Source organism: Harpia harpyja, chromosome 4, assembly GCF_026419915.1.
Source record: "Harpia harpyja isolate bHarHar1 chromosome 4, bHarHar1 primary haplotype, whole genome shotgun sequence".
NCBI lineage: Eukaryota > Metazoa > Chordata > Aves > Accipitriformes > Accipitridae > Harpia > Harpia harpyja.
Window position 1 is genome coordinate 12,374,691 of NC_068943.1, and position 72,089 is coordinate 12,446,779.

The window sequence follows — 72,089 nt, forward strand, 5'->3', positions numbered from 1 at the left end:
CCTTGTGGGGTTCTGGAGAATGCATATTCCAGGTTATAGTCAGCTTGTGAGCCCTCTCTATCGAGTAACGCGGAAAAAGAACTATTTTGAATGGGGCCCTGAACAACAACAAGCCTTTGAGCATATCAGACAGGAAATAGCTCGTGCGGTAGCTCTTGGGCCTGTCCGGACAGGACCAGATGTACAAAATGTGCTCTACACTGCAGCTGGGGAGCATGGTCTCACCTGGAGCCTCTGGCAGAAAACACCAGGAGAAACCCGAGGTCGACCATTAGGGTTTTGGAGCCGGGGGTACCGAGGATCAGAAGCCCACTACACCCCGACTGAAAAAGAGATACTAGCAGCATATGAGGGGGTTCGAGCCGCTTCAGAAGTTGTTGGTACAGAAGCATATCTTCTCTTGGCACCACGATTGCCCGTGCTACACTGGATGTTCAAAGGAAACATCCCCTCTACACATCATGCAACCAGTGCTACATGGAGTAAGTGGATAGCATTGATCACGCAACGGGCTCGACTGGGGAAATCTAACCGCCCAGGAATTCTGGAAGAGATCATGGACTGGCCAGAAGGCAGAGATTTTGGAGCATCGCCTGAGGAGGTGGCTCGTGCCCAAGAGGCACCACCATATAATGAGTTATCAGAAGATGAAAGGTGTTATGCTTTGTTTACTGATGGATCCTGTCGTGTGGTAGGGAACCATCGGAAGTGGAAAGCTGCTGTGTGGAGTCCCACACGACAAGTCGTTGAGGCCACTGAAGGAGAAGGTGAGTCAAGTCAGTTTGCAGAAGTGAAAGCCGTCCAACTAGCCCTAGACATTGCTGAACGAGAAAAGTGGCCAGTACTCTACCTCTATACTGACTCCTGGATGGTGGCTAATGCCCTGTGGGGGTGGCTACAGCAGTGGAAGAAGACCAATTGGCAACGCAGGGGTAAACCCATCTGGGCAGCAGCATTGTGGCAGGACATTGCTGCCCGTGTAGAACACATGACTTTAAAGGTACGTCATGTAGACGCTCACATGCCCAAAAGCCGTGCCACTGAAGAACATCGAAATAATGAACAGGTAGACAAGGCTGCCAAAATAGAAGTAGCTCAGGTGGACCTGGACTGGGAGCGTAAGGGTGAGCTATTTGTAGCTCGCTGGGCCCATGAGACATCGGGACATCTAGGGAGAGATGCAATGTATAGGTGGGCTCGTGATCGAGGGGTGGACCTGACCATGGAGGCCATCACACAGGTCACTCATGAATGTGAAACATGTGCTGCAATCAAACGAGCCACCAGAGTAAAGTCTCCCTGGAACAGAGGGCGGTGGCTGGGCTTTCGATATGGCGAGGCCTGGCAAATTGACTACATTGGACCACTGCCACGAACACGCCAAGGCAAGCGCTACATACTCACGATGGTGGAAGCAACTACTGGTTGGCTAGAAACATATCCTGTAAACCATGCCACTGCCCGAAACACCATCTTAGGTCTCGAAAGGCAAATTTTATGGCGACATGGTACCCCGGAAAGAATTGAATCAGACAATGGGACTCATTTCCGAAATAACCTCATAAGCTCCTGGGCAAAGAAACACGGCATCGAGTGGGTGTACCACATACCCTATCACCCACAAGCATCTGGAAAAATTGAGAGATATAATGGACTGTTGAAGACTATGTTGAGAGCGCTAGGCAATGGGACATGGAAGCATTGGGATACAAATTTAGCAGAAGCCACTTGGCTAGTTAACACCAGAGGGTCTGCTAACCGTCCTGGTCCTGCCCAAACAAAACCCCTACATACTGTGGGAGGAGATAAGGTCCCCGTAGTGCACATGGGGAAGTGGCTGGGGAAGGCAGTGTGGATTCCTCCTCCCATGGGAAAAGGCAAACCCATTCGTGGGATTGTCTTTGCTCAGGGACCTGGGTGTACTTGGTGGGTAATGCGGAAGGATGGGGAGACCCAGTGTGTGCCTCAAGGACATTTAACCTTGAGGGAAAAATAATCTGTGATGTGAGTTGTATGTTGTAGGAAGTAATGTAGCAGGAATGACCTGAACTGCGGAGGAGTGAACTTCGTAAGGAACCAGACAAGTGCATCGGTGACCCAAACCAAGCCGGTGTTGGTGCCCAACGATCGAACATACTGCTTCTCCTGTCCTGACCACTCATCTTGATGGATGGGGCCCAAGTCATAACCTGTGTGTGAACATCTGGAGGAGTGGAAGAAGCCCATGGAATATCTATCTGTTAAAGGACAGGGGATAGTAATTAATAAGAATGTATAAATCTGTATGTTGGGTATAAAAGTGGTTTAAGTATGTAGTTTCAGTTGTAAGTGTTGGTAAGAAGGGATTTCAGTAATGAGAATTAAATACAATGGCATGGTTAGAAGATATCTGTATTAAATTATGTGGGACCTGAGCATGATGCAAATGGTATGGAATAAGGGGTGGAGATTGTATTGGGTCTGGCTGAGATGGAGTTAATACTCCCCATAGCAGCCCTCATAGCACTGTGCTCTGCATCAGTAGCTAGAAAGGTGTTGATAACACACCAGTGTTTTGGCTACTGCTGAGCAGTGCTGGCACAGCATCAAGGCTGTCTCTCCAACATTTTTGCCCCCCCCTCAACGGCAGGCTGGGGCAGGGCGAGATCTCGGGAGGGGACATAACCAGGACAGCTGACCTAAACTAACCAAACAGATATTCCATACCATATGACGTCAGCTCAGATATAAAAGCTAAGTAAAGGGAGACGGAAGGGGGGCATTTTTTGTCTTCAGGAGCAACCACTACGCGTACTGAAGCCCTGCTTCCCAGGAAGTGGCTAGACATCGCCTGCTGATGGGAAGTAGAGAATAATATCATTTGTTTTTCTTTGCTTTCGCGCGCGACCTTGGCTTTCAGTTTATTAAACTGTCCTTATCTTGACCCACGAGCCTTTGGTTATATTTTCTTCCCCCTGTCCAGTTAAGAAGGGGGAGTGATAGAGCGGCTTTGGTGGGCACCTGGCATCCAGCCAGGGTCAACCCACTACACTGATAAAGTTCTACAGATATGAGAAAGACTTTTAAACTTTTTTTCTTTTCTTTACTATTTCTTTTTGTGGACCTCAGTCCAGTAAGAACAATTAGTTATAATGAGTAAAAATCTAGCACTTTGATGGCTCTAGGCAGAAAAATAATGAGGGAGAAACTGCTAAAGTAAGAAAATCCAAGGAAGGGTAAACTGTTTATAAAAATGTCTTCTGCATAATGCCAACAGAACTGTTTGCACATTGGTGGTTTTATAGTTTTATTTGCTATTTTATTCCTTGTTTTATGCACAGTGATCACAGATGTCAACAAGTCAGTCAAAGAAGATTTTTTGTAATTTTAACTTCTAGACTTACAAAGAGACCAATACAAAATATTGTGGAGGAGATGCCTCTAAAGAGCTTTTATCTTTTCTCTTAAGGCTTATTAAGGTAAGAATGGGACTAGGCTTAAAATATAGGGAAAGGAAAAGAGATTATTTCTGATGAAAAAGACATACGGTTTACTAATTAGTAGCTAAGATTACTAACATGGGCCACTGGTCACAAAAATGAAAAAGGAAGAACTGGTTGAAGACCTGTAAACTTAAGGCAGCCTTGACTGCAATGACTGTAAGCCAGGGCTGACCTTCAAGGACAATCTTCTCGAATTAGAAGGTACATTCTGAGGTGCAGAAAGTCACACATCCATGGTAGGACAGCATGGATGGACAAAGAATTCCAGAATAAGTTTAATCAAAAAATGAGCTTTCCCAGAAGCAGGAATGATCTACCTAAGAGGAGCAGAGAGACACTGATTGAACATAAGCCAAAGCTTAGAAATGTGAAGGGCAACAAAAAAGGTTTCTCTAAGTGCCTTGACAGTAGAAGATTTCCACTGGTAAGGTCTGCCCTCTGGACTCCCAGGCCTCTGAACCTACTAAGAGGCTCTTTGGGAATGTGGAATAAGCAAAGTTAGGGAATATTTAAGATAACTGGACCTACACAAGTCCAGACAGCATGCATCCAACTGTGTTGAGGGAGCCACCTGATGCGTGGTCAGTTACCTGCCAGTCTGAAAGTATGGCTGAATCCTCGTTCTCTTCAATGAATTTTAGACAGATTGCTGTTTCTAAGAAATTAGTTTATTAAAGAATAATGTTAGGTTAATGTGATGGCATCTACTTTTGATAAAATTTACCTTTCTCATTCATGCCCAGCTGATTGATTGCTTCCTCATTCAAAATATGTTCTAAGGCTGTGCTAGATTTGAGGTCAAATTTACGGGATTGTAATTTTTCAAGGTGTGTATATATATATATACACTTATATAATATTTTTTCATGTTCTAGTAAGGCAGCAGAAATTGATAATTTCATTAAAAGTCCTTGCTATTATTTTTTAAATTGGTTGTAATAAGCAATATGAATCTTATTTCCACCTGTCTTTTGTAATAGCAATTATTTCAGTGTCTTCAGACAGGTTTTCTTTATACCTGTGTAATTTAACATCTGGATACGTATTACCTTATATATCTATGAGGTAAAATACTAATTTTGTAGTTCTTGTGTATTTGGCTTAACCTCCATCCAATACTATGTACTGTGACTGGTCTCACCAGTTACATCTTCTCTTCTTATTTATGCGTCTGAAAACCTACGCGTGATTTTCCTTATTTGCTCAACAAAATAATTGGCCATTTTTACATTATTTTCTGCTTTCAAAGCTTCAAGAAATTTGACAACTAAAATATAATCCATTATTTTTTTATTACTTTTCATACACTTTATACCTGTCTAAGGTTTTTATTCAGCCCTGCCTTATTACATGCTTTCCTTGTAATTTGGATATAGGTGCTGGATGTTATTTGTATTTTTGATAATAAATAATACCATCTCTTATTGACATTCAAATTTCTGGCATTCCTCTGTTCAAGATTGTGCCATTCTTGCTTGTGACCTAAGATAATTTCTTTGATCATCTATTAACTGTTTTTTATTTATGAGTGCCAGAATAAAATTGCAATGCTTACCACTATTACAGTATCAGTTCTGAATATTGAGGTATTTCATACAGGGATACATTTGTTTACTAAATGAAACCATTCCATTACAGATTCTTTATTGTTGTCCATTTTGTAAATTCATATATTCATATATTGTCTTCTCTAACATTTGTAAAGAAGATAATTTTAGAGATTCTCAGTGTCTTATGGACTCTTGTAATATGCTTGACTTTGCATATTTGGATAATCAAGATATTGTCCTTGGCAATGCGAATTTAGAGTCACCAGTGACCTTTGGTTTTAATGAAACTGCTCACAGGACCTATTGCTTTGAGTTAACAGCAAAGCTGAATGTAAAAATCACTTAGGGATTTTACCACCTTAAAGCAATTGACTTAGAGATTTTGAAGGATTTTCTAGTATACTGACATTACAGTAGAAATTTTTCCCTTTGCAAATCTAAAATTTCAAGCAATAGAGATGTAATTTTCCAAAATGAAATATAATTAAAATAATAATGGCAGGTTGTGAGCATAAAACTTAATTGATGAGGGCTTTTATTTGTAGACATACAGATGACTGTTGCCCTGATTTCACAGCAGATTAAATGCCAGGGGTAGACAGCATGTGCAACAAGAATGAATGTCACAGCCCGCTTCTAAAGTCCTACTCTTCCAACTTCAGCCATCCAGGTGCATTCCCCAAATTCTAACCTTGACAGGGCTGAGCATGATCATAACCTGTAAATTACTTCTAGCGGTTTGAGTTTTTTCTAACATCATCTTGAAAAGGGAGAAAAATACTTTGTGTTTGCTCTTTAGGTTGAGAATTTTAATTGGAAAAAATTTCTATTTTCTCACTGGTATTGACATCTCTAATGTAATCACACTGTAATATAATCACTCCCTGATGGCGAACACACTTCAGTGAATCATCTACCTTGAAGTTAAGTGATTGACTCAGGCACTTAAATTAAAAAACACAGTTGTCCTTGGAACCTTCTGTTAACGAAGGAAAATAAGTTGCATCTAGAGGGATAGTGAGACCTTAGATGGTCTGAATTGTTGTTTGATAGTATAAAGCTGCTTCCTGTTATTAGTCACCTTAATCTCTTTCTTGAGCCTAACTATTCTAATTTATGCACTCATTAATAGCTTAAAATTAAGTAGACTAATTCAGGCCTCAGAGAGTCAGATGAAAAATAATTGGATAGGATAGTTTTCAATAATCCTAATCAATATTTAAACATTAGGGTGTGAAGTGGGAGGAAAACAGGAAGGAAGGGAGTGACAGTAGGAGAGAAGGCCTTGTCTTTTTTAATCTACCTACATTGTCTACTTTTGGGTAATTTATTTTTGTGGTATTTTAACTGCCAGACAAAGTTTAAAAATAGTGTAAGACCCACATAAGAGTCAGCCAAGATGGCTGTTAATAAATGTGTACCTGGCAAGTGACAGTTTAAGTATACCTCCCTGAAAATTAGCAGAACAGCAGAACTTAATATTCTGTAATATTTAACAAAAGTTTAATCTAGGTTGTTTTCCTCATTTCAGTAGGCAAAAAACAAGCAACTTGTTTCTCTTGCAGTCTTTAATCTATTAGGCTGACACTTTATTTTTTTGTTGTTATCTATTATTAATAAGAGTTTTTCTAAGTCCTGGGGTCTTTGTGAATTTAGCTGTAAAAACAACAAAGCACTAATAAATTATGTACCTGCTTAATAACAACCAAAGTTTGTGTAGGTTCATTTTATTATTTCATTTACTGTATGAATGGAGGAGGAGACTTTTTAAAACCATCAAAATTGTGAGTCTTTTGATAACAACCGCAGTATTTCATACCATGGTAGAAGGTATATTAATTATATTATGAATAGAAACTCAACCCAAAGCTAGCCAAAAAAAGAATCAAACACATCAGTATCGAAAACAGAGTTACTCAAGAAGTATCTTGTGTAAGTGTACTCCTGATATAAATGAGTTGGGGCAGGCACAAAGAGGGGATTATTTAGTTCTAGTGAATGGCCCCTATTTTCTACTGTTCACTATCGAGTTTCAGGAGTAGTTGATACATTGCTAGGTGAAGCAGAGCTGAAGTTTGTATGCTATTGTGCTGTTAAAGTGGCATTGCTTTGCAGATGACTATCCTTTTTCATATTCTGTTGACAACACACTGGAACTCTTTTCTGTCTGTGCTTTGCGCAGTTTCTGGTTCTGAAGTAAATTCTGCTTGTACATTACCTAGCGATCATTTCAGCTGTGCATTTTATTGGAAAAGGATTTTCTCCAGATAGATTCAGTCCGTTACGAATTGGGGAAAAGAGTTAAAGTATCTTATGATTTTTCATACACTGAATTTTTTTATTTATTTATTTCAATATATTCAGCTATTTTATTTTCCCCTACTGCACACTTCTGTATTTCAGACTGCCATTGCCCTGCAGGCACCACAGGCCTGGCTGGCCCTGCCCAGCCCCCTTGGAACTCCTCTCACCCTGAGCACGGCCCAGGACCCCATTTCAATCCTCTGGGGCCATCAGCCCCTGCCCCAGTGACTCCACAGAAGGACGGGTATCCAGGGGTACCCCGCTCCCCACACCCCTGCCCTGCCTGGCCATAAGCCCTGCTGAGCTGGGCCCACCCATGGGCCTACATCCATCCCAGCCTTGGCCTGCTCCTGTCCCCAGGGAGGTGCCTAAGGCTGGGGCTGCCCCTGGTGCCCCCCACTGCCCTCCAGCTGCCCTGCTCTTGGCCGAGGGGTGGGATGGGTCCCTGCTGGCAGGCCCTGCCCTGCCCGAGCCCCTGGGGAGCCCCTGAGGGTCCCAGTCCCCAGCCCAGGGAGCCGCCAGCCTGGGCTGCACCCTGACGCGGTGCTTCATGAGAGTAGCCGCTCCCGTGCCTCTGGTGTTTTCTGCACAGGCTGTCTTCATCACTGGATTGCAAGCCCAGCGAAGTGCGTGACTCAATCAAAAGGCGACTGTTACGCAACCCAGAGAGCTTATTGCTATGAATAAGTGATATATAGCCTCTGAGGCTCTACTGTACTTTAGGTAGCTGCAATTCTAACTAACTAAGAAAAAGGAGAAATGCAAATCTTTGCACTTTGTTTCGCATCAACAAAACTAAATGCTTCCTAAATCCACTCACGTTTTTTGAAACATGGTGAAACAGAAGGGAAATAGTGAGGAATGTGTTTGCTTGTTTGTTTACAGTCATATAGTTTTGCATCCAGTTACATGTATGCTCTGCCTTAGAAAATCACTTTTTTTTTAAAAAAGTCTTAAATGAAAGTCTCAAAGCAGCTGTATTCATGATCCATTTCTTCCCTGGGATAGCTGTCCAGGACATGTCTCTTCTGTGTTGTTGTGGTTTAACCCCAGCCAGCAACTAAGCACCACACAGCCACTCACTCACTCCCCCCCCACCCAGTGGGATGGGGGGGGAGATCGGGAAAGGAAGTAAAACCTGTCGGTTGAGATAAGAACAGTTTAATAGAACAGAAAAGAGGAAACTAATGATGATAATGATAACACTAATAAAATGACAACAGTAATAATAAAAGAATTTGAATATACAAATGATGCAATTGCTTACCACCCGCCAATCGACACCCAGCCAGTCCCCGAGCGGCAATTCCCCCTGCCCCCGCTCCCCCCCCAGTTTATATACTGGGCATAACATCACATGGTATGGAATACCCCGTTGGCCACTTTGGGTCAGGTGCCCTGGCTGTGTCCTGTGCCAACTTCTTGTGCCCCTCCAGCTTTCTCGCTGGCTGGGCTTGAGAAGCTGAAAAATCCTTGACTTTGGTCTAAACACTACTGAGCAACAACTGAAAACATCAGTGTGTTATCAACATTCTTCTCATACTGAACTCAAAACATAGCACTGTACCAGCTACTAGAAAGACGATTAACTTCATCCCAGCTGAAACCAGGACAGTGTATTGGGTGGGTACCTCTGAAAACCACCCTAGAATTTCAGTAGAAGTGTGATACAAAGAATAGAAGAAGGAAAGAGGTGAAAGTAATCTCAATATCAATGGCGAGATTAATGGGTGTTTCCCTTAGAATTTCCCTTACTAGTGCAACAGGCAGCAGAGCTCACCAAAGATATCACTCCTTCATATACAGATCTTCTGATGCCTCCTTATACCACTTCCACCTTCAGCCCAGCCTGAGACAGGCATGGAAGTTCATTACCATATCAACAGATTAAGTTACTACTGAATTTTGGGGGAAAGTATGAATCTGTAGTTGGAATATTAGTTACTTTGTGATATCTCTGAGGCGGAAGTAAAGGCTGTACAGAGTGCTGGAGTGTGATACTGTCTACAGTGCTGTCAATAAGTATATGGAAAGGAATTCAGGAATACTTTTTCCTCACTGCCTCTTTTTGCCACTTTTGGATGTTTATGTAGCTGCAAACTCTCATGAAATGAAATTTAGTTTGCCTTGAAATAAATATACAAAATAGACTACAGGTGTTATTAACCTTCCTACTCAAGGGCATAAATTGGGAGTCAGGAATTTCTTCTTTAGACAGACTATTCTATTAATCTCTGCTTTGGATAAAAGCATTTCTCTGTGAAACATCTTGTCCAGACAATTGGTCTGCCACAGAATAGCAAGCAGTGGCATAAATAAAGTTACATTTGCAATTTGCCTATAGTCTAAGTCTATTCTTAGCACAAGAATTTACTACTTAACCCTGTAATTGCTTCTGGAGATAAGAATTTAAGGAATGTTTCTGTAGGACTTCACTGTTTCTGTTTCTTAAGAAAATTGACACATGTTGGGTCAAAAATATGCATAGAACATCAAAATCTTAGTTATGAGCATTTTTGTGCTTTACAGCTGAAATGCAGTGAAAGAAATTTGGCTTTATATTTCCAGTCACCTGAGTAAGACTCTACAGGCTTAGAATGGACACTGTAACAAAGAGCAGGGACAATGTTATTACAGCGTGTAGCTGTTGTATTAACATGTAACATGTAAAACTAAAGAATTTTGAACCACTGTCTTTTCTGTAATTATCCAGTGATGTCCTACTCGGAATTCATTGTTTTCTCTTTAATTTCATACATACAGACATAGGTAGGGAGTACCTACTTCATTATTATTATTATTATTATTATTATTATTATTATTATTATTATTGCTATTGCTATTGCTATTGCTATTGCTATTGCTATTAGGGGTGTAATACTACCATTATTAATTGCCACCATACTACAATTAATGCAGCTGCTCTACCATAGTGTGAAGTATAATATTTGGATAAGAGGAGACATACTTTAGAAATTCCTTTTTTCGTAGTTAAGGTCTACTTAAGAGTTATTATTAAGCAAAAAACTTGTACTTATGATCATCACTCTGTTAATAAGATAGCAACTTCTCATGTTAAGATTATATTCTTAGCCTTCATATAGCAGTTCTGCATCTATTATACAGTTCTGCAGAAGGAAAATGGGAAAATAATTGATGGTGTGTTATTCTGACAGTAACCATCAAAGGATGGTTGCATCCAGCTTTTCACCTATTTTCCAGTTAATTCTGTTCTCAGAATCTGAGAATTTCTTTTAGAGACCTATGAACCTATGACCCCAAAAGGCATGAATATAACAAGACAGTTATGATTGCAAGAAAATTTAACTACATTCATACGAAGCAAATAATTCAATAATGACAGCTTTCTCGCATATCATAAGAAACTAAATGCCATTCATAAAATAACCATTCAACTGGAAAATATACACAGATAGGCATTTTCTGCAGTGCTGTCATAATGTGTAACATGGCCGTAACTCTTACTGTTCAGCACTTTAATGACTTTATCCTACACAGTTTCCCGTACTCATACATAATAGCCAAGTACCCTATGGTGAAAATCTAAGCTGAATAGCCATGTGCCTGCAGTCTTCTTGCAAACTGAGCAGGTTTTTGATTGGCTCTAGCAGGTTTGGGGAAATGACCATTTCAGACAGGACACAGTCAAGCAGAAAATGGGCAGATGCTGTAAGTTGCATAATCAGTACAAAGAAAACTCATCTGCCATTTATAGTACATGAGATTAACTGATGGGATACCGACTGATTCAGGCTAATTTAATGACAACCTCTAACCATCTGGCTAGAAAGCTTTATTTTACAAAGGCCTAATGCTGACCCACATAAGCTAGTCTAAAAAACATTTGGTGAGTTTAATAATGGATTATACATCAAAGCAAGAACTCATTACTGTTACAAGTCATGAAATATTTATTTTTAATATGACAGTTCTACTACTGCTAAACAATAAGAGATTACACTGTGAAGCAGTATATATAATAAATGACTGACTACTTTTCTGCTGTGCTAGTAAATGCAAAGCTTTTTGAGCCCGATGCTTTCACTTGCTGACAGTGTGAAACTGTGGGAAGTAGGGCCTCCCTTTTCTTCAGTGGCTTCTCCAGCACCAGATCTTCCTTTGCTGTGTGGACTTAACTTACAGTTTTGCAGTAATATTCTCCGTAACTGATGTATTCAACTGACCTGTTAGGTTTTTTTTAATTTAGCTTGATTTCACAAATAGCATCCTGGAACCCAAGTTATACCTGTGATGCTTTTGGCTGAAGTCTTTGTGGAATGTCATTGAAGAAGGAAATTTGGAAAAAAAATAATGGGTAATTCAGAGCATAATTTGGCTGACAATATCCAGTTTACTGGTGATGGTTTGTGACGTGGAAAGGACCCAGCCTGATTTTCAAAGCTCTGAGCTGGCAGTTAGAAAGTGTACATCAGCAAACTTGATTCAAAGGCAGTGAAGTGATAACAATTCAGCTTCCTCCATTTTTATGGAGTCATTGTAAAGAGCCACATATTAAATTGTTGTTGAAATATGGCAATGGCAAGTGTTTCTCAGACAGTCTATATTATTTTCTGAAGACATGTTACCCATTGTACAAATGCATAGTGATATGTTCACATTTAAGTTTTTTCCTTCTTTTTCTTTTTCTTTTTTTGTAATCATGTTTAAATACAATTTACATATAATAGTACATACAAGTTGATGAACATGCTATAACACATTCTGTTCAACGCATCAGAGATCTGGGAATGGTGGAAACTGCTGAGAAATCAGAAGAGTATGCTTCCACATAAACTTTGCACAGCTGTAAGTGGAACTGTCAAATCCTTTGAGGCTTAATGGTGAATTACGCCATTTGCACCAAAATACTATGTGCAGTATACTGCATATGTATTGATCTGTATACTATTCTTTCACTAAATCTATGGACAAACATATAACTTCCCTGTGAAGCAGTTGCAAGTAGCAGTACCTAAGATTTCAGAAAACCTCAGAGTTTTATTCTGTTGGAAGATTCCATTACTAGTCCTATTCAGTCAAGATTATTTGGTGTCTCTGACAGTCAGCAAGCGGAAAAAAATGAGACAGCTTCTCTGATGTTCAGGAATAATCCTTATTAGTTTCACATAGCTTTAAATGTGCAAAAAGTTTCCTTTGAATGTCTTGTGTACACAAACAAACAAACACCCCCCCCAAAAAAAACAAACCTGGAAAAGTTTTCCTAGAACAACAAATTAAGGCAGGCTCTTCTAGGAATGATATTTACTATATTGCCAGAACATTCAACTCATAACTCAAGTCCTCAGTGCTGTCTAACTGTTTTCAGATGTGTTGTCAAAGGTACAGGCTGTTCAGGAAGGATAGGCAGGGCAGCCGAGGTGGAGGTGTCACATTATACCTAAGGGAGACATTTGATTGTACAGCCCTTACAGTTAGCCATGATGTGGTTGAGAGCCTCTGGGTGAGGATTAGGGAGATGGAAAACAAAGGAGATGTTGCAGTGGGTGTCTACTACCAATCGTCCAGCCAGGATGTAAGCACTGATGAGTTATTCTATAGGCAAGTAGGAGAAACTTCTGGATCAGTAGCCCTTGTCCTTGTGGGAGACTTCAACTTCCCAGACATCAACTGGGAATATCATACTGCTGTGATGAGCAGGTCTTGGAAATTCTTGAGGTTTGTAGGAGATAGATAACTTCTTGTCACAGGTACTCAGTGAGCCAGCTAGGAAAGATGACCTCTGAGACTTGCTATTTGTGAATAGAGAAGGACTCGCAGGGGATGTGGTGGTAGGTGGCTGTCTTGGCCACAGTGGTCATGAAATGGTTGGGTTTAAAACTTTCAGTGTAATGAGAAAAAAGGACAGCAGAGTTGCTACCCTGGACTTCAGGAGAGCAAACTTTAAGCTATTTAGGGAGCTATTTAGCAGTGTACCCTGGAAATCTGCTTTTGAGGGCTTAGGAGTCTACGAGTGTTGGTCAGTCTTTAAGAACCACCTTTTAGAAGCACAAGAGCAGGCAATTCCACTGTGCCATGAGTCAAGCAAGCAGGGCAGAAGACCAGCTTGGCTGAACAGGGAACTCCTCATGGAGCTCAAGAGGAAAAAGAAATTGTATGATCTCTGGAAGCGAGGTCAAGCTTCGCAGGAAGATTACAGAGCTGTGGTTCATATATGCAGGAGGAAGACAAGAAAGGCCAAAGTTCAGTTAGAGTTGAAACTGGCCAGTGTTGTGTCAGGTAACAAGAAGGGCTTTTTTGAGTATGTTAGTAGCAAGAGGAAGTCTAAAGGAAACATTGGACAGATACTTGTTGAAGATGGTCATCTAACTCATAGGGATGAAGCAAAAGTGGAGTTATTCAATGCTTTTTTTTGCCTTAGTCTTTAATAATACTGATAGACCTTGGGCTTCCCAGCCCCCTGCGTCAGAGGACCATGAGTGTGGGAACAGTGACTTTCCATTTGTGGACACTGAAATTGTAAGGGACCAGCTGTATCAGCTGAACGTTCACAAGTACATGGGGCCTGATGGGATTCATCCCAGACTACTGAAGGAGCTAGCGGATGTTAGAGCAAAACCCCTCTCGATCATCTACCAAAGGCCTTGGGAGTCTGGGGAAGTCCCTGTTGACTGGAAGCTGCCCAGTGTTATTCCAATTTACAAAAAGGGTGTGAGGGAAGACTCAGGGAACTGCAGACCTGTTAGTCTAACCTCAGTTCCTGGAGAAGTTATGGAGAAGATTATACTGAATACTATTGAAAGGCATTTAAAGAATAATGCAATCATCAGGCAGAGTCAACATGGGTTCACAAAGGGAAAGTCCTGTTTAGCTAATCTGATATTCTTCCACGATAAGGTCACCCACCTAGTGGATGAGGGGAAGGTGGTGGATGTAGTTTTTCTGGATTTTAGTAAGGGGTTTGGTACTGTCCCTCACAGCATCCTTCTGGACAAGTTGTCCAACTGTGGGATGAGCAGGTTCACAGTGTGCTGGGTGAAGAACTGGCTCAAAGGGTTGCAGTGAATGGGGCTACACCTGGCTGGTGATTGGTCACCAGCACTGTCCCTCAAGGCTCAATTCTAGGGCCAGTTCTGTTCGATGTTTTTATCAATGATCTGGATGCAGGAGTCAAATGCACCATTATCAAGTTTGCTGATGATACTAAACTGTGAGGTGGTGTTGACTCCCTTGAGGGACAAGAGGCCTTGCAGAGGGATCTGGATAGATTGGAGCATTGGGCAATGATTAATGGGGTGAAATTTAACAAGTCCAAATGCCGGATTCCACACCTGGGACGGAGTAATGCTGGGCACAAGTATATGCTGGGAGAGGAGTGGCTGGTGAGCAGCCCTGCAGAAAAGGATCTGGGAGTGCTGGTCGACAGCAGCTCAATATGAGCCCAGCAGTGTGCCCTGGCAGCCAAGAAGGCAAACCCCATCCTGGGGTGCATCAAACACAACACAACCAGCCGGTCAAAAGAGGTGATTATCCCACTGTATTTAGTGTTGGTGCAGCCTCGCTTTGAATACTGTGTGCAGTTCTGGGCCCCACAATTTAAGAAGGATGTTAAGGTTCTTGAATGTGTCCAGAGGAAGGCAACAAAGCTGGTGAAAGGGCTGGAAGGAATGTCCTGTGAGGAGTGGCTAAGGAGTTTGGGTTCATCTACTTTGGAGAAAAGGAGGCTGAGGGGCAACCTCATTGCTCTCTACAGCTTTCTGAGGAGGGGCATGGAGAGGGAGGTGCTGATCTCTTCTCCCTGGTACCCAGTGATAGCACGCATGGGAATGGTTCAAAGCTGTGCCAGGGGAGGTTTAGACTGGACTTTAAGAATAATTTCTTTACTAAGAGGGTGGTGAAACACTGGAACAGGCTTCCTAGAGGGGTGGTCAATGTCCCAAGCCTGTCAGTGTTTAAGAGGCATTTGGATAATGCCCTTAATAACATACTTTAACATTTGGTCATCCCTGAATTGGTCAGGCAGTTGGACTAGATGATTGTTGTATGTCCCTTCCAACTGAAATAGTCTATTCTATTCTATTCTATTGACAGTAAAATTTCAAAGAAAGACTACCCCCATGACATTCTATTGATTTGCTCATACTATCTATAGAATATCATAATAACATTTTCCATTAAGTTGCATAAGATAAAAAATTATGTAAGATTTGAGATACAATAGGAGGATGCTAAGATATACATAGCCATTCCAGAGGTAAAAATCATATAATTATTCTGCTCAGCAAATCTGTTTATCTACATGGACTGATTCTTCTGACCTCCGTGATCCCCCTCTGAAAACTATATGCACACAACACAGAGCAACTTTCCTTCGTCTGAAAGGGATTGTTTAAAGAAGTGAAAACGCAGTACACATCATTTGAGAATCTGCACTTTCCTTTTATACAAAAGAATATTCTAAGGAACATCCAAACCACTGGTCTGGTCTCAGATCTATACAGCTCTTGTCTAATGAAAGAAAGCTGACTCACTGGGGAACTCCGTTACTTTCAACTGTTTGAAAGGGGCAACTCTTCTGTCATCTTCAGAGCATGAAGTAGTCCAAACAATAGTCAAGAAACTGCTACTCGACACTTAGTTGTACTACCAGTTTTCTTTCACAGTTCTTCTTTCTTCTTTGCAAATATTGTACATGCTTAAAGTCAAGCTTAAAGCCAAGAGAACATAAATTACATTAGGAATGTAAGGTTTCTCTACATATTAGCTTCCTTTTTTTAAGCAGCAAAAGATAGAATACCTACTGCTCTCTAATCAGGGTATCTCTCTTAAGAAAACTTTTTTCTCTCTCAGGATTTTTTTCCCAAGTATTTCTTTTATGGTTTTGGTACTACTCTTTCACACTATATTTCATTTATTTCACCATTACAATTTCTAGCTCACGTTCTTTTTTTCTCTTTGTCAGGGCAAACTTTATTTTCATGGGTGACTTGAAAGCTACCTCTTGGTCAAATTACATATGGTAAGATACAAATGTGAATGTAAAAGGCATGTGTGAACAGACAGTAAAATCTGTCTGAGAGGGTGTTTGGCCAAAAGTGATCATGCCAAAGAGAGAGCCAGCCATCAGCTGGGCCAAAAGATAAACTTTCTCCTATTGCATATTGACGGGAAAAAAAATATCAGCATGTCTGCCATTCTTCAGCTTCACAGTTTGACTAAAGGAAGAAGGTCAAGATTTCTTTTCTCAGTCAGAAAATCAAGAAGTGAATGAACTCCTGCATAAATTTGTTATCTGATGCTGAAGGCAGACTCACATATAAATGGAAGACATTGACCATATTAGGGTATTGTCTTCTGTATTTCTGTCTGGCTTTTGACAAAGACTATTTAATTTTATTTTATTTTTAGACCCACAATGAAATACCACTGCCAAAGGGTAACTCATTAAAACCAAGTGTAAAACCAAATATCTCCCTCTGTCTTCAAATGCTTATTCAATTAGTTCACATTACATGATTGTCAGAATAAACTAATTCTCAGACATCCCATTCCTTATTTCACCTGGCATAGGGTCTGCTGCCTACTCTTTTGTGATATTACACATAAATCTAATGGAATCTTCTCTCTGTCTAGCATAATAACAGAATATCTAGGTTGTCAGTCTGGAAAATGGACCGAATATTTTTAGACCTGGAATCTGAAAGTTTCTGCTGACAAAATGTCAGATATAATTCCAAGAAATGTCTGCTTCAGTTTGTACCTACATTTTTTGTTTTTCTTTTCCCCTAGATACGCATCTTCAAAATGCAAATCTCTGAAAAGCCTCAACTAAGAATTATTAGGTGGCCAGTTTAAATGAAGAGATTCCAAGTAGTTTTAAGGAATTTGTCTTCTCTTCCATTCTATTCTGTTTTCTTAACAAAGAAAATGGAAGAACTGAGTCAACAAGATTAGACTATATTCTAACTTTCATTTTGATTATAGTGTAGATGATTCTCAGCTAATATTAAGCATGTTTTTCAGATAGTATGCTGTCATTCTACTATTGATTTTGCTCACTTCTCTTAGGATGTTAAGCCTCATGTTCACTCTGTTTGGCTGCAATGCTGCACTCTGTTTTCACATCCTCAAAAAGTTCTTCCTTGTTTATGATTAGCAGTTCCAGCAGAGTGTCTCCCCTAATGGTTTGTTGATCACCTGTGTAAAAATTGTCCTTGACCTTTCTCAGAAATCTCCTCAGTTGCTTGTCACTACTATGTTTTCCTTCGAGCAGATACCAGCGTGATTAAATATGTCCTCAGATATTTATCCATAAGTTCTTGACTGGCTTATCACCAGTTTCAAGGCAAAACTCCATGCGTTGGTAATTCCTTTACATAGATTCCCTGCCTTCCTGTCCTGTCCTTCCTAAAGTACTTATATCCATCCACTCCAGAACTTCAGCCACACGAGCTATCCCACAATGACTCAGTAATCACAAGGAGAATATTGGTCTGTGACTGCTCACAGAATTCTAAGTCCAACTGTTTGTTTTCCATGCTGCAAGCATTTGTTAACAGAAATTTTCACTTGGCCCGCAGTGATGCCTTGTTTGTGGGGAAAATGTAACAGCATCCCCAACTATGCTGTCCTCCAGGGATTTACTCACTGTCTTTTGAGTCTGAACTTTTCTTCAGACATTGTTCACTATCCTCCAGCAAACCTAGTTTAAAGTCCACCTCAGTAGGTTAGTAAGCCTGTGGGCAAACTTGTTCCTGCTTTACTCTGTCAGATGGATTCTATTACCCCGGCAGGCCTCATTCTTCAAAGATGGTAGAGTGGTTATAAAAACTAAAGCTTTGCATGAAACACCTGCTGTACACTCAGATGTTGACCTACAGGATGTCTCTGCTCCTACCTGAGCCTTTTCCCTTTACTAGCAAAATAAAAAAGAGAACCACCTTGGTTTCTGAGCTCTTCACCCTTGCCCCAGAGCCCTATATAGTTAAGCTTGATATTTTCATGATCTCTCTTAGCAGTATCATTGACTCCTACATGGATGAACCACAAGGGGTAATATTCCAAGGCTTGGTTTCTTGCATCTACCCTTTTCTTGAAAACTGAAAGGTGTAACACTGGAGGAATCTACAGGGGAATTAAGAGGAAATAATAAGAACTCTTTTACAATGAAATAAAAGATAGTGACAATATTGCAGAGAAACATCCTAAAGAGGAACTGTCTCTTGGAAGGTTATTTTTGTCTAGTTTTATCAGAAGCTTATGTTTATTTCTAGTCTGTTATTTAAAGATGACCAAATGAGTAATCTGAACTAGTTAAAATGGAAAAGCAAATTAAATCTATTCTGATTACTATTTAAGCATAACACAAAAAACATAGTTCACATATAAATATGTTTGTATTTTTAAACTCAGTATCAGAAATTATTCTGAATTTTGTGTAGAGAGCAAAACACATTAGTAAGACTGCTCATACCAGTGCACAGATATCTTCTCAGGATCTAGAAAGTTCACATGTAGAAGAAAGATATCTGCATCTTCTTTCCCAGAAATCCCTTTACACAGATTACCTGTTCACATATACTCTTGGAATGACCATTAAGAAGCTATAAATTGGCTTGAAATTATTTAATCAATTTTAAAATTAAAATTGGCTTGGCTGATTTTCTAAGTCATGCAAGACAAAGAGTTTGACCTTGGCTGTGAAACTGGCAGAGAAAATATACATAGGTGTACACATTTTCACACATACAGGTACACAAAGTACATAATAATTGCAGCACAGAATGAAGTGAGTGAGAGTTTTGAATAAAAACAGGGGAATATGCAAGTACCTATAGATTAAGGACATATTTCTCTGGTGTTTTAGGTTTATAAACCAATTAACCTTTGAAAGAAAAACATTTTTTATAATCAAAGGAATCAATGGCTTGACAACTCAGACTAGAACTGCAAGCATAATAAATAGCTTGAGAAATTTACCCATGAGCTTCATCCATGAATTTCACTCAAACAGCATTCTATATTTATCAACAGGTATCCACCTACATCTTTAAATTAGTAGTTGATCTTAATAGCAAAATAATTTTTCTTGTTGTTCAGTAGTCACGGAGTGTTACCTAATAGAGTCATTCAGGCTGCCATACCTACTTTTGCCTTGTTCAGAGTGGTTCTTACAGTTCTTTTGTGATCTATTTGATATCAAAAATAGTCAGCAGTCTGGACATTGGTCATAAATTACAGCACATCCAAATGCACTTACTATTTATGTGCACCTCATCTGCTTTTCATTTCTTCATTACTTGAAAGTCTTTCTGTAATGACAGAAAAATGCTGTATGCTGATACCCTGTGCCTTGACCAACGTTGTCGGTGTAGACAGACTGCTGACACCCTGCCCCCTGACACCGTCCCTTGACTGACATTGGCAGTGTAGGCAGGATGCTGCCCACATTATCCATGTAAGGTATGATTCTCTCAAATCATAGTGCCATTGGTGGAGCAGAGGGCTGGTGCAACTCTTACCTGCATTTAAAAGGCATTTGTACAATTGGCTGTTGCTGTCAGATGATCTGGACATCAAGTGTCCCTGGCAGTCTGATGGAGTCAGGGCATCACTTATGACCCTGTGTTTGCTATCGGTGATTGGGTAAGTTTCCATATGGGTGCATTGTTGCTTATCTTTCTTACTGCTTCAATGAAGTTTGGATTATAAAGTGTTGTCAGACTCCATTCCTGTTCGGATCACATATGTTTACTCTCTTCCTGTGCAGAAAGGAGAGGAGATTTGATATCCTTCCCTCTCTTTCCCCTATGACAGCCAATTGGATGTGTTTGACAAAAAGTCATGGGCAGTCAAAAATTATCAGCACAACTATGATTTATAAGAAAAGATGGTACTTAAAATAGAAAACCAATTAATAAATGTAAGTTACTGAGTTTTTCTACTAGAAAAAACACAGTGTATTTTCCCTATTAATGGGATCTTGCCTTGGAAAGGAAAGGAAATGAAGCAGTAGTCACAAAATGGTTTACTGGATGTAAGTGAGATGATAGACTTTTTAAAACTCTTTAGAATCTATATTACTTTTGGAATTCAGTAACTCTGGTGAATATAAAAAATTCATATTTTTGTTTCCAGCTTCTTATCTATTTTCTCATACTGATAATCAATACATTAAGCCTGGCATATATGGACAGTTGCTAAAACCTTCCTGAATTTAATTTTAAAGTACAAAATAACTGCAAATGCAAATGCAAAAAAAAAAAAAATTCTCATTAGAATTATTTTTTTAAAACTGAAGAAAATAAAATTATTCTAGTAAGAATTTTTAACAAGTATACTTTTAAAATTATGTATTATATTTTACTGTCTATGTAGTAGAGTATATAGTCAATCATTTTCTTTAGTTAACAAGAAAATTTGTGTTCCTCCATTTGTTTTAATTTACATGTGGCAGTTCTCATTCATGTAAAAGTGATCTTATAAGAAAATACTGCATTGATAAAAGAATTTTAAGCACTGCAAAACAGACAGAAGTTATTTCCAATTAAATATTTCTATTGCCGCTTTCCAAATTAAACAATAGTATTCTGTTTCTACCTAATCAAACATGAAAATCAATATCACCCTTCATGTTCTCTATTAGAGTGTTGAGAAAAACAGTTAAACTTCATTGAGTAATTACACAAAATAAGTCTAGCTTGAACTGTTATCACTGGAACACATTATCTGAAAAGAGACTGAAAAAGTAAATTTACAGAATGCAATTGAAGAACGGAAAAAGGTTGTAAACAGATGAAAGACAGAAGGATATAACACAATACTTATCCCAGGAAATTAAAATTCCTAACTAAGAACCATGAAATAAAAATAACAGGTACCATGGTGTGATTTAAAAATGCAGTAAAAGAGTTAATATTAAGTGTTCTCATCCGAAGCCAAAAGTTTGACCCAAAAAGGCAATTCCATCCCAAAGGATGCACCTTAGTTATGCATTGTCCTGGTTTCAGCTGGGATAGAGTTAACTGTCTTCCTAGTAGCTGGTACAGTGCTATGTTTTGAGTTCAGAGCGAAGAATGTTGATAACACTGATGTTTTCAGTTGTTGCTCAGTAGTGTTTAGACTAATGTCAAGGATTTTTCAGCTTCTCATGCCCAGCCAGTGAGAAAGCTGGAGGGGCACAAGAAGTTGGCACAGGACACAGCCAGGGCACCTGACCCAAACTGGCCAACGGTGTATTCCATACCATGTGACGTCCCATCCAGTACAGAAACGGGGAAGTGGGGGGCAGGGATTCGCCGCTCGGGGGACTGGCTGGGTGTCGGTCGGCGGGTGGTGAGCAATTGCACTGCGTATCATTTGTACATTCCAATCCTTTCATTATTGCTGTTGTCATTTTATTAGTGTTATCATTATCATTATTAGTTTCTTCTTTTCTGTTCTATTAAACCGTTCTTATCTCAACCCACGGGTTTTGCTTCTTCTCCCGATTTTCTCCCCCATCCCACTGGGTGGGGGGGGAGTGAGTGAGCGGCTGCGTGGTGTTTAGTTGCTGGCTGGGGTTAAACCACGACAGTCCTTTTTGGCGCCCAACGTGGGGCACGAAGGGTTGAGATAACGACAAACCTGACCAGAGCTTGTTAAAACAAATTTGTTATAAGCATTCATTATATCGGTCTAATAGTTGCTGGTCATTATGTTGATTTATGTGTTCTTAGAGTTGTTGCTCTGGTTTTTAAAGTTCTGTTATGTATCACCTCGCTTGCTGTATGTAGTCCCTCTTCTGCTGCTTATCATCCGTGGGAGGTGGATTAAGGTTTTCGCTTTGATGTATTGTATAACACTGGTTTATGGTATGATAAAGTCGTCGGCTGTGGGATTAATCCGGTACTTGCACCCAGCATTGTCACCTTTATACTGTGGAAGCCATCTGTGGGAAACTATTAATAATTATACCATTTACCTTTCCTCCTTGGAAAACCAGTCTATGGGTGGGATACCTTTCTTCCCCTCTCCTTTCTCCTTCAGTCCAGTTACAATGGTGTTTGAGAATTTTGAAAAATTTGAATACTCTTGGGATGTTGGGACCAGCACGGTCCTAGCCCTACTGCTAGGAATTAGCATGCTTCTGAATGTGGTTCAGCTCTCATTTAAGGTTAAACAACTATTTAAGAAAATCACCCAGAGATCTGCCCCAAGGCTGGATAATTATGAGTGGCAGGGTGTGTGGGGTAGTATGGGCAAGTACCTAGAAAAGTGGGCACCTCCAGTGTTTTGGAAATTCACCCCTGAACAAGTGCAGAATCCAGAAGAACTAGTAAAATATTTGGAAAAGGTATGCTGTCACCCCGGCAGCTCCAGAGAGATACAAATTACTGCAACGTGCTGGGGCCTGGCCCATGCCTATCGAGCCCTGTTCGACACCACTCAGTACCCTCAAGGGGAAGAGAAGGTCTCTGGACCTAACAACAAAACGATGAGCACTGTGGCTATCCAAACCTCAGCGACAGGCACTGCAGCCCCTCCAGCCTCGGCAATGAGCACGGCAGCTACCCAAACCTCGGCAACGGGCACTGAGGTCCCTCCAGCCCCAGCAACGAGCACAGCAGCTACCCAAACCTTGGCAACAGACACTGCGGTTATCCAAGACCCGGCGAGCGGTACTGCAACTGAACCAGTGGACCAACCTGCACCAGTATCAGTTGCCCCTGTACAGAAAAAGAAATATACAAAAAAATCAGTTCGCTTAGCGAAGGATGAAGGCGAACCAGGGTCATCACGGGAACAGGAGGAAGAGGCAGAACCAGAGGTAATAACCCGGTCCCTATCCTTGAGTGAGCTGCGGGATATGCGAAAAGATTTTGGCCGCCGTATAGGTGAGCATATTATCACCTGGCTCCTCCGATGCTGGGACAATGGGGCTAATAGCTTGGAATTAGAAGGTAGGGAAGCCAAGCAGCTGGGATCGCTTGCCAGGGAAGGTGGCATTGACAAGGCAATTGGAAAAGGGACACAAGCCATCAGCCTCTGGAGGCGACTCCTGTCAAGTGTGAAGGAAAGGTACCCCTTTAAGGAAGATGTTATATGTCAATCAAGCAAGTGGACAACCATGGAAAAAGGTATCCAATATCTGAGGGAATTAGCTGTGCTAGAGACAATTCATCATGATCCGGACAACCCACAATTACCCAAAGATCCAGACGAAGTCCAATGCACACGACCCATGTGGCGGAAGTTTGTACGGAGCGCACCATCGTCCTATGCCAACTCACTGGCAATAATGACCTGGAAAGACGAAGAGGCACCGACAGTGGATGAAGTGGCTCGCCAACTCCGTCAATACGAAGAGAATCTCTCCTCCTCCCTACAAGCCTGCATTTCGGCTGTGGAGAAGCTGTCCGAGGATTTCCAGCAATTCAAAGAGGAGATGTCCTGTTGCCCACCTGTAAGGACCAATGTCTCAGCTATTAGGAGTGAGCGCTCCTCTGCCCAAGAGAAAGAATATAGAAGGTACACACCGCGAGGTGCCCTGTGGTTTTACTTATGTGATCATGGAGAGGACATGAGGAAATGGGATGGAAAACCTACCTCGGTCCTAAACGCACGGGTACGTGAGCTGCGAGGAAAAAACACCACAAAAGGGGATTCTACCAGGAAAAATGCCGCTCCGGTTTCCAAACAGAGTAGAAGGGCTGATCTTATTTCTGATCCTCTTGAAGGGACTTCTGAGCCAATTTTACGAGAAGTGAATACTGGATACTCTGACCAGAATTAGAGGGGCCCTGCCTCCAGCCAGGTGGAGGAAAGGGATAACCGGGTCTATTGGACTGTGTGGATTCGATGGCCTGGCACGTTAGACCCACAGGAGTATAAGGCTCTAGTAGACACCGGCGCACAGTGTACTTTAATGCCATCAAGTTATGAAGGGGCAGAACCCATTTCTATTTCTGGTGTGACAGGGGGATCCCAAGAGTTAACTGTATTGGAAGCTGAAGTAAGCCTAACTGGGAATGAATGGCAGAAACACCCCATTGTGACTGGTCCAGAGGCTCCGTGCATCCTTGGCATAGACTATCTCAGGAGAGGGTATTTTAAGGACCCAAAGGGGTATCGATGGGCTTTTGGTATAGCTGCCTTGGAGACGGAGGGCACGGAACAGCTGTCTACCCTGCCTGGTCTCTCTCAAGACCCTTCGATTGTGGGGTTGCTGAGGGTTGAAGAACAACAAGTACCAATTGCTACCACGACGGTGCACCGGCGGCAATATCGCACCAACCGAGACTCTCTGATTCCCATCCACAAGTTGATTCGCCAACTGGAGAGCCAAGGAGTGATCAGCAAAACTCGCTCACCTTTTAATAGTCCCATATGGCCCGTGCGAAAGTCTAATGGGGAGTGGAGACTAACAGTTGACTATCGCGGCCTGAATGAAGTTACGCCACCGCTGAGTGCTGCCGTTCCAGATATGCTAGAACTTCAATACGAACTAGAGTCAAAGGCAGCCAAGTGGTATGCTACAATTGACATTGCTAATGCGTTTTTCTCAATCCCTCTGGCAGCAGAGTGTCGTCCACAATTTGCCTTTACTTGGAGGGGTGTCCAGTACACTTGGAATCGATTGCCCCAGGGGTGGAAACACAGCCCCACCATTTGCCATGGACTAATCCAGACTGCACTGGAAAAAGGTGAAGCTCCGGAACACCTGCAATACATTGATGACATCATCGTATGGGGCAACACGGCAGAAGAAGTCTTTGAGAAAGGGAAGAAAATAATCCAAATCCTTCTGAAAGCCGGTTTTGCCATAAAAGAAGGTAAGGTCAAGGGACCTGCACGGGAGATCCAGTTTTTAGGAATAAAATGGCAAGATGGGCGTCGTCAGATCCCAATGGATGTGATTAACAAAATAGCAGCTATGTCTCCACCAACTAATAAAAAGGAAACACAGGCCTTCTTAGGTGTCGTGGGGTTTTGGAGAATGCATATTCCAAATTACAGTCTGATTGTAAGCCCTCTCTATCAAGTGACCCGAAAGAAGAATGATTTTCAATGGGGCCCTGAGCAACAACAAGCCTTTGAACAAATTAAACGGGAGATTGTTCACGCAGTAGCCCTTGGACCAGTCCGGACAGGACAAGATGTTAAAAATGTGCTCTATACTGCAGCTGGGGAGAATGGCCCTACCTGGAGCCTCTGGCAGAAAGCACCTGGGGAGACCCGAGGCCGACCCCTGGGGTTTTGGAGTCGGGGATACAGAGGATCCGAGGCTCGCTATACTCCAACTGAAAAGGAGATATTGGCAGCATATGAAGGAGTTCAAGCTGCCTCAGAAGTTGTTGGTACTGAAACACAGCTCCTCTTAGCACCCCGACTGCCAGTGCTGGGCTGGATGTTCAAAGGGAGGGTCTCCTCTACACATCACGCGACTGATGCCACGTGGAGTAAGTGGATTGCACTGATCACACAACGGGCTCGCATAGGAAACCCCAGTCGCCCAGGAATTTTGGAAGTGATCACGGACTGGCCAGAAGGCAAAGATTTTGGAATGTCGCCAGAGGAGGAGGTGGCACGTGCTGAAGAGGCCCCGCTGTATAATAAACTGCCAGAAAATGAGAGGCAATATGCCCTGTTCACTGACGGATCCTGTCGCATCGTGGGAAAGCATCGGAGGTGGAAAGCTGCCGTATGGAGTCCTACACGACAAGTTGCAGAAACTGCTGAAGGAGAAGGTGAATCGAGTCAGTTTGCAGAGGTGAAAGCCATCCAGCTAGCATTAGATATTGCTGAAAGAGAAAAGTGGCCAGTGCTCTATCTCTATACTGACTCATGGATGGTGGCAAATGCCCTGTGGGGCTGGCTACAGCAATGGAAGCAGAGCAACTGGCAGCGCAGAGGTAAACCCATCTGGGCTGCCGCACTGTGGCAAGATATTGCATCCCGGCTAGAGAATCTGGTTGTAAAAGTACGTCACGTAGATGCTCACATACCCAAGAGTCGGGCCACTGAAGAACATCAAAACAACCAACAGGTGGATCAGGCTGCCAAGATTGAAGTGGCTCAGGTGGACCTGGACTGGCAACATAAGGGTGAGCTATTTATGGCTCGGTGGGCCCATGATGCTTCAGGCCATCAGGGAAGAGATGCAACATATAGATGGGCTCGTGACCGAGGGGTGGACTTGACCATGGACACTATTGCACAGGTTATCCATGAATGTGAAACATGTGCTGCAATTAAGCAAGCCAAGCGGTTAAAGCCCCTGTGGTATGGAGGGCGATGGCTGAAATATAAATATGGAGAAGCCTGGCAGATTGACTATATCACACTCCCACAAACTCGCCAAGGCAAGCGCTATGTGCTCACGATGGTGGAAGCAACCACTGGATGGCTGGAAACATATTCTGTGCCCCATGCCACCGCCCGGAACACTATCCTGGGCCTAGAAAAGCAAGTCTTGTGGCGACATGGCACCCCAGAACGAATTGAGTCAGACAACGGGACTCATTTCCGAAACAACCTCATAGACACCTGGGCCAAAGAGCATGGCATTGAGTGGGTGTATCATATCCCCCATCATGCACCAGCCTCTGGGAAAATTGAGCGATACAATGGACTGTTAAAGACTACATTGAGAGCAATGGGGGGTGGAACTTTCAAACATTGGGATACACATTTAGCAAAAGCCACCTGGTTAGTCAACACCAGAGGATCTGCCAATTGGGGTGGCCCTGCCCAGTCGGAATTTTTACATACTGTAGAAGGGGATAAAGTCCCTGTAGTGCACATAAAAAATATGTTAGGGAAGACAGTCTGGGTTACTCCTGCCTCAGGCAAAGGTAAACCCATTCGTGGGATTGCTTTTGCTCAAGGGCCTGGGTGCACTTGGTGGGTGATGCGAAAAGATGGGGAAGTCCGATGTGTGCCTCAAGGGGATTTAATTTTAGGTGAGAACAGCCAGAATTAAACTGTATATTAGTTGCTATATAACCCTGCTACTGTATATTATCCTTACTATAATTATGTGCTATATCCATAGTACTATAGTAAGAATCACTTAGATCAAGTAAGAAAAGAACTGTGATAAAACTGAGCAAAGCGCAGTAGTGATGGAACCAGAACTGACTCCAGCATGCAACAATCCAACGGTGCACACCATCCTCCTGCTGCGCCAAATGTCACCTGCTTGTCACACTGCACTGAAGCCCAATTCTGCTCTACCGACTGAGAGGACTTTGCACCATCCCTCCTGCCCAGAAAGACTGGTATGACAGATGGAGCCCAGAGTCGGAAACTAAATGAACTCAATGAACATTTTATGAACATGACCCATGAACTAAAGGAATGATATCTCTGTGTGTGTATACATATATATATATATCATTGCTCATATGTCTTAAAGGGATGGAAAAGTGATGATTGATCAGGATGTAACTAAAGGTATGGGAACTGTGCATGACGTCAATGGTATAGAATAAGGGGTGGATACTGTCCTGGTTTCAGCTGGGATAGAGTTAACTGTCTTCCTAGTAGCTGGTACAGTGCTATGTTTTGAGTTCAGAGCGAAGAATGTTGATAACACTGATGTTTTCAGTTGTTGCTCAGTAGTGTTTAGACTAATGTCAAGGATTTTTCAGCTTCTCATGCCCAGCCAGTGAGAAAGCTGGAGGGGCACAAGAAGTTGGCACAGGACACAGCCAGGGCACCTGACCCAAACTGGCCAACGGTGTATTCCATACCATGTGACGTCCCATCCAGTACAGAAACGGGGAAGTGGGGGGCAGGGATTCGCCGCTCGGGGGACTGGCTGGGTGTCGGTCGGCGGGTGGTGAGCAATTGCACTGCGTATCATTTGTACATTCCAATCCTTTCATTATTGCTGTTGTCATTTTATTAGTGTTATCATTATCATTATTAGTTTCTTCTTTTCTGTTCTATTAAACCGTTCTTATCTCAACCCACGGGTTTTGCTTCTTCTCCCGATTTTCTCCCCCATCCCACTGGGTGGGGGGGGAGTGAGTGAGCGGCTGCGTGGTGTTTAGTTGCTGGCTGGGGTTAAACCACGACATGCATAAAGGATAAAAATGTACATGTATTGGAGAAAAGCAGCCCCACATGTGGTTTCTATATATTTTGTCCAAACAGTTATGCATAAAAAATAAAGATGTTCGTCACTCTGGGAGATACATATGCACCAGCCTTTAGATTATGGCTACTTGTATCTATAACCTGCCCTGCCCTGCTACTGTAATATACAGCTAGGAAAATGGTCACAGCTGTGATAAAATAAAATCAGGCTAAAACCAGCTTTTGGCAGAAATTTTAGAAATATTTGTTTATGATAATTTCCTAAAATCAGGCTGAGAAATAACTTTATAAAACTACCTGAAAGGATTTTTTAAAATAACTTTGCTAAGAAGAATACACAAGACTATAGATACGATATGTCTTTCTCTCTGAATTATTGAGGAAGGGGCAAACATTTCTCAGAACTTGATGAATGAGTGAAAAGAGTAGAATTCTATTTTTAATTGTGAAAGGTATCTGCTAACTCTTCAGCTGAAGAACCAATGATCTGTGGCAAGAAAATTGACCTGCTTTTGGGCAAAATTCTCCTTACCAGACTTTAAAATGGAATCACTTCCAATATGTAAACTCTGCACACTGGGTTTCTACTTGTGTCCAAGCATCTATTACAGTTAACGGAAAAGTAGGTCTTGATGCAGTTGCATGTAATGCTGGTCTCTAGTGCTGAGATACACCTAGGAGCACTTCATGGCTTCCAGTTCCTGGTCCAGAAGGGCACAAGTCTCCTGAAGATCAGGTCTTATTTTGTAACTGTCAAGTCCATTAATATTTGGTCTAATATTGTAACAGATACTTCATTTTTTTAAGAGACCATCATTTACTAATGACAAACAATAAAAAGATATTTTAGGTAGCACTACAGTTATACTGGTACAAAATAGTCCCAAAGTATAAGCATTCCTAATCCTCTTTTCTTTCATTCTAGATTCAGCTTTCCTATTGCGCATTGTTTAATAGTTTTTCAGTATTTTGTATCATCCATCCTCACTCCTTATGTTATCAATATTGAGGAATTAGTGGCTTCTGAAAGAACATGTCTTATCTTCTACATATTTCAGCATAGCCTTTAAAATCAAGTGGGTTCTTATTGTTATTATTTCCTTTTCAATTGTTCAGGACAGGAACCAATACTTTCTCAGGAGACTTCATTTCCTGATGAATGTTCAGAAAGCTCAATGACTAATTTAAAAAAAAAAAATTAACCTGAGTAAAAAGAACAAAAAGCCCAAAGAAAGAAAAACAAACAAAGGAATTCACCTGTGAAAATTGTGCTTTAAGCAACTTGCCCTGCCTTAGCATTCTGAAACACAGACAAAAATGGTCCTAGTACAGATTTTCTTAACCACCAAACTCTTCTGTCTTCTTCCATATGAATAACACTTGAATTATTGTGATGAGTTGACCTTGGCTGGATGCCAGGTGCCCACCAAGCTGTTCTATCACTCCCCTCCTCAGCAGGACAGGATGGGAGAAAATAAGATGGGAAAACCCTTGTTGGTCAAGATAAAGGCAGTTTAATAAAGCAAAAGCAAAGGTGACACATGGAAGCAAAGGAAAACAAAATATTTTATTTTCTATTTCCCATCGGAAGGCGATGTCTGGCCACTTCCCAGGAACCAGGGCTTCAACATGCGTAGTGGTTGCTCTGGAAGACAAACATCATAAATAATGAATGCCCCCTCCCCTCCTCCTTTCTCTTAGCTTTTTTTTTCTGAGCAGATGTCATATGGTATGGAATATCCCTTTGGTCAGTTTGGGTCAGCTGTCCTGGCCATGTCCCCTCCCAAGATCTTGCCCAGCCCCAGCCTGCCAGTGAGGTGGGTGCGAATGTTGGAGAGACAGCCTTGGTTCTGTGCAAGCCCTGCTCAGCAGTAGCCAAAACACTGGTGTGTTATCAGCACCTTTCTAGCTGCCAATACAGAGCACAGCGCTATGAGGGCTGCTATGGGAAGGATTAACTTCATGTCAGCCAGACCCAATACAATTATGGAGAAGAAACCAAAGCAGAAAATTCTAACAATTAAATTTAATATCCCTTAATGACTTATTTTATTCATCAGCATTATTAAGCCTAATGAAGTAGAACATTGATAGTAGTTTCATTTCTTATTTGTAATAATGACATGCTGGTGGCATTGCTTTCTGTGGATAATACATTTTCAGCTGCCAGGGCCAAATCCTGCTAGGATTTTTCTTCTTGGTCTTAGAATGAAACAAAAATGTGTTAAGTAATGATCACTAAAATACTATTTCAATATCAATTAGGTTATTTCAGTAATATTTTCAGAATGTAGCAACTGGCATTATGACTAGAGTATTAAACCGGTTCCTAGCATAGCACACAAAGGGAATATAGAAATACTCATACAGAATGCATCTGGTGGGCAAAAGGCAAATGTAATGTTCCATAGACGTCAATATTTTGACTCTGGTATCTTTTTCTTGTGAGTACTTAGCATATAGATATGACTACAGTCTAATGAAGGATCTAATTAAAAATTTTATAACATTTATGAGCTTGTATGTTATTAAAGAAGTAAAGATGTCAGCTAGATCTTTAAAATCCATCAAGGAGATACATAGTGGACAGGTAGAAAGGAAAATTTGTAATTGTAAATTGAGCCATGTATAAAGAAGGAACTGAGAGATTTTAAAAAAAAACCAAAACATCAAACCCAAACCCAAACAACATTTGTTTCTTAGAAGCTACCCTTGAGACTGACTTTTGAGTCGCTATCAAGGAAAGTATTTTACTTTCTGACAAGAACTAAGCACCTTCCTCGGGCTAGTCTTCAGTCAGAATAGGTACATGACTTCCTCCAAACATCTAACTTTCCACCCTGACTAACTAGCTTGTGAGATAGCAAAAGAGAAGACAAACGTAAGGAAGCCAAATGAGGAACTTTGAGTTGGAAGTAGTCACAAGGTGGGTGACAACTACTACTCTTAAGCAGATGTAGAAGACATCTATGGTATTTTATAGATGGAGGTGAAAATGGCTTCCTACTCACAAAGGGGGAAAAAAGGAATAGTTGTTGAACACAAAAGGGAGATGACAGAAGAAAAAATGAAATAACTTACCTTGTATCTGTCAGTGTTTCATTGTTCTTTTCTACACTCAGTTGACCTCAGTGTCCTCATATTCCTGACTCTTGTAACCCAAGGAAGTGAAAGGTGAAAAATAGTTGCCTAATATAAGTGCCTAACTTAGTCCTTGCCACATTGAATTATTGACAATCATCTCATGTCATAAAATGACTTCCTTAATTTTTTATACAGGTAATGGAACCGTATGGGAGCCTCCGAATACCCACAGAAGGCTCATAGGTGTCTCATTTTACTTCTGTTTACTCTATAGAAAAACAATTTAAAAGTCCACCCCTGGGGGTTCTATCTGTTTACCTTACTTCTAAAGCTGGAAAAATGGTGATAATAGCATTATGTAGTTTTAATTGTTTTGTTCTATTGATGAAAGCACTTACAGCAATGTGGGAGATGGAGGTGTTTCAAGTCTATTACAGTCTAAGTGGGATCTTCTACATTACAGGGTTGACAGGTGGTCCTGAGTATCAGGCAGCAGTCATCTCTCTTCCTTTCAGAGGTAGGCCAGTATCAGGCAGGTGCACAAGAACAAAAAAAAACCAAAGGAAAAAAAGAAACCAACTTGTTTAGTATTCAGAGAATTGATTCATCATGGTTCAGAATATCATAGATGAGAACCTGAAAAGAAGGTTTGGCACTCATGCCACCACCAGTGAAATTATTATTAGTTATGATGACTTACGGCTTTTAGAAGTTTTGGGGCAAACTCAAATGGACTATAAATGGATGCCCACTTAAACCTGGATCACAGTAACATGCTAGGTACAAAGAGAAACAGGATTTCTTTTTCATATTTACAGAGCTATAGTGCCTAGAGGAGTTTCAAGGTAACTAGATAAGTTCATAGTGAATTTACACCCCATAGAGTTGGGCATTGCTATAAAGTACCCTAGAAGGCATTCAAAGCTTATATGTGTAATATTTCAAGTATTAGCAAAGTACAGCTTAGCCTTTAGTCTCTCTGCGATTAACACCCCCCCACCCCCTTGTTTAGTATTATATTGTTCAGTTGTATGGCAAGAAAGAAGTTTCTCTTAAAAAAAAAAAATTCTTCCATAACAAACACAGCAAAAGGTGGAGTGTGGGTAACTTGGGTTTAGTGGGAATTAAGTACATATAGAGCAGTTTTCACATGCTTATGTAATTCTGAATGTTATTTCTTGCCATTCTTTTAAACGTGCTGGTGGTATTTATCATAAAGGCTGAATATTTTAAAGAATATTACAACAAATTAAGGCATTAAAATTTGAAATCTATCCTGGAAAGAAACATTGATCCAATAGGATGTATAGTAACTTATTCTTTATACAGACTTTGATCTCAAATTCTCTGTCTCCTCTGTATTTTAGTCAAATCAGTTTTAGTGGTTTGGTTTTCTAATCATTTAGCAGTCTCTTATTTTGCTTTGACAAGATTATGCTCGAAGAGAAAAAATAAACAATCAACAGTTGACTGCATTTTGAAACATAGGCAATAAGTTATAGATAGAGAAGAAAATACTCTTAGGATCTCCTGAATTCTATTCAGCCTTCTCTATTTTTTTATACAAGCTCTTATTTTACTTTGGTTTTACAAAAAGGAATGAAAAATCCAAGTGCTGGACAGTACTGTCAGCTCTTCCAATGTTTAGATTCTTGTAAGCATTTCCCAGTAAAAAAGGTGTTTATTTCAACATGTTATTGTCTTGTTTATTTCTTAACCATCAAAGAGTATATTTGCTTTATTTTAGTCTCTCTGTCACAAAAAAAAAAAAAACAAACCCACAAAAAAAAACACACCACAAAAAAAAATTAACACACGTTGACAGTCAGTTACATCTGAGAGCTTGTAGAGTACATAAGGGAGAAGTTTTTCTTCTTGCCACTTCAGTTTTTCTTTCATGCAGTAATGCAGTGACAGCTATTCTTACACTTTCATGAACAAGTAACCATGTAAATCCTAGTCCTTCATTCCAAATTAAGTGGAAAAGAGGGGTGTGATACAAAATAATTACTGGTTTGGATGTGGGGTTAGTTGGGGTTTTTTTGGGGGGCGGGGGTGGGTTGCGTTTTGTTGTTGGGTTTTTTTTCCCTCTTTAAGGATTTCTTCTCTTCACTCTGCATTTTGTAAAAGATTGATGTAGGGTTTGGGGGATTTTTAATGGTCTGTTGATCACGCAGTTTGAGACACGAGAGTACCACCAACTCAGTCAGTCTGGAAACCCTAGCCAGTGCACAATTGTTTATACCCATGCGTTAATAATGCAATTTTCACTACATGGATATCCCAAACAAAGCTGCAGCTATAGCCTATATGGAAGTTTTCCCAGATCTCTTCCATCGATTATGGCATATATTTTAGTGATATGGGGAAAAGTAATTCACAGACAATTAATGTAATGATCTTCCTCTGGGAAGATTGCATACAATGATAAAGACAGCATTAAAGTTTTGTTTATAGGTCTTTGCTGTGTTTTTGTTTAGTTCAGGTAATAGAAGCTACACTGGTATCATTACATTGATTAAAGAATCTATAAATTATGATGATTAGCTTCATGTTTCCAGACTGTTAATAAAGTTCAAATGCTATGCAGAGTTCCTGCTTGGGTATCACTGTGGTGGTTTATAGGTATACCTATTACAACAGGTATGTTTGCAAAACAATCTTTAGGTGCTAACAAAATAAAAATATTTAATATTATAGGAAAAAAAAATCAGTGATTTGAATATTCTCTCTTGTTTTATTAGTGAAATGTTCTAAAACAATGAACTGAGTGAGACTGCATATATATTAAATAGCTGAATGTATGTAAAAGCAGAAAAAACATTAGACCAAGTCTGAAGGAAAGATTCCAAAATGATTTACTGCATCACTACAAAGAAAAATTAAACATTTTTTCCTGTTAATATTTTAGTCATTATTGTTATTATCTAAACCTAAGATTGAATATTAAAAAGAAACATACATGTTTCTCTTTAAATCAGCAGCAAAATAAGATTTTAAAAATTAAAGATAAATTTTAATCTAATTATATATTCTTTCTGACAATATCTTAAAATAATATCAGATGAAATATTTATTTATTGTTATAATTTTAAGTGGTGAATAATGAAAGATTTTTCCTGTGTGATGGTGGAAGTACTATACAATATTTAGTTACACTTGTTACGAAAAGTATTTCAGCACCTAATAAACAAATAAATAAAACTCAAATGATCATAACATGATGCTATGCAATGAGTGGTTACATATGCATTGGGAATATTTTGTGTTGGATTTCAAATATCTTGTGAGATTATTATTGAAACAAGCTGATTAAAAAAACTTGTAAAATATAAAATAAAGAAACTATAAATGTGTCCTCTTTCTCAACCAGTTTACTTAGCATGATAATGTTCTACACAACGGAGTGAAAAACACATATAACCATGATGAAATATTCTAAAAGTAAAAACCAAGGCCAGACCACCTAATGTTATCTTCTTTAAAAAAAAGTACTGCTCTAACTCTCATGGAAAGGAATGAGGGGACACCTGTGTGTGCAACAAAACACTCTTCCCCTTATGACAGCACTTGCGGGTGATTTCTCGGAATGGGGAAGGGTGCAGAAAGTATTTTTAACTCATTGCAGAGTCTAAACACCTACGTTATCATTCTTATAGCTGCCTTCCTGTCAGTCAGATTATTGTCTTTGATATGTAAAGCAAAAAGTGTTTAATGAATGTTTGCTACCTTCAATTTTAGTGCAGAGATGAGGAGAGACTTCTACATGTGTTTTGCATATTAAGGTAAACATTTTGGAGCCATGGCAGTCTTTTAAATGTCCAACCCAACATAGGGATGGACAAGTAGTTTCTTAAAGAACTATGCTAAAAAATATATAATAATTTCTACTGGGCAGGTCTGAAATGAATAATGTGGTAGCTGGTGAGTTAATAAAGGTGAAAGGTTTTTACTCAGAATCTTACTCTTTAAAGATGATCTTTTATTGAAATATATGGTCCATCATCCTTAGTTTTACTTTAGCAGTTTCAAGGGCTAACTGTAGTACTGCTGTACTCCAATAGTGCTACTATCGTTTAATTTTTTTTTTTTCCTGGAGGACTCATTTTTTCAGCATTTTTCTATCCATCTGAAGCTACAGAAGTTGCATGAACTCATATGCATTGAGTTATATGTTTGTTAGTATTGAGGCAGGCCTTGGAAAGATAAGAAGTGATAAAACCTTTATCTATCATCCTGTGCTGCCAGAAAATATAGTGTGATTAGATTAGTATGAATGATACTGAAATCAAAAGACATTATTTTTCATGCTGATGTAGATTCCTTATACCATTTTCAGATCAAGCAATGTCAAGTGAGAAAGAATGAATGGGTGAGTCAGCCATAATCCTAAAAATCTTTTAGGTATAAGAAGTGGAAATCCCTATTTCCCTCCAGTTTAGCTTGTGCAACTGACTAATGTAAACAATACATTTGAAAATATGCATATTAGATGTTCTTTCTGAATATTATATACAAAGAAATGTGAAGAGTTATGTTGATGTTAAAAAACCATAGTTTTTACCATGGATACGTAGTACCTTTCAATAAAAACTAGGTAAAGTGTAGCAGAGAGCAAATAACTTTATAAGCAAGTACATATCATAGAATCATAGAATCATAGAATGGTTTGGGTTGGAAGGGACCTTTGAAGATCATCTAGCTCCAACCCCCCCTGCCATGGGCAGGGACACCTTCCACTAGACCAGGTTGCTCAAAGCCCCATCCAACCTGGCCTTGAACACTGCCAGGGATGGGGCATCCACAACTTCTCTGGGCAACCTGTTCCAGTGCCTCACCACCCTCACACTAAAGAATTTCTTCCTAATATCTAATCTAAATCTACCCTCTTTCTGTTTAAAGCCATTACCCCTTGTCCTATCACTACACTCCCTGATAAAGAGTCCCTCCCCATCTTTCATGTAGGCCCCCTTTAAGTACCTGAAGGCTGCTATAAGGTCTCCCCAAAGCCTTCTCTTCTCTAAGCTAAACAACCCCAACTCTCTCAGCCTGTCCTCATAGGGGAGGCACTCCAGCCCCATGATCATCTTCATATATATATATACAAACCCCAAATTTTTCTGAATGTTTTAAGTCCTATATAGAATTGAAATTTACTGTAAATACAAATACTGGATAATAACCAGTAATCTGGCATTCCATCTTCATAGGTTAGCCAAACTATTAACATAGATGTAAAACTTTGGTTCTGATATGTACATGAGTATACGCACCTAGAGAAAACTATTTTTTCTTTCTGTTTCATTTAACAAAACACTTCCATCTAAAACTGTTGAATGTAGAAAACAACAATGAAAAAAATCTCAATTTATCTCCAAAAGTAGAGATAAACTGTAAAAAATGTAAGGAAACAATATTTTTTATAAGAAGTGTCCCATACTACTCAAGACCTCTTTATTTTTGTTTGAATTTTGTTGTTTGTTCTGTTGCTTGAAGCACCGGTTTTGTGCTTCATAACTCATTTATCGTTGTCTCTTTAGCAAACACTGTAATACAGGTTTAATGGTGTAAATTACCTTGAAATATTTCAATATACATTTAGTTCATATTATTTTTTGTATGACTGTTGTTTTAAGCAAAAGTACCTATAATGTTGGTCCAAAGCACAAGGTGCTCAGCCACTTGTATTTGTGATGTTTGCATATGGGACTGTCCTGGTTTCAGCTGGGATACAGTTAACTGTCTTCCTAGTAGCTGGTATAGTGCTATGTTTTGGGTTCAGTATGAGAAGAATGTTGATAATACTGATGTTTTCAGTTGTTGCTAAGTAGTGTTTAGTCTAAAGTCAAGGATTTTTCAGCTTCTCATGTCCAGCCAGCAAGAAGGCTGGAGGGACACGAGAAGTTGGGAGGGGACATGGTCAGGGCAGCTGACCCAAACTGGCCAATGGGGTATTCCATACCGTGTGATGTCATGTCTAGTACATAAACTGGGAAGAGTGGGGCTGGGAGGGATCGCTGCTCGGGAACTAACTGGGCATTGGTCAGCGAGTGGTGAGCAATTGCATTGTGCATCACTTGTTTTGTATATTCCAATCCTTTTATTAGTATTGTCATTTTGTTATTGTTGTTATTATCATTATTAGTTTCTTCCTTTCTGTTCTATTAAACTGTTCTTATCTCAACTCACGAGTTTTACTTTTTTCCTGATTCTCTCCCCCATCCAACTGGATGGGGTGGAAGTGAGTGAGTGGCTGCATGGTGCTTAGCTGCTGGCTGGGGTTAAACCATGACAGGGACAGACATGGGAGTGAGAAGATTCCTTGAATAACTTCCATAATGTTGCAAGAGCAAGCAAAGTCTCCTCAAATGTAGATGTGCATTATAAAAAATATATACATTTCCAGTCAGAAGATCTACCAGTGCTCTTTGGCAAAATGCCCAGCCTCCTCTGTGTAATTCACTGAGGAATACTTCTGTCTCACTCTGTAAATAAGCAGGTAAGATTAGATTTCACTGCTCGAAAGAGACAAAGAAGGTATCTTAATATAAACACATCTTTTTAACTGTCATTCGATAAGCATGCATCAAACCGGATCAAAACCCAGCTACTTTTCATTTGCACTAACAATGAGATGTGAAATCCCACACAAATGGATATGACACATAGCCTCTTACATTCTTATTAGTACTATTGTCCTCCAACTTACCCTCAGAGCCAAAATTTTAAAGGATAGGATTTTCTCCCAAGACATTTTGAAATATATTAAGTGAAGCACTCAGCTCCTCACTGACTATGTCTCTTTAGTGCGTGAAAATAAAAGAATTCCAGGCCTATCTTTTTGTTGCAGTCTGGGCCAGTAATCAAACATGGTCTGCTGGGATATCAGCCTTTCAATTTGCTGGTTTGAGAATACGTATCATTTTCAAATAAAAAAATTATACACTTCAGAAAGTCTTTTCAGTTTTTTAGTGAATGTTTTCAAACCTGCCCAAACATTTCTGTTTTCCAAACTCTCAAGTACTGCTTTGATTTTCTTGACAGTATTGTCTCTGATTTGCAAGATGTGAGGAATGTTGGTCAACTAAACTGTGACCTTACCAATTAATCTAGGAATTACTTAGTAAGGCAGGCCTTTACTCCTTTCCTTACTTCTTCCTTTTTGGGAAAGACTACCCTTAGCCTGTGCTTAGGACACATTAACCTTGTCCTCATACAAGGAAAAGGAAGCTGCATGCATGAGTTGTTACATCCCTCCTTGCTGTTTCAGTGAGACACTATTGTCTCAACCTTTTTCTGACTGCTATTAGGGGATTGCTCCATTTTCAAATTAGTACCTGACGCTTGCTATGTTGTTGGGTTGGATTTAGCATATACTAAATCCAGAATTTTCTGTGAGAAGACAGAGAACCTCCTTATACCAGTCAAAAATCAGTTTGAAACTCAGGGTAAAATTCCTCTCTAGTCTTAAGAAAACTAATCCACCAATGACATAAAGTATTAAATAAGCAAGAAATAAGCAAAATAAACCCCTGTATTTTGACCTTAACCAGAAGGTAGAAGAATAAGTTATTAGTTCACGGGTGAGAGACAGGCAAACATTAGTCATTATATAGGGAGTTTAACTCAATCCCTCAGTCATTCTCCATCGCTGGTGATTTTCTCTTATCCCCAGTGAGGATCTTTTTCAGGAGCAATGACCATTTCTTTGTGATAAGACAACTTTATCATTGTTTCCTTGTTCATTTCCTTCCCCACCATGTGAAGTTTCGAAATCCAGTCTAGATAGGAAAACAGCACAGAAGGTTTTAATAGATCTGCAATCTATTTTTTAGCTGATAGCAAATACAACAGACTCCACAGTCTAACCAATTCACTTGATACAAAGAATAGATAATAGAGATACTAAATATAGATTTTCAATGTTGTCATCTGTCCCCTCAAAAAATAGAAATAGCAAGAGCAATTGGCAAATAAATGAAAGCTGTTAGACTACAGTAACTCTGAGGGCTTAATGTATTCTGCAGCATTGTATCAATGCTGAAGTATTTAAAAAAAAAAAAAATTAACACCCCAGTGAGTTATAAATATGTAAGTAATCCTATTTTACACAGAGCAAAACTAATTTTCATAAGCACTTTGACTTGAATGAAAGCACGTGGCAAGATCCCCTGAAACTGGTTTTCCTTCATGATATGCTAATTTCCAGAATCTGGGGTTTGTGGATAGCTTTGTGACAGACCTGGAGATTCCTGACTATTAGTTTTACTCTTCATATGTCCTACTGGTGTCACATTTTTGGCTCTACAGGAATGAGTTTGCTTTCGTGCAGGCGGTTGACATTGGAACTGCCCCAGAAGAATGTTTCTGAGCCATGAAAAGTGTTGGGGGAAACTTAGCCTCTCTCAGCCACAGACTGCTGATGACCTCTGGAAAATGAAACATGGAAAATGGGTGTCAACAGCAAAAGTCAGGTCATGAATACATAAAAGGAAGATATTAACATCTTAAAATCCCTATGAAATAATTACTACTTTGTATAATCTCCAGTAAGGGGAAAAAAAGGCCAGCAATATTTATTAAAAGAGTCTGAAATTAACCTTGATATTTCTTCTTCAGAAGTGTCTGTTTATATTGCTGGCTTCACAGACAGCCATTTAACAGTCAGTACAAAGAACTTAGTTATTTAGACATCATACAGAGGATATGTCATCTCAGAGATTTCACTATCGGTCTCCCCAGTTTGTTGTTTTCCAGAATCAAGGTAGTTTCAAATGAACACACAATTTGTTCTTTGAGAAAAAAAAATATTTCAGGCTACTGAATTTCTGTATTTTACATTAGATTGGTTCAGAAATTCAGAAATGAATTTTATCTTTCAGCCAACAAAGCAGAATTCTATACGGAACTCGGGCAAATACTTAGATGTATAGTTAACATAATTATTTTTTTGACCTTAACTCTAATTGTATAAGTTACTGAAACCACTTCCAATGGGAGAGATGGGTTACGCTAACAGTCTTGTTCTTGATAATGCACTATTCCTAAAACTTGTCAAAATGCACTAAAAGCAATAAAAATACTGGTTTAATTTCCACATAATGATAGGTGAGCAAAAAGCTTGATAAGTATGGAGTTAATTAAGAAGATATATCAAAGAATGACAATTCAGCATTCCATTTCCTAGGGTAGCTTACAATGCACTTCTGATTCTCTGATCGAGGATAATTCATCTTGCTCTGTGTCATTATTTCCATCAGCAAAATAGAAAGCAGAATACTGTATTTATCATTATATATTGGTTTTATACAGTCATGACAAAAAAGGCTTGAATGTAAAACTTCCCTTAGAAGCTGAGTGGTCTCATGTTTAGCTTAGAGAATCATATTTTTCTCCTCCTATTTGTTTCCTGCAGCAGTCTGGAAACTTACAGTCTGATCATCTCAACAACTCATCTTCAACAAATAAAAATGGTGTAAGTCAAAGCCTTCAGGAAGTGAATTTAAGTATTCTCAGTAAGGCAAGAAACTCAAAACAAAGCTCTTTTGTTAAAGATGGATGACTTCTTTTGACAGCAGCATTTTAAAAAGGAAGGAGCCATAAATACTAGTTTTGAGGTCTTTAGTGTTAATGTGTAAAAACCCACACTGCTGCACTGTTCCTTTCCAAGAAATTCCACATTTCAAGTTCCAAGTTTCTGGATGGTAGCAAACTGATGAGAAGTAGAATTTATGGTGCTTGACACAGACCTAGTTCTCAGGATGCAGACTTGTAAAAGTGCAACATAGCCTCATTTCTGCCTATCTGCCAAGATTTTCTGCCACTGGCAACCTTAAATGAATTGGTGAGAAGAAAAATGAGAAGAAAAGTGAGGAAAGAGCCTTAGGTGATGTCCTGCAGGCAGAACACAGCCCAGCTATACATCTGTGCTCCAGAGCTGGCTGTGCTTCCCCCTTTCACAGCTGAGAAATGGCTGTTGCAATTTAGAGAATTTTCTACCTCAGTTCTTGAATTAGCATGATTGTGGACATGTGCACTATGCAAAATTTAATTGTTTTAAATTTGGTTTTAGTTAAAAAGAGGAATCATCTAATAAGCTTAAGAATATTTAGGGTTAGATGGTTTCAAATCAAGATGCTTGAAGTTCAAGACTAAGGAGTGTAAAATCTTGTTCTGGATCTCACATTTACACATAAGCAGCAGTAGTTCTGCCACACCTCTTCAAAATTTTCACTTTTTTTTCGCTTATAAGAATATTATATCTAAAATAATCAAAAGGTTTTAATTATTACCTTCCCTTCCTTGTAAGAAAAAAAAGCCAACCAGACTGTCAACACTCTCCCTAGTCTCTTCACATGCACACACAAAGCCATGGCAAAACAAAAAGAAATGAAAAATAGTGTGAAAAATATATCTTTGACTAATATTTTACATTACAATATTATGATTGTCTTCCCTTCTTTACTGCATCTTTAACACATATTTTCAAATATTGTAATAATATTTTTACTCATAGGTTGAAATCATTGTATTCAGAATCCTGAATCTTACATAATTTTTGTAAAGTTATGCAGTGAGGAGTTCATATTCTTATGTTTTGATTTCTGATTTCATTTGTTTCCTTGATGCTAACACAACAATGTGCCTAGAATAAACGTGACTCATGTTTGACTGAAACAAACAGGACTCATATTTGGGAATTTAAGTCTACCCTGAAAGACTGATGGAAATACTAAGCTATAGCATCATTGCCTCTGTCTATATACAAACAAGGAGACAGAGGCACTCTCCACAGTGCCTTGGGTGCTATTATCTAAAATGTGAACCAGGGGGAACCTGGACCTCACTTCCAGATCATGCATCAACTATGTTTTGTTTGTTTTCCTGCAGAAACCGAGCAGTTGGGCATAAAGTTGAGATGTGACTGGAAGTTGCTTCTGGAGCTGTGAAATGTTCCCAGACCACCCCCCTCCCACTGGCATCTAATAGCGTCTCTGTCCTAGTGATGTCTGCAGTAGCTATTTCTTACTTATACCAGATACAGCAGCTTTTGAGGAGATAGTCACTGTGTAATAGTGATTTAGAATAGTCACTAGTTTTATGGAAGATTTAGAGTTTAAGTCTCCAGCCCAAATCAGCTTGAACAGGAATCAGAATACCTATATTGTAAATTATTTAGACAGTGGTTTTCTTTCACATTTTCTCACTTATTTCCCTTATTCTTCAGAAATACTTAATTGTTTTCTGAAAAAGTGACACCAATTTTCAAAATCTTAACATTCCTGATTAAACACAATTCTATTTTTCCAAGCATTCCTAATACTGGAACCGGTTAATGCAGATGAAAGCTACATTTTAAACACATTTTTGTTGTACTCTGTATTTCTACTTTTCAAAATATGGCTTTGTATCTTTATTATTCAATAAATTACTGTGGTGAATACATTTTCTTTTATACATAATTCATCTGCTGTGTTTGAAGTAGCTTAATTTAATCTTGATAATGGAGCTCTAACCAGTTTCCAAAAGTTTCAATCTACATTATTTAAAATAGTTAGCTTAGATTGCAGGCAGCTGCAGCATGGGAAACAGCAATGAGGCAGGACTTTTCACTAGACGTTCCTGGAGATGTAACCTTAGCCTTGTACTGATGACTGTGATTTCCCCTGGGGTGCACCACGACAACTGCTGTGGGGTTATACTCCACAGAAAAATAAGAAACAATGGCAAGAGAGAAGCATTGAGCATTCCTCTGTGTCCTCTTGGCTGCTCTACTTCTTTGGCCTTCCTAATGTCATAATTTGCACTTCCCAATGTTTAAAGCATGTCGTCAAGACAATAGATTGGAACAGTATTTCATTAGAGAATATAATTTATTTAAACACTTTTTGCTACCATAAGTAATTCTATTTTTTTTTATTATTATCTCACTTTAATTGATTTACTATTTGAATTTCATAGGTTTATTTAATTTTTTGGACAAACCCTGCTTCTAAGATCCACCCTGTGTGGAATCCTGTGTGCTCATTTGAGTAGGTTTCCAAAATAGAGTTAAAAAAGAAAATCAAATTCTGACAATCAAACTCTTGCAGAAAACCAGAATACTTACCCAAATTTGAGTTAGTTTAATTGTGGAAGATAAAAAAAGAGTCCACAGGGTTTAATTAATAACTATCTTTATAAGGAAACTCTTATAATTTTAAGCATACAAAATAAAGTTTATGCCCAAGCCAGGTACTAGGGATTTTTATATTCTACCTGTGCTGATAACATGTATTCTCCAAGGGGAAAAAAAAATCCCCTTGTTTAACACTTCCTATAGGAGCACAGTTTACAACAAACTCAGTGTTGTGTGTTGACCCTGGCTGAACACTAGGTGCCCACCAAAGCCATTCTATCACTCCCCTCCTCAGCTGGACAGGGGAGAGAAAATATAACGAAAGGCTCGTGGGTCGAGATAAGGACAGGGAGCGATCACTTACCAGTTACTGTCACACGCAAAACAGACTCAACTTGGGGAAATTAGTTTCATTTATTACCAATCAAATCAAAGCAAGATAATGAGAAATTAAAAAAAAATCTTAAAAATACCTTTCCCCCACCCATCTCTCCTTCCCGGGCTCAACTCCGCTCCCAATTTTCTCTCCCTCCACCCCCCAGTGGTGCAGGGGGACGGGGAATGGGGGTTGGGGTCAGTCAGTCATATCTTGTCTCTGCCGCTTCATCCTCCTCAAGGGGAGGACTCCTCACATCCCCTGCTCCAGCATGGGGTCCCTCCCATGGGAGACAGTTCTCCACGAACTTCTCCAGCATGGGTACTTCCCACAGGCTGCAGTTCTTCACGAACTGCTCCAGCATGGGTCCTTTCCACAGTGTGCAGTCCTTCAGGAGCACACTGCTCCAGCGTGGGTCCCCTGCGGGGTCACAAGTCCTGCCAGAAAACCTGCTCCAGCATGGGCTCCTCTCTCCACAGGGCCACAGGTCCTGCCAGGAGCCTGCTCCGATGCAGGCTTCCCATGGGGTCACAGCCTCCTTCAGGCACCCACCTGCTCTGGCGTGGGGTCCTCCCCGGGCTGCAGGCGGATATCTGCTCCACCGTGGACCTCCCTGGGCTGCAGGAGGACAGCCTGCCTCACCATGGTCTTCCCCACGGGCTGCAGGGGAATCTCTGCTCCGGCGCCTGGAGCACCTCCTCCTCCTCCTCCTCCTTCAACTGACCTGGGGGTCTGCAGGGTTGTTGCTCTCACATCTCACTCCTCTCTCTGGCTGCAGTTTCCATTGTCCAGGTTTTTTTCTCCCTTCTTAAATCTGTTCTCCCAGAGGCACTACCACCATCGCTGATGGGCTCAGCCTTGGCCAGCAGCAGGTCCGACTTGGAGCCAGCTGGCATTGGCTCTATTCGACATAGGGGGAGAATATAGCAGGTTCTCACAGAAGCCACCGTGTGGCCCCCCTGCTACCAAAACCTTGCCATGCAAACCCAATAGACTCAGCTAGAAAGACACCCCAGGAGGGGGAATGAAAAACACCTAGTAATTTATGTAAAGAACACATCATGGGAGGCATACCTGCCATCAATTAACATAAATGTTTAGCTTGAGAAAAACGAAAATGTCAGGCCCATTCATTACAAGTGCAGTTTGTAGCAGAAAGGGATATTCATATGATTTGTGTTATAGTTTATCTGCACTCCATCTAAAGAATGTCAGTTTCTTCCTTAATTATCACCCATGAAATACTATTGGTTTTAATTACTCTGAATATGTATTCAATTAGAGTTCAACATCTTAAATAAACTTCTAAATTATATTTGTTTAACATTTTATTTTGCAAGAAATACAACAGTTATGTCAATTTTGTGTAGCACAGCACATGACTAGAGAGTTCTGAGGTAAAGAAATAAAAAGTGGATGTTTGTACACAGTACACACAGAACAGTACAGAATTGTAGTCTATACATATTCCTCAGTAATTTGTCCATTTTGGTAAATACAGCTGAAATGCTAGATCTCTTTTTTTTTCCTTCATCATTCCAGTAAAAAAATTCATCATAATATAAAGCCATAGATTTCAAGGCAATTTTTTTTTTCTTGATATCTACCTTGAATTTACTTAGAAAAGTATCCTTAAAGTCAATATGAAGTTAAGTTACAGACCAGAATTGCTGGATCCTACATAAAGTTATTTTAATTAATTTCCATGTATAAGCTGAGGTATTAAGTAACTTATCTGGTGTTAAGGACAGATTGATTCACAGCTGAATCTCTTTTATACAGTAAAGAAAAAGATAGGGATGTATTTAAAAGTGTGAACTAAACCACAAACAAGAAGTCTTGTGTTATGCTCCAGGGGACAGCTTAGTCTGTGGGTAAAAAACAATATGAGACAGTAGTCTCCTGACACTAGGACAGGATCTTTGCCTCAGGATTTTTGCAAAAATGTATTTATTATGTGTTCATAACAATGAAGAAAGTAAAAAGACTTCTGTGTATTTCTATAAATGGATTACAACGTAGATTACTCCAACTCCAATCACTGACTTTTTCTCTTAGAAAGTGACCCCTGAGGCTTTCAATTTCTCTTTTCTATTTGGTTAAAAAAAAAAAAAAAAGAAAAAATTAGTTATGAAAAAATAAGTTTTAATTCTATGGAGTTTGGTTATAGTGTATATTTGTATACAGAGAGAGTATATAAACAAGATCATATTGTTTTATATGAATGAATGAAATATGCATATATATAGTGTATATAGATAAGACTGTATTGTTTAATATTACTCCGAATAAATAACAGAAGAGAAAAAATATTCCTGTTTCCCACACATCAGATGTTTATATTGAAGCACATTTCCTTTAAGGTTGTTTCTTTTTTAAAGCAAACTGACTGCAGAAGGGAACTGTACAATAAAGCATACTTCTTGCTAACTGCTAAAATGGTCACAGTGAAGGATCAAATTTGTCAACTCTGGAACAAATACTGGCTCATTTTCAGTAAACACAGATAATTCTTGCACTTGCTCATATTTTAAATTAAATGGAGAAGTTCAGAGTGCTTACCTGTCTACAGTATTTCATAGGCTATGCATTTAGAATTTTAAGTAAGTGAGTGTATTTTTAATGGATACCAATAATCGTGTTGCAGTTCACAGAGAATCTGCATGTCTCGCTCTTGCTTCCTTTCTATCTGGCAGACAGATATGAAACTGGTCATTTTCTGCATGCATTTTTTAACTGTTGCCATTTCAAGTAACAAAAAGGCAATCTTATTAGTGATTATGATTAGCCAATAGAGAATTTGAAATTAAAAATGAGAAGATGGAGATCTACAAGGAGATCCCTTAAGGAATTTCTTGGCAATTAATTCATTTAAGTTTGAGTTTGTCTTCAATTACTCAGATGACACATGTATAGAGGGTTTTAATCTGAGAACTTGGATGACCCCTTCCATTCAGAGGAGATGGAAACATGGTAAGATATTACAAAACAGTGAAGGTCCCAAGACAGGATAAGAGGGTAAATTACTGAAAATTTGAGAAGTCAGGAAGGAGTTGAATTAAATTGTTCAGCTTTGAATATGTTGTCTTTACCTCCATTTGGATCTTCATTTCAGCAAATGTTCAGGTAAATTGTCAGTTTTGAATGCAATGATGACTTAGCTGTTATAAGAAGTTAGGTAGAGAATGGCTTATCAAGTCACATAGCTAAATAAAACAACGTATTAGGCAAAGTATAAATTGAAAGAAGATCCGGCAGAGAGGAAATACAAGAAAATTATTAAAGATAGTGTATTCAGTTTGTTGGCTGGGTAAGGACATTCAGTCTTTAATGAAGGTGCCTGAAATAAAGTTCTCTGACCTCTCCCCAGTTTAGCTCAGGTCATGTTGCTTATCTCTGCAGTAAAGTAAGATATTGTGGTATTGTGGCAATGTGGTGTGCAGGTTTACTCACACTGCTGTTGGGATTTGACTCCCTCTCCTCCTTGCCTCACCAGCCCCAATGATTTCCTGTACACACAAGAACTGTGGGCCAAGAATGCATTTTCACAAAAACTGAAAATCCTAAATGAAATAAAAGCTGTAAAAATCTTTCTGAAGTTTAATGAAAAAAAGCCTGAAATGCTTCACACTTAGCATTTTTTTTCTTCATCTCTCTGTGAAGTAGAAAGCTAACATTTTCCTCTTTTTTATATCTATTATTACTAATGTACATCTGGAAAAAATGCTGTTCTTGGTCCCTTGATAATTATATATTATTCGTGCCTTGGTCTCTACTTTGTCCATTCATGTTTTCAAGAAGCAAATGTTACAGCTTCTGTGTATTTTCTTTTTGAGATTGTAAATAATGAAGAGCTTGCAATTTAGCCACATTGGTCTCTTACTTAGCAGAACTTGGGGGTTATATTTTGAATTCCAAGCCTTTCCTCCCTTTTTTTCTTTCTTTCCTTACTGAAAAAACACTATGATAAAAAGCTAGGGAAAGGCTCAGCACACTTTTTTGGCTGCTTGAAATTGTTTGAGAAGAGTTGTTTCCCTTTTTTTCCAGATTAACATAATCAAGAGAACTTCCTTCACTCTGTGGAACACCCCAACTCAATCATGCCTATGAAGCTAACTTCACTCAGTACCTAAGTCAGTTCCATCATTTACCTCATGCCAGCAGACAGGAGAAAATTCTTTTTTTCTTTCTTTCTTTTTTTTTTTTTCATTCAAACACTTTTGCCATACCTGGCTCTGTTTTTTATTTCTTATATTTTTCTACACCTCAGTGACACAGCATAGATTCCTGTTTTTCTCACTCAGATGAGGGGCATATATTTCCAGTGCAGACTTTGTTATAGCCTTCCAGACTTATCTAAGTCAAACACCCTGCAACTCATTCTTATGCAGTTCCTCTATATTGATTTGAATGAAGTACAGAAAAGTCTTATCTTTAAGGCTCTGTTGGTTTGCTAGCTTGCTTGGGTTTTTTGTTGTTGTTTTGGTTTTCGGGGTTTTTTTTTTCCCCTATAATTCTCATACCAAACCTTGTTCATTATGAGTACAAAAACTTTTTGCATAGTATCAATTCAAGTTAAGTTACCTAATAGGACTAATATTACTCTCTAAAACTACTTCAAAATTGGAATTCTCCCTTGTTGCCCCATGTCAGTTAGCTATTTTGTATTTCTACTATCTGTGGAACCTCAGCACCATACTCATTTTCAAGGGTTAAAAAGACCCTAAGTTGCTTATTTAGAAAGTAGAACAGCCATCACTATCTTTCTTGTATGAAATCAGCCAAGGATGTCAGAAAATTCCCTAGGGGAATTCGCTAGCCACACAAATCCCATAAGCAAAAGCAAGTTGTTTTCTTGAATAAAATTACAGGCTGTTCTACAGTGGGTGCTGTTGAAGCTGTAAGAATTTGCAGGTAATAATTCAACATCCCTTGTAGAAGAAAGACTAAATAAAAGACATGATGCTGTAGATCCGCAATGCGGGTGGTTCCTTAGAGGTGGCTTCTGTGCTTCTCTCCATGGAATTTTAATGTAAAAATACCTTCACAGTCCTTGGAGCAGTGACTAGAATCCAGATCTCCTCCAGTGAGTGTCACTTCCTGGAATACATAATTACATTACTTCTTGGCTTACCTGATTTTTTATTATTATTTTTATTTTATTTTATTTTAATGAATAGAAGGGGCATTCAATAGAAGGGGTATTCAGTGTTCTTTTTTCCTCAACTCTGAATAATAAATATGAGCTTGAGCCCTATCAAGGTCATAAAATAATTGAATTTAGGATTCCCTCTTTTCACATTTATTATATACTATCATACATAATACACAATCCTATAGTATAATAGATATAAGAAGACATCACTCTTTCAGTAATTTCAGTGTCTTTTTCCCATATTCAGTTTAATGAAGCAAAATAAACTGAGGAAAAATTTACATTAGACTACAGCAACAATCAAGTACACTTAAGCGTAGTTCTGACAAGCCAAACAATTATTCATATATTTTAAAACTAGAGTTTGCTTAGGAAAATATATTTAATAAATTGGCATGGGATTGCTTTAAAAGTTGTAAACTTGACACTAATCTCAAAGATTAGAAATGCTATTTCCTTCAGGGGATTCAGAACTGTGTTAGATGATGTTGTGTATCTATGTGCTCATTTAAATCAAATGTAGCATAGGAGGGAGGGTAGAAGGGCAACAAGGGAATATTTCAAGAGAATTTGGAAACTTCTGATGCAAATGAAAACAGACTGCTCAAAGTGACTCATTAAAAGTTCTCAGTAGCAGCATCACATGAGGCATGCCATGAGACATGAGCTTGGGATCACAATTCTGTGGGTTATCAAACTATACAGTCTTATAGTTGGCTTAAGATATACCACTGACAGCTCTTTTTTTAAGCATTTTCATTTGTCTTTGTTAATACTTTTGATAAGTGAGCAATTTCTAAAATAATATTTTCAGAATTGCTTCTTACTTTGTCTCCTTTGACAAAGCCTGAAGCTACACACATAAATGATCAAAGATGTGGTCCTAGATTAAATCGCATTTTGTTTGTTTTTTTCTCTAGGCCTTTTATAAGAAAAAAATCCATCAATCAAAACATTATATTCCACTTTTCTTCTTTAATACAGACAGTGCTTATTCTTGTCCTCCTTTTATCATCCAAAGTGATAGAACACGTGTTTAATAATTATATTCCATTTTATAAGGAAAAAAAAAGAAAGTATTTGGTTATATACAATAATTATTTTTTGTTAAAACTCTCCACTGTAGTTAATATAAAAATTAAAGCATCTTTTTAAAAGTATAATCATGACAACATAATATCTTGAATAAATCAAGAATATGCCATGTAAAACAGAGAAGAGGAATGTATATATAATATGTCTGAACAGTTCGTTTCTCTATCTTTTACAGCATAGTCATCTGTTGGCTTTGTTTTAATTAGATATAGCCTGAATTTTGAAAGACATATTCTACTGTTTATACTACATTTGTGTTGTAATGGGTTTCATGAATATATGGTCCTGACTCAAATGAGAGTGTTATCCAATACATACATAGGTTGTCCATGACTGTAGGTGGCCAAAGGGTTTGGTCTTAGGTGTAGGATAAAACTCAACCTGCAACAATAATATATATGCAACTATTGATCCTGTCAGGCTCAGAATTTGCTAGAGTTAATATGGTGTGACTAATAGGAAGAGAACTCACTTTTTCATCTTCTGTGCAAGGACGTGTTGACTGTATGTTTCAAGGTTCTGCACTTTGAGACTGAATGGTCATACAAGATGAAGACCATGATTTACAGCAATTGAAGTGAGAACAAAGATTCCATGAAAAAACAAAACAAAACAAAACAAAAACAAAACCCCAACAAATGAAACCAAACAAACAAGAAGTAGAATCCATATAAGGTGCTCAATTTAGTACATTACAAATCCTTTGGTATGGACTGCACACAGTCCAACTTTCCAGAGAGTTTCCTGGAGTCACAGAATTTATGCTTAGTGCTCAAGATCACATCTGGAAAAATAATGATTTTATCTTGCAGACATAAAACTAGGCTCTGTTATTCACTTTAACATTGAATAGCACCTTACTCAAGTTTATTTTACAGATTTCAAAGGTCTGAATAATTACTTTACAAACTAGATTCAATCTGCACAATAATGCTAGGCAGCTAATATTTTCTTTTCAATCAAGGTTAAGACACTTGTAAGGTTAAGACACTAGTAAGAAGAAATGAACCATGTCTTAAATGTACCTGCTTTTATCCTCTGAGGCTATATCAAAATAGATATTTTTTTTTAATTGTATACAAAGAGTCCAGACAAGTAGATAGTATTTTTACATAAGAATCTCATCCTGATTGTCATGCAATTCTTAAAAGTAAACTAAGGCCATGTTATTTAGGTAAGTCCATAAAAGGATAAATGCAATTAAAGGGACTGAAATGATCACTGACAAGGAATAACTGTCACTAGCTTGCTGCCAAAATGTAAGAATGATTCCAGTGGCATTTCACAAAGGTTTTCTTCCATATTATATTCCTACACAATAAAGAATAATTAAAAAGTGTTATATAATATGGAATTCAAACAGTGTCCAGACAAAACAGAGAAGTGATGGGAAAATATGAATAAATATTTTCTAATAAGGGTTATTCTTGAGAAACACTAATTCAGAAACATGGACTGGAAACTATCTGGAGACATAGTAGCTAGAAAGAATGGAGTCTAGGGACTACAATGGATCAAACATTGGAATAAGTCAATATCTTAGTGTTGAAAAAAAGCCAAATATACCAAAGAGTATAAAATGAGCTGTTGTGTGAGAGACATATGATGTACATAATCATTCTGTTCTATATGGAACTGGCAAGACCTTAGAAAAGTTTATTTTGGGAAACTATGATCCAGAAAATTGTGGGCCAACAAAAAGATTGGGTATATGGGTATCGTAGTATATGTGTATTGCGCATATAGGTATTGGGTACAGATGGAAAAATTTTGGAAGGTGGGGGCATGGGGAGATATAGGGTAGACCTCTGTGAGAAGAGACCATGGGCTGCCCCATGCCAGACACAGCCAGTTCCAGCTGGCTCCCAAATGGACCCACCACAAGACACAGCTGAGCCCATCAGTGAAGCTAGTGGCAGCCCTGGGAAAAGATATTTAAGAAAGGGCAAAAAGCTGCACAGGCAGTGAGGAGATGCAAGATGCTTTCATTTTCAACTAAAAAATGTGTCTATGCTTAGAACCTTCTATTTCTGCTCCACAATATGAAATATTCTGCAAACAATGAAAAATTTATTGTCTTTTATCTTACACAAAATGTATCTCTTAGAAGTAAAGGGTTAATACAGAAAACTTGGCTAATCACTTTAAAAGTCACAGTTAGAATAATACTTCAGGGATTCACAGGCAAATAACCTAAACATTCCACAAGAAAATTCCATATTTTTATCATTGCCTCCTTACTAATAACAAGACTTCTTATTTTTTTGATGCAGATTAATTATCTTATTGCAATATTAGAAAAAGCTCATATATCCTGATCCCTCTGTGATCATATAATGGTCCTATTGTACTCAGGACAATACTGCTTATAATGCTAACTGAAGGCTTACTGGGCATAGGAAAGGGAGATATTCTATTCAGGCAGTAAATACCATTTTTCTGTATGCTCTATATAGAGAATATTTTGGCTGCACAGTGAGTTCCCCACTTACTGGACATATTGGCTATCCTGCATACATATCATACGGTCATTCTGCATGTTCTGACACAGCCAAGAGACCTCGGAGAAAGGTAGTGACTGAAGGAAAGGTATTGCTACAGACAAGGAAATATTTCAAATTGCCCCTTGAATAGAGCGCACTGTGTAAAATGGAACATCAGTTTGCTACATAGGCAACATATAGATTATGAGACATAAACTGAGCACATCTGAACCTAATCAGAACAAATTAGGACACAGCTGATGCGTATGCAGCTTGTCCTTGTAGCTGTACCTATGTTAGTAAACTACCCACGACCAAGACGTGGACTCAAGCATTGACATGCTACCATACATGAAATGTATTTGCTCCCTTGCACAGCTTCAGTTCATGACAACTAGCAATCCTGTAGGCAATATCCAAACACAGTTCTGGGAACTGCAGGGCCAAAGCATCATTCTCAAGACACATTATGAACAGTACCTCCTGCTCCCTGGCTGGGGACAGAGAGGAGAATTAACTATATGAAAAAGAACCATCGTATGCCACTTTCTGTCAAGGAACTTATCTGAACTCCTCAGATGATGAACAATATAGCCAGAGAGTTTCAAAAGGTAAACATCACAGCACAAAGAAAAGACAGGTCTTTTTTATGAAATGACACATTGGAGTTTGGCTTATGTCTTTTATTCATTAGATATTTTTGTCCTTTAATAGGTAGTCTTCCTCATTTAAGTGTGAAGTTTAGGAAAGTAGCCCTAAAATACCAAGAGAAAAATAAAAATAATATAATAGTTCTTCTTTAGCATAATTAAGGAGAAATGGAAAAAAATAGTCAAATTAAAATAAGGTTTAATATTTTGCAGAGAAAAGATAATTTTTGAGAAATAAGGAGTGACTTCTTCAACATATCTTAGAGAAAGATATTCCCAGGAACTGTAGTTAGATTATGACCTGACTTTGAAAGAAACTGCAAGGCTGCAAGTGTGTTCTGAATTTGTAAGCTGAACAATGTAGTCAAAGAGACAAAGAATAAGGAGTAGGTGAGGTAGCACAGAAATCTTGGTCATAGAGTAAAGATGTCAGGTCACAGAGCAGTAAGTTGCTTCTAAACAAAAAACATGGTCCTCAATAATTTCCAGATATTCCGCTTTGTCTTTGGATATGTGTGTAATGTTCATTTGGATCCGTCCTACATTAGGAGTAGAGTACATAATTAGCTATCAGACAAAGCAAATGAACAATTGTAACAGGATGCAATAAAAGGAACATTCATGGCTAGGTACCTTTTCCAATTAGTCTAGTGATATGCTGAAGAAAATTATAAATATTAAATTAAGACAAACTTTTAAATGGAAATATCACTGTGACTTTTGAATATTTATTAATTTGATCCATTTTTTTCATACACAGCTCAGTCTCATTCCATCCATGAGAAAGCCAACTGTAATGGAGGTTAACTGTAATGGAGGAAATAACTTCATCATTGCCTTCAAACTGCTTTGGGATTATGTTCCAGAACAGATGCACTGTTATTCTTTGAAGTGCTTTCCAGAAAACTCATTTAAGACAATGAGGAAGCTGTGGGAACAACTTTATAGTTTAGACTGTATGAAGTTCTTAAGGTACAGAACTATTCATTGGAACTATATTTGAATTCATAGTTATTGTCATGGAAGGCTAGTATAACCAGCAAGAAAAAAACCTGAAACAGAATGTAGTGATAATATGCCTATCAGTGAAACAAATTATAATAATAATTCTTGGGCATTCAAATGATGTTTTTTGCTTTTTTTCACAAAACATGAAGAACAGGTATTAAAGACCATTTATCCCATTTGTTTTATCTGATCTTTTTGTCTTACATTTTGGGACTCAGCTAATAATTTCAGTCTCCATTCCCAAGGTGACAAAATGTCTAGGTGCCAAATTTATGTGACTTATATACTCCTATTATGCTTCCATTACAGTGAAGACATCTAGGGCTTCACTTAGTTGTACACATGTATGCATCTAATGCTATCGGAGGTTCCCTACACGCCATCCAACCTGGCATCCACATTTCGTTCCAGAAAGGCATTGGTCCTGTGTCTTACTTGACAGCCCTATTTCAGATACATGTTATTAGGGTATTCTTCAGAGAGTCAAGGAATTGAATCAGAGACCTGCTTTTAGACCCGTGAATTTAAATGTTGACAATCTATAGCTGAATGCCAAACATTATGTTCAGGCTTTGCAGAATAATGCTTTTCTACTGACTTTCCAGCCTAATTTTGAAATGACCATATAAAAAGTTAAAAAGCATCTCTGGCTTTCAGTGTAGCTGATACCGTATGTAGTGATCAGCTCTCAGATTAGAACTGAACTTTCTGTTGTTCCATGAGTGTATATACTCTGTAAACTTCTAAATACTTGATGACTTCATGGTGCAAAAAAATCATGAAGAATCATGTGTAAAACATGATCTCAAGTGAAACAAGTTTGTGGTGGGCTGTAATTTACAGTGGAATGGTAATATACATTTTGCTTCTGAAGTTCCCTTATCTCAGATATCATAATAGTTTATTTGTTTAATGCCAACAGCTAGCATGTACTCAGAAGTAAAGGATATTATGAGAAATTTATGTTGCTAAGTTTTCTTCATTTACCTCTATGCCCTTGAAAAAAAGAAAATGAGAACTACAAAGTTCTCCCACAGTGTGAACACATTTGCTCTAAATTCCAAATTGAAGACAGTTCAGTTGATAATATACAATTATAGTCCCTTAATAAGCAAACTGATCACATTCTCCAAAAATCAATCATAAAATTAATTTTAATTGTCAGTTGTAACCCTGAAATGCCACATAATAGCTTGCTCAGTAGGTATTAATGCAATAGTTTAATTGTGCACAGATGTTAGCAACTTAAATAACAGAGGAAAGTAATTTTTACATACATTAAAATGCTTTTGTGAAAACATTGTTGTAAGTGTACAATCAGTTGGCAACCACAAGCCATATGGTTTCCTTGCTGAATGAGACTTTTATTGATGTAGAGCTTCAGTCAGTCAGAATAATCTACATTAACATACATCATGGAGATATAAAAAAAAAGCTGTATAATACGGCCTGAGAAAAAAGGCAGAACTGTAACATTTTCACATGATTTATTTTCCAAAACCACACAGAGAACACTTGCTTCAAAATCCTACTTTAGATAGCTAGAGTACCTTGAAAACTGCATGCACAATTAGGCATAAACCTAAATTCTTATGGATATCACTGTGTCAAAAAATAAAAGTCTTTGTCATATTTTAAGACAATTGTATAGATTTTTCCTAGTATCTAAATAGTAACTCAACTACACAACCTCCTGTCTTCTTTTCTTCTTCTTCACTTCCCCTTCCCCTTCCCCTTCCTCTTCCTCTTGCTTTATTATTATTATTACTACTTTGTGTTAGTAGTAGATTTGATTTCACAACTGTATAAATTGCTCATATAAGCCTGAAGAAAATTTCATGTGTAGATATACTGGCATCACTAATTAGTTTAGTGCTGTGTAAGGTAAAATACGAACTTTTAAGAACAGAGTTCAAAAGCTAAAGAGACTCTTACTTTATTCTCTACTGAAATAATATGGCACTAATGACCCACTTGTTATATGCACCTAATTTTCTCTGTGTGCTGTTACATACAGTAACAAAGTAGCTTCATGTTGAAAATTACTTAATCAGTGGTTCACAAGATGCCATGGTTTCTACAGGGAACAGGAAGTTTAAATCAAGATCTTTTAAAACCTTGATGTCCTGTCATAGGTGATTATTGATTCACATTGGTTCCTACATCTATTTGATTTCATATTTTGACAGATTCCTAGTGGAAAACAAAACAAAACAAAAAACCCCAGTAAAATCCAAATAAACTTTCCAACCAAAACTCATTACTAGTCAAAGCAACTTCTTCCTTATTTCTAGAGTCACTGTCTTATTTGTTTCTCTATGTATTTGTCCAGTAGTTTGACTAATTTAAAATTTCCTTTGATTTCATTTCTCACAAGAGTATCAGAAAGTTATCTTTTTCAAAGCAACATTAATCAATGAAAATGTGACTATTTTTCGTTTTTAATGTAGAATTCAACCTCACAAACTTGCCTTTTTACAGAACATAAAGATTGCTTGTTACCCTACAACTTTAGTGATTTATATACTTGAAATAACAACTATAAAAGTGCCACCATATATATGACTTTTTCTAAAAAAACTACACTATTCAGACTGCGTTTTTTAACAAATGTAACTCAAGTAATGAAAATGAGTGTAAGAAGGCTTGCTTCCAGAAAATTTTGTTACTTAATGTACAGGCAATAAATCTAAACTAGCATTTGTTTTATTTTTAAGATCCAATGCACTCTGTATGTAAGTCATCTGAACCTCTACATAGCTGTAGCTGATTGGTTTTGTCTGGAAATTTTATTTTAATTTCCTATCTTTATCCCAATCCAACCACTTGCTTTAGATAAATCCCTATTTATCTGTCCTGAGAGGTTATATCTTACACTTATGAATAATCTTCAAGTCCCCCAAATTATGAATTGTTTTAGAAAATCTCTTCCAGTAATGCCAGAAATTACCACTGGAATGCAAAAAGATGTTTGAAATAGCTTTTTTCTTTTTAAAGAGATGAAGATAGGAACACTTTGTCTATGCAAACTTCCATGAAGTAAAAAATATATTTTATATTATGCACATATTATGGTCTAAGCCCAAAACTGAGCCACAATGTCTTTCTAAGAAATCAATTGCAAATTCAGATGCCTAAATTTAGTTGTCTGCAGTGACTGAAGACCAAGTAGGAAAACATAGACCAAATCAAATGGTACTAGATGCCAATTTATGGCTAAATAAGGGTTGCCTGAAAAAAAGTGTTCAACTTGCCAGATCTGCACGTGTATTTTAGAATGAGCTGAACAGCTCTCTTGATTCTACTGACTGTACTGCATAGACCAACTATAATGTGTATGAAGACATCTAACTAATAAGCAGATACTGTACACATCCTGAATGTCTTAATCTGGGGCTGAATTGCTCCCTGGATATTGCTGACTACTTACACTGGAGTGCATAAATACAAAGCATAACATAATATTATCCATGATTGTTTGCATAGACCAACTGTTTACAGTAACAAATTAAAAAAGCGCAACACCCAAAAATGCACATAAAATACTATTGTTGTTAAAGCTTCACCTACACTTAAAGAAATACCTCTTGCTCATCTAAAATCTCTATGTACTGCCAAATGAACTATAAACTAATTTTTCCATTCAGAAAACAATTAAAGATGTTTTGGAAAACACATATTCTTCACAACATTTAAAAATGCCTCAAAGCATGAAAACATAAAAATGCATGGATAGTGAATTTGTATTTGAATTGGCCATTATTTCTTGTTTATTTTCAAATCATAAAAGAAAGTGTTTGAGTGATATTTGAAAATGTGACGATAACCAATATGTGTTTTCAGGTAACTTTCCATTTCACATACTACCTATCATCAGCAAAATGTTTTTTAGGTGTCTGTTGAAACTTCCTACAAAATAATTCAAGTTCAGTACTGCATTTTTTACCGAGAAACATGTGAATCAACTGAGGTGTGTTCTTACAAGATAATAATCTCTGTAGCCTAGAAAGTGTTTTCTAGGTATTAGCAGTTGTTTCTTTATATTAGGTAAGTTTCTCTTCTGTGATTCCTTTTTGGTTTAAGCAAAACAAAGACAGTGTTAGAGACCTTTGGTCACTGGCTATTGCTTTTACTTTTTCCTCAGTAGCTAAAATATTTTATATTTTGTCTTAAAACTAGAAAAATTGTATCTTCAATGTCTCAGAGATACAAAACATTAATTCAAAGGTATTTGAAAAAAGTTAGGGTTATTTTTATCTTAATTTGTTTAAAGATATACTTTGGGAAAATAGAGGAAATGGAATTTGTTTTTTTTCTATATATTATTTCGCAGATACCTGATTTCAGTTTGTGGTTTCAGATAATAACATTTGCCCATTTTTATAGTTTTTAAAGTCAGAAACATGAAAAGGTGTGCAATATTTTTACTACTGCATAGAGGATTTTAACTCCGTGTCTTAGTATCTTTTTTTCTGGCATGCCATGTGACTCAGTTCATTTGACCACAGTTTGAAGTCAATGAGTGAGTCACGTTTTAGATTTAGATCACAAACTGAGTAAGCAGGATACTTGTGAATTTTAAAAAGATTTGTTAAAAAATTAAAATGTGCTAGCCCTTAAAAGTTTCCACAAAGAATTCTAAAATTTATTCTCCTGCTTTCTATTTCAGATTACTTAACCAAGTCACATACTCTGAATTTTATCATTTGGAGTTGTGCTTGTTTCAGGAATCTGAGACTTTCCTTTTCACTTTTGAAAGGTTATAAAAGACCTGAAACTAAATAGAGAAGTTCTTTGTGTTTAATTTGATTAACCAGTGAGAATAATGGCATGCCCTCAAGTATTTTGATATGTATGAATGAGTACATTTTCATAAAATACATTTTCATAAAAGGGACCTTTGCTTTTACAGCCATTCCTCAAGCACAGATTATAGTGTAGTAACACCATTGTAACAAGGATGATCTAAGCATAAAAGAAAAATATATTTAAAGGAAGACATTATATCTTTTTTGGCCAGCTGAAAAAAATCAAGTATTTAAGCGAACAAGCATTTAACTATATGTAAAGGAATTAAATCTTCTCAGGTTGAGGTGTTTTTATAGAACAAATAAAATGACTAATATTAAAAGCCAGTATTTGGCAATGATTTCTTATGGCATAGTTATTTTTTTGTTTTATTTGTTTTCATCCTCTATAATAGAGATAATTATCTTTTGAAAAGTAGAAAAGGCATACATTAATCAGCAGTCTACTGGCTACAGGCAGTCAAGAGGGCTCTTTTCTAAAAATATTTATTGGGTGGACAGAAACAGTATATTTTCCAGGGAGATAATAAAATACTGCAATATTTTAAACAAAATTAAAATTTAAGAGCTTTCACATGACAGTTTTGAGAAAATTACATACCCTTCTATGATCATTCTGAATACTAAAAATAAATTGGGGGAAAAAAAAAAAAGAATTGTCATGTAGAGTGAGTGTTCTAGATGAAAGTGCACAAATACCATAATTACACATAAAGTCTGTTTTTCTAAGTGTCTAAGCTGATCTCAATAATTATCAAAGAGTACAGAAGTTGTATCACTAAGACAGTCAGCCTGACTGTGTAGCTTTACAGTTCAGTATGAAAAATGTGCATGCTTATTTATGGAAGGGCATAGCCCTGACATCCTTGTAGGAATTAGACATCTGTCATTGCAGAAATGTTGGTATGGGCCTTTATAGATTACATAAAAGTATTTGATGCTGTATGTGCAGATTTCTTCTCCTCTTCTCTTCTGTTTGTGAATGGTGTGACCATAAGCCTCTATTTTGTCTATTATTTCTAATCTCAATTTTTCATCACAGATCATTTATCCAAAAATATATGGGTCACAGCAGTTTCATCTGACATGCATCAGACATGTTTCAGACATGTACCCATTTATGCATACAAATATACCTGCAGTTAAAAATGAGCTAGATAACTTGGAAGAAAAATGGATATTAAAAAGAAAAATAAAGTACAGATAGGGTAAAAAGGACTGAGCTCATCTAGAGAACAAGAATATGGATAATTAGTTTAGAAGTAGACACTCATGCATATGCTGAGTAAGAATGGTTACCAGGCCATATATATTTGAGTGTATTTTTAAAGAGAGAGAGAAAATATTCACCTGCACCTGGACACAGAGTGAGAATGAGGACATGATGGTAGATTGAAAGGAAAGGACTGGAAGAAGGAAGAGGCTGGTAAGAAGGAAGAAGAAGTCCTATGGGGTTTGGGGACGGATGGGGGGAAGTTATTTAAAATCTGACTAGTAAAGCAACTAAAAAAAGACAGGAAGGAGCAAGAAAATCTGAAATAAATCTGTATAAAGTCAAAAAAAGAAGTGACTGCTTTTCCAAGATAGCAAACATTGTTCGGGCAGAATGTCTTCATGCAAGTGTGTGTAAGCACATGGTAAGATACTTACTCTGTCATGCGTGTGAGACTGATACCTTCCAGAAAACAGTTTTTCTCTGAAGAGGTTTTGGAGGGTACTTACTGTTTCTTTTCTCATTATATCTTGAAAAAAAAAAAAAATTTAAAGGCAGAGTAATAAAATTTGACAAAATATCTGGAACACCTGGTGACTAAATTTATTCTCCGACTTTTCTATTTCAGATTACTTAACAAAGTCACATACTCTGAACTTTATCTTTTAGAATGAAGAAAGGATTTACATAAACCAAAAGACAACTGTGGTTAGTATCTTTCTAGCCATCCTAGAAAGGAGGGTTAGGATGCACCTTCAGTGCCACACTAATCTTACAATTTTAAGTAAGAAATTTTAAATAACATTTCTAATAACCTCATGAGATTGGCAGACAAGTTGATAATTTTTTTTTCTGTACAGGAATGTTTGATATTGGTTTATGACTAAGGCATCTGAATACAAAGTATACACTGAAATTTCATGCTTCAGTATTGTAATGAACAATTCAAGACCTTTAATACTGGAGATTCTAGAAAGCAGATTACTCATAAATCCTTAGGAGAAAACAAAAACCAACACCTTAGGAAACGGAAAATGAACACTACAAACTACTAGTTTTAAAATATTGTTTACAAAGAATACAAAGGTATTGCAAGAGTTAAACTGAATGCACACCATACACTTATACTGTGCATAAGCACAAACACCATGACAATATGATAAGTTATTAGGCATCTTTAAGTTACGTGAATCAGGTGTTTACTAGAATGTAGATATCTTCATTGTACTTTACAATCATATTGCAATGCATGTGGCTATTTTTTCCTGAAACATAAACATAAATCATTGCTTTTTATACATTTAATGAAAAAACATTGTCAAGGTTACTAGGTTTTTCTTCTAAACAAGTTTTGAAACACAGAGTGGAAAGCTTAACTACAAGAAATCAAATCAATATTTTAGAGGTAAAACCAGAAAATGTTTCACCGGTATACTTTCACTGTCTTCCTGATTTTTTAGCAGACACGAAAACGTTGGCACACTTTCAGTTATTGACCTACCAAACTCTGTTGTACACCACTGTGTTTCTTTTCTTTGCTTCCTGGGATGTAATAAATATACTGCAGATATTAGATAAAATGTAGAGGTATTACTTTAATTTAGCTGGTAAAAACTATGCTATCAGTTTTAGCCTTTTCTCTTAGCCAATCTTCTCTATATACCACTTCTGTGTAATTTAAAACTATCATTGTAAAATACTTCCTCTGTGAGAAAGTAACAGTTTCCTCTGTATTGATAGTATTCCCAATTTACAAACTAAGTTTGTGTTCTGAGGCTTTTGGCCTGCAATGCTGTTACTTGAGATTTCTAACAGTTTGGAAAAAATCTCTCTCCTGTAAGTCTTTATATGGCCACGTCTTTTTTTCTTTTCTGCCCTCATAGATAAGTTATGCTAACTTGACTTTTAATGGGAGTCATTACCTAAGTATTAAAAATGATCTGTGCAAAGAACTGCATATTTTTAACTGGTTTGGTTTTTTCCACCTCCTCCATGAGAAGGTTTTTGCACTGGTTTTCAAGAAAATTCTTGAACTCCAGTAAGCCATATAAACCTTTCAATAGACTTATGGAAATCCACAATAAAACACAGCTAAGGATTTTCTCTCTTTCTTTGATTTTGCCATCACTATTCTGGAACTTGATGGTGAGAAACACTTTTCTAATTTTGTACCTATATTTGTTAATAAGTAGGTTATATTTGATTGCATTGTTCTTCAATTTAAACTAAAAGTTTTCTTTCAGTTTAAAAGAAAGTTTCCGTTCTTCTGTAAGGTGCTAGAGATTACATTCATATCTCAGTCCCAGTTTTGGAAAGCTACGAAATAATATTTTGAATACTGCCTCCAAATACATGACCCGTTATGTATCCTATTTCTATTTTCTTCTCTTATCACATTCTTCAAGATCATATACTAGCCTACACTAATGGTGATTCTTGACCTTATGTCATCAATCTACAGATCAGAACATTCAAAAAATTTCTTTAATACAATGCCTTCCAGGTACAGACGCTTCACAACTTAAAGTCCTTTGACTGGCAGACATTTTAGGACTGTCACACTCAAGTCTTTGGGCTTAGCTGTTCTTTTTCTTAATATATTAAACTTTGCTCTTTTCTTGAAACCAAAGCTTTAATTACAGACCTGCTTTTCTTCCATTTAATTTAAATTGAATCAAACTTCAACACACACTCCAAGGCTGTTTTTTATGGCCCTTCTATAATGTCCTCATTAGAAAAATAAAACCCAAAACATATCTAAAATAGCATCACCTCTTAATGTTTCAATAACTATTTGATGAAGATTTTTTTTTATTATGACATTCATGTCCTTCCATTTTATTATTTTTGTTTTCCAATTAACATCATGAAAATTAAATTATTTCATAAAAGAATCCATATCCATGGTGTTATTTATCCCCATCATATTATGTCACATCCAAATACACAACAGAAGTCTACCAAAAAAAAAAAAAAACCCCCAAAAAAACCCCAGCTAAAAAGCTCAGCCTCACCATATTCTGTTTTATCATCCTTCCCCAAAGTGATTTGATGGGAATGTGTTCTACTGTATGAAAGCTAGACGTTTTTACTCCTTCACAATCTCTCACATCAGTAATGCACAACATTGTCTTGTCATCTTATAGTCCTAACTTTCTTAATTATTGCATATTCTTCAACAACTGTATTCTAGACAAGACAATTATTTCATAGTATTCCTGGTATCTACTCAGTGTCTAGTTTCAGTAACTTAGCTCATTTTGCTGCCAAAGCAAATTTCTTCTTGTTGAGTTTGCCCACTCAGTCATTTTTCATTTAATGTATGTCCAATCAAAACTAAATGAAATCCGGCCAACTATCAAACTTTCCTTTACTGTGATAAAGATTAATATTAATAAGGAAAACAAAGAGAATGTCAATCTATTTTTTAATTAATTCTGCTATTAATATTTCTTTATCCATTCTCATATTATCATTTATCTGATTTTATTTCTCTTATAAAATAAAACTAAGCATAAAGTCTGTGCAAGTCTCCCTGATTTCTCAGTTTGCATGAGTCACTCCAGCATCAATACAGAAAGCTATTTCTTTGTTAGCTCATATGGGATCTGTCATTCCAAATAATTTTTAGCAGATATATCCCAGTGATCAAATATTTGAAGTCTATAAGACTGTAAGTCCATTACTATGTTTAGAGATCCTAACTTCCTTTATTGGGATTATGTGAAGTTCATCATGAGACAGGATATAAAGCCTTACAATAAAGAGCTGTAACAGTACAGTCATAAGGTCAAGGAGAATCAGAGAAATATACCTTTCTGCAAACAGGAGGTCTCAAAAGATCCCTAAACCAAGATCCAGCATACCTAAACAGTTCCTGACAGTTGTCTCTAACCTGATCTTGAAAACATGCATTGAAGGATAAATTTCAGTGTTCTTCTTGAACTACTTAAAAACTATTTTTCTGATCCCTTGTGAGCATAGGCAATAATTGTCTACAAGTTTTGCCCTCTACAAAAAAAAAAAAAAAAAAGAAGAAAAATTGAGTACATAAATTTAAAGGTTACTTCTTTAAATGAAAATTCCTTCCTTCCATAGACAATATATAAATTTATTCCAATTTTTCTTTAAGCTTTTTTGTCAAATATGCTCCTTGTATTATGCTTTCCAAATTTTTTACAATATTTTTGAAGTGTGCTTTCCCAAACACACATCAGAACAGAACACAATAAAATAAGTCATTACTTCCTCTGACTTTTATACAAAATGATTGGTAATATACTCCAAATGGTATTTTACCTCTTATTTATTTATTGCAACAATATCATGTGATGGAGCCATATTCTATTTTTAACCTATTGAAAACCTAACTCCTCTATTTTGAAATACCTGCTTAGCCAGATCAATTTTACTTTGATATGCCTTGCCTTAGTACAGGAATTCACATGTAGTTTTAATGAAGTGAATTGTATCTCTTGTCGTTTGACCTTTTTTTACAATGCTTGCATCTCCTCATAGATTGATATTATCTATACATGTTTTCTCTCTAACAACAAAATATTATTTGTAAAAAATACTGACTAGAATGAAGTCCAAATCAAACTTTCTTTGTATCCACCTTGAAAAACTTAAAAATAATTGTAATTAGACTTGCAGTACTGGTTTTGTTGTTTGTTATTTTGTTGGTTTGTGGGGTTTTATCTTTTTCATTTATTTCTTCAGCTATTTTAGGATTTCTTAAAGCCCCTGCTTCCCTACTTTATTCATGAGGTTCCCATGTAGAACATGTTGAAATCTTTATCAAACTCAACTTATATAAATTCTACTGCTGACATTGTTTGCTTACTTTCTCGCTAAAAGAGGAAAATATGTTTAATTAGATATGGATTTATTTTAATATACATATTTATATGGATTTATTTTAATATAATTGATTATTGATAGATTGTTCAATAACTTGTTCTACTAATATTCTACCAAAATTTGAAGAGTTAGTCCATCATTTCCTAGATCTTTTTCCTTCCTCCTTTTATCATGCTGTAAAGGATTTTCAGACAGGTAACAGTAAAGCTGAAGTTACGCTTTATTCATTAAAAAAGACTAAAAATCAGATGTATTGCCTCAAGCAGAATTATTTAAATGAAGCAATTTTAAGGGAAAAGTTTAATTTGCTTGCAGAGATATATTTAATTTTACATATGACGGGGACAAGGACCCAAAATTAAAAAGCTTCTTATGATTCAATACAGGAGAAATATTATGACCATTTGACTCATCAACAACTCAAGACAAATAAGTTTACCCATAAGCTTTTATGCTTTGTGACCAAAGAACAGTGACAGTGAAAGTCTTCATGAAGTGCAGTAGATGATAAACATAATCAGAAGTTGACCAGTTTCTAAACTCATTAGGGAGATTTCAGTTAGGATCTATATGACATATCTTTATCATGAAACATAGTGACAAAAATTTCCTGTCTCTATAGTACTAAGATTCCTTAAGACTTACATTTTGAAAATTGATATAAATTTTGTTTTGGAAAGTTCAGGTTCTTTAGGATCCCTTGCAGTTTCTAATGTCAGGTTCCAGCATGTGAATCTGCAGAGGTAACTAGAGAATTCTAAGCATTAAGATTTTGTAACTTATTCTACAGAATAAAAACACTTACAGAGTCATATATCTGAAATGTAAAACTTTTTCAATAAATGAATATTAATCACACTTTGTAAGAACTAAGTAAGTAACAGAAAGAGATTAAAAAAGCATTAAAATAATGTGTGCAGCACAACTAATTGGGAAGCATAGAATTAGGAACAAAATTATATGTGTGCTATGTTACTCAAGACATTGAAGTAAGAAAATGAGTAAGGAAAGTTTCATCAGTGGGAAAGTCTCAAAGAAATAAGTTGCCTGGATTTTTACATACATAAACTGATTTCAGCATGTCTGTGTTTTTAATTCTTTGACAGTAGAACATAAGAGAAGAGGTTAAAAGAGACTGTGCAGTAGGAGACTGTAGATGCTCAGATATAAAAAGGATGTATAAAGACAACAGATGCAGCCCTAGTATATCAGATGTATAAAGATAAAATAGGAAGGAACTTGGCTCTGCTTGTAAGTGGAAGTATTTGAAGTCACAGAAAACTTAATGGGGTAGAAAAAAACAGGTGTCATATTCTGTTTAAAAGGAACATAACAAGTCATTCTCAAAAGAACAGCAGTGCTTACTTAATGACAGTTCTATTGCTCTAAATTCGATTACAGAGTGTATTACTCACTTTTAAAGGACAGCATAAGAGTACAGATTTTACAACAGTAATTTAATTTACCAAATGGTGCCAATTCCTTAAGTGGGATGCATAAAGATAAACCATTCAGTTTGTTGGCTCTATTTGCAGCATGAAGACATAAAAGAAGACTTGGTACTCTGTTACCTCTCAGAACGGTGTAACAAAACTACAACCAAAACAAAATGTGTACGTCTGTACGATATACCTGAACTTCTTAGGGAAGGTTTTTATATTTATTGTGATCCTACTTTTCGTGCTCTAGAAATGTATTTTCTTCTTTAATGGCAACATTAAAACTGTAATTGTGTTGAATTAATTAAACACAATCCAAAAATTATGTCAGAGTAGAAAAAAAAATGTTTTCAAATTAGAATCAAATTGCTTATACACTAACTCAACATTTTTGGCAGTTTCTCCTGAATATAGTTACTTGACTAGAAAAAAAGAATAGCTTCCTCTGGAGAAAAATATTAATACTTGCTGTATTTTCAGCAAATAGCAGAAATTTTTGTCCCAGAATGATTCATTTAGCATTGATGATTAATGCATGTCAATTTTTTCAATAGATTATTTAGAAAGTATTGTATATTGAAACAGAGTTATGTTTGGAAAGGTGACTATCCCTAAGCAGGAAAGTGTTTTGTGGAATAGCTTTATTCTTCAGCAGTCAGCCTCAGGTCAGGACATAAGAAGGGGACTGTAGCAAATATTATAATTATTATTGACAGTAGTATTATCTAGTCAAAAATCTGCCAGAAGCTGTTATGCTAGGTGCTACATGAGGACAGAACTAAAATATAGACCTTTTTAAAGAGTACTTATTGGAATAAGTCAAAAAAGAAGAAATGAAAATAGACAATTGTCCCAGAATTTCACTAGGGAACAGTAATATCACTCCTAATATATTATCTGATTATTTCAATAAAGGCAAAGATTCTCAGATCACAGGCCATTATGATATACTGAAACATTCTCTTTCTTGGAAATAACTGCAATAATAAACTAATCATATACACACTCTTAGATAACATCTTTCTGTTGTATTGGAGACAGTATGAAAAATTTTCTTCTACTCATTAGTCTCAGAAATAACAAACAATAATTCTTTATACTCTTAAGAAAGAACTGCAGCAAAAGGGCTCATTTTAGGTCTCATTCTGAATGTAAGTGTGACTTCTATAGGCCAGGCCTAGTCCTCATGCATAACGGATTCTCTGCTACATTGCTGGTCAGAAAAAAATTTCCAAGTAGTACTGCAGAAAGAAAGAATTATGATTAATTAGATGGCACTCTATCCAGAGAAAAAGCCAAACTTTTTCTTTAGGAGAGAGGATAATACATGTAAACTTAATCTCCTGAATGTATTTGAGCAGAGTACCTGGCATAACACCTAAGAATATATGCGAAGAGAGAAAGATCAGTACTGCAGTGGTATTAACTACAAGTGAATTTTAAGAGCTTTCAAAACTTTGCACAAAGGCTTTAATTATCACACTGTTTCCAGGAAATTATTCCAGTATAATTTTAAGAATTCATTAATTTATGTATATGGATAAAAATTACATTGAAATAAGGTAAAAAGATCTGTATCCACAATGCACAATTCTTTAGTCTGAAATAACAGGAAAACAACTCCTCCCCCCTGAGTTGTTATGCTCAGAAATAAGGTTTATGCTAAAAATGGTATTTGGGTTTTTTTTCCATTTACATTCCATAATTTCTACCTGCCTCTCATGGACTATGCTGCCGTGATGCTTTGGACTCACAATAACTGAATACCACATCTCATTTAAATACTGGGGTGAGGTAGGAACAGTGAAATATCATTTATACCCTACCAGGTATGGCATATGTAATTATTTGCTCCCATATTGTCCTTATTGTCTTTTAGTTTTGTTTAGTTTAAAGGTGGAAAAAGAATTCAAGAAAAATCCTGAAACACAGTATCTCAGTAGGTCTCCATCTAATGTCACATTAAAAAATAGAATTTTTTTACAAGTGTCAAAGGGCAAAACTGAGACCTCTGACACCAGTCAGATGAACACAGTCCTAGAACCAGTTCCTGGCAGACACTCTGACTTCAATTAAAATAGCACCATGTACAACAAGGTATAGAGGACCGTGGGACAGATGATGCCTTGCAAAAAGACAGGACTAACAGGTGAGCTGTCTTCTGCACACAGAACTCTGATTCAGAATAGAAGTAAATCAGTTGGAACAGTCAGCTTGTCTTCCATCTCCAGAAACAGGAAAAACTTGATCTATTTTTTGTACAGTAGAGACCCTTGTACTAACATTAAAATTGCCTTAATCATACATTATAAGATTTGAATTGCATGGATGAGTTTCTGTCACAGAAATATTTCTATTCATAGAGCTGGTTAAAGCCAACTGGTTCAGATGTGAATCTTTCTCCAGTAATGGCAGGCAAATAAAACCCTTAATAATTTCCTGGCGACAGGCAAATCCTAAAGTACAGGGCAACAGTTCTCTTGAATAATAGAGTCTTGAGGGAATTGGCTGATGTAGTTGCCAAGCCACTCTCCATGATATTTGAAAAGTCATGGCACTCGGGTAAAGTCCTGGGTGACTGGAAAAAGGGAAACATTGCACCCGTTTTTAAAAAGGGTAGAAAGGAAGACCCCTGGAACTACTGACCTGTCAACCTCACCTGTGTGCCTCATGGAACAGATACTCCTAGGAGTTATGCTAAGGCAAGTGGAGGACAGGGAGGTGATTCAAGACAGCCAGCATGGCTTCACCAAGGGCAAGTCCTGCTTGACCAACCTAGTGGCCTCCTATGATGGAGTGACTACATCAGTGGACAAGGGAAGAGCTACAGAAGTTGTCTATCTGGACTTTTGTAAGGCCTTTGACACGGTCCCTCACAACATCCTTGTCTCTAAAATGGAGAGAGATGGATTTGATGGATGGACTGTTCGGTAGATGAGGAATTGGTTGGATGGTTGCATCCAGAGGGTAATGTCTTAATGTCCAGATGGAGATCAGTGACAAGTGGTGTCCCTCAGGGGTCCATATTGGGACCAGTACTGTTTAATATCTTCATCAGTCACACAGACAGCGGGATTGAGTGCACCCTCAGCAAGTTAACAGACGACACCAAGCTGAGTGGTGCGGTTGACACGCCTGAGGGACAGGATGCCATCCAGATTCATCTGGACAAGCTCTAGAAGTGGGCCCATGTGAACCTCATGAGGTTCAACAAGGCCAAGGGCAAGGTCTTGCACCTGGGTCAGGGCAACGCCCCAGTATCTATATAAGCTGGGGGGTGAAGGGATTGAGAGCAGCCCTGTGGAGAAGGACTTGGGGGTACTGGTGGATGAAAAGATGGACATGAGCCAGCAAAGTGTTCTTGCAGCCCAGAAAGCCAACCATAACCTGGGCTGCAGCAAAAGAAACATGGCCAGCAGGTCGAGGCAGGTGATTCTCCCCCTCTACTCCACTCTGGTGAGATCCCACCTGCAGTACTGCATCCAGCTCTGGAGTCCTCAGTACAGGAAAGGCACAGACCTGTTGGAGCAAATCCAGAGGAGGGCCACAAAAATGATCAGAGGGGTGGTACACCTCTCCTATGAAGAAGGGCTGAGAGAGTTGGTTTTGTTCAGCCTGGAGAAGAGAAGACTCCAGGGAGACCTTATTGTGGCCTTTCAGTACTTAAAGGGAGCTTATAAGAAAGATAGGAACAGACATTTTAGTAGGGCTTGTTGCAATAGGACAAGGGGTAATGATTTTAAACTAAAAGAGGCTAGAATCAGACTAGATATAAAAAAGAAATTTTTTACAATGAGGGTGGTGAAACAGTGGAACAGGTTGCCCAGAGAAGTGGTAGATGCCACATCCCTGGAAACATTGAAGGTCAGGTTGGACGGGGCTCTGAGCGACCTGATCTAATTGAAGATGTCCCTGCTCATTACAGGGTGGGGATGGACTAGATGACTTTTAAAGGTCCCTTCCAACCCAAGCTATTCTATGATTCTATGATTCTACGTATTTCTACAACAGACTGATGGTTGATTTGTTACACCAGTTTGATTTGATGCTAACTTTTTGAGCAGTGAGCTTCCAGATGGCAATGGACATGTGCATCAGAACAGACATGTGAGTTCTCGTTTGCTTTACGCTTTTCTTTCCTTCTGGTAACTGATTTACAACATGTTAAGAAACAGAGATCCTTCTAACACACACATTTTTCATCCATAGACATTTTTCATCCAGTCATGCTCATTCTGAGATCCCAGAACGAAACTATTCTAAGTGATGTCAAGCCTGAAACAGCTGTGCAATTTTGCCATATTGCTCTTTGTTCTTTTCTCCATTCTCTTCCTGAAGCTGCTGGATACAGCAGGGGAGGCTTTAGCTTTGGCTTTTATAGCTGCTGCCAAAACTGCTCAGTAGTGCAGTAACTGAGTTACAAAACTGTAGCTGTCTAGTGTCAGTATCTTCTATACATCTGTGCAAGCCATTGCATATTCCAGGTATCTAGCTCATAAGTGTAGAACATTGTTCTATCCAGAAGTTCAAAATAACAATTTTTAAATGGACTTAACTATCCATCATAGGGTCTCTCATGGAAGAGGAACTATAGATTAATTTTCAAAGACAATCAGATCTCCTCAGAGAAAAAAAAATCTTCTAAAAATATACTAACAAAGAAAGGAGGACTAGAGAAAACATTGGTCCATTACTTGATGAGGTTGGTCACCACACAAATAGGGATGAATATAAAGCAGAGACATTTAATGCCTTCTTTGCCTCTGTCTTTAATGCGAATGATGGGCTCTGGGACACACAGAGCCCTGGGTTGGAGGACTGTGACTGGGTAAGTGATACGCTCCCAATTGACTTTGAATTTGTACAGGATTTGCTGCTGCAACTGAATGCACATAAGTCTATGGAGTCCAATGGGATTCATTCAGGGGAACTGAAAAAATTGGCCGATGTTATTGAGAGACATATCTCAGTTGTTTATTAATGATCTTGGGAATCTGGAGAGGTCCCAGTCGAATAAAAGCTAGCAAATATTATTCTAATTTTCAAGAAGGACAAGAAGGAAGACCCTGGTAATTATAGGCCTGTCAGTCTCAGTTCAATGCCTGGTAAAATTATGGAGAAAATTATTCTGGGAGTTATTGAAAAACACTTGAAAGACAATGCAGTCATCGGTGAAAGCTAACATGAGTTCATGAAGGGAAAGTTGTGCCTTACTAACTTAATATCCTTTTATGACAAGGTTATCCCTCTAGTAGATGAAGGGAAGGCAGTGGATGGGGTTGGGGGGGTGTGTGAGGGATTTCAGCAAACCTTTTAATACTGTCTCTCAGATTATCCTTCTGGACAAAATGTCCAGCATACAGCTAGACATGTAAACAATATGATGGGTGAGCAATTG